The 72089-nt window shown below is 33.5% G+C and overlaps 1 protein-coding gene, 2 long non-coding RNA genes and 1 pseudogene across 4 annotated transcripts; 2 read left to right on the top strand and 2 right to left on the bottom strand.

Moving 5' to 3' along the window:
• Positions 1–36803: 36803 nt before the first annotated feature.
• Positions 36804–37726, top strand: LOC145089643 (endonuclease 2-like; the record flags this gene model as incomplete). Its single annotated transcript, XM_079028055.1, has 5 exons — positions 36804–36816; positions 36892–36992; positions 37061–37108; positions 37180–37272; positions 37365–37726. Coding segments are annotated over 5 exons (606 nt in total), but the record flags the coding sequence as incomplete, so codon positions are not given.
• A 449-nt stretch (positions 37727–38175) lies between these two features.
• Positions 38176–39588, top strand: LOC145090488 (uncharacterized). 2 transcript variants are annotated; one of them, XR_013701608.1, is made up of 6 exons: positions 38176–38312; positions 38463–38546; positions 38671–38722; positions 38799–38818; positions 38921–38992; positions 39218–39588. It is a non-coding gene; the product is annotated as an uncharacterized LOC145090488 (long non-coding RNA). The 2 variants fall into 2 exon arrangements; XR_013701609.1 differs by having other exon boundaries at positions 38902–38992.
• Positions 39589–40166: 578 nt separating this feature from the next.
• On the bottom strand, positions 40167–42814 carry LOC145090489 (uncharacterized). Its single transcript, XR_013701610.1, has 2 exons — positions 42714–42814; positions 40167–40390 (listed from the first exon to the last, which is right to left on the bottom strand). It is a non-coding gene; the product is annotated as an uncharacterized LOC145090489 (long non-coding RNA).
• A 13714-nt stretch (positions 42815–56528) lies between these two features.
• LOC145089642 (putative ubiquitin-like-specific protease 2B) lies at positions 56529–68158 on the bottom strand (annotated as a pseudogene).
• Positions 68159–72089: the final 3931 nt, after the last annotated feature.

Genomic DNA, 72089 nt, shown 5'->3' with positions numbered 1-72089 from the left:
TTTCATATAACATATTTCCTAAAGAAAAATAATCGTTGAATTGAAACTTATCATTGTTTGCTGAACGAAACAAATTATCGTAACAAACTATTCACACCCATCGCTTAACTCGGGTAAACGACTAGTGTGTGTGTGTGTGTCTATATATATATATATATATATATATATATATATATATATATATATATATATATATATATATATATATATATATATATAGGTAAAAAACCTTAAACGACTACGTAATTTTAATAAAATACAATCAAATCTCCCTACCATCTTTCTTGCATACTTTATTAAAGCTTATGCTATGTTTTGTATATATATTTTTATAGAGTTTAATAAGTTTAAATTTGCACCACAAACCATTTATAAGAATATATTATCAACTACATGTAGGTCTCCAACTTGAAAATTAATACATAAAACTATATTGAAAAATTGAAAATGTTAATTAGAAAAACTCAATAAAGCTCTTTCAATAACTCATAAAAAAACACTATGCAAGTATTCATATGGTACGAGTCGGAGGAAGTTATGAAATTAACTAGAGTTTGAATAAAAAACACATTTAAAATACATAGATATTGGGGATAAAATCACGAAAAAAATAATATGAGTTCAAAAGGAATAGGAAAAAGCTACTAGTGAAAGAAAATTGTATTTTTTAAGTAAAATGAAGTCAATTTTGATGATTTTATACCTAATGTTACATACATGACATCCATATCTTCACTTTTCACTATATATATATATATATATATATATATATATATATATATATATATATATATAATATTATAATAATTACAATATGAATATTAACATATAATTGTTCCTATATATATTTTTATCTTATTATTCTACTATAAAATTTATATTATGTAGTAATTTTGTAAATATTAATATGAATATTAATGAGTGGTTGTTCATATATTCAGTAATGAATAATGACATAGAGTTGTATATAAAAAATTTATAGCAGAATAATATATAACAATAAAGTAGTAGTCTCACATTCTCATTTTATTTACTGTTCTCATTTGAACCATACTTATATATATATATATATATATATATATATATATATCTATATATATGTGTGTGTGTGTGTGTGTATGTATAAATATAATTTTGTTGAGGTGTAAGCTTTCCAATTTATAAATCCATTATTAAGAAAAACCGTTTATTCAAAATTGCATTTGTTAGCAATATGAACAACATCATGCAAACCCAAGATCTATAGGTAATAATCGAAAATAACATAAATAAGGATTAAGATACATATCTTTGATTGATATGTAGTAATAACAATCTTAATCCAAGCTTGAAAGACATTTGGTAGCAAGCGCCACAAGTGTCGCACCTCTAATGGTTTAGAAACAAACCCTAGCAACCAAGGAAAACTTTAGAGAGAGAGAGGGGGGGGGAGGCGCCAAATTTTCATCCAAGGCTCTTAGAAGGAAGGAATAGCCGAAATTTAACCCTATGGAGGGTTTATATAGGTGATGGGAAGGTGTTGGAGAAGGCAAGTATATCGAAGATAACCCTAATCCCTTAGCTTCCTACCTAAGGCATCCAAGGCACCCTTAGAGCCTAAGGAAACCCTAGAGACACTCTAGATTCGTCCACACTATATGGGAGGTTCTAGAATTGCCTAATGCTCAAATATTGAACATTGTCACCTTTAGTCCCTACACTTTTAATTAATTCCTTCAACTCCAAAATTAATTCCAATTTAATTTCCGACTAAATATTAATTAAACAATATGATTTCTAATTAATATATTACTTTTATAATACATTAATAAATTATTTATTTTGATTTCTATCTAACTTAGTAACCAAGCAATAAGTTAATAAATCATTCTTCTTTCTCTAAAAGCTATCCTATTCAATTGTAAGGTTTGAAAGCAACCCAAAAAGACTATGCTACTATCAATTAATCTATATACCAATTATAGTTAAGGGCTTAAACACCTAATCCAACATAATATCACACCAATAATACACACATCCACACAATAATACACACAATCACTTCACATGGTCGCTGGTGGTGGTAGACAAGGGCAAAAAGGGCGTCATCCACCATGGTTGGCTGCCATGGTGGTTCTTCACGTTTTACGGCCAACAAAACACACCCACACCCAATTCACGATTACATACATAGAAACACGCACATACAAGCGAAGATACACACACGATCGTAGCTACAACCTCCCCATTGGAGGAGGACGGTGGTCGGAGGGACGATAATAGGGCATTGGTGGCACTAACGGACGACGCTAGCGACAGCGACGCAACCAAACGGCGATACCGACGACGTGACGGAAAACGAATCTGAGAAAAGAAAGGTGTGTGACTGAAAACGGCAGCAACACCAGCCATAACGTTGGTCTTCAAAGGACCTTGGCTTCATCGACAGTGGAGCAGCGTCGAGTCGCTTCGGTGGCTCAAGGCGACGTAAAGGAGGTGGCGGCAGCGGCTGGAAGTTGGAGAGACAAGGCGGCGGGTGGAGTAACATTTAGGGTTACAGTTTGAGGTGTGTTAGGGACGAGGGAAGGAAGAGTGATGGATTTAAGTCTCCGTCTAATTCCAAACTTCATACCATTATGACATTTCTGGTCCCTCCCTATCTATTCTTTTTAATTCAAGCCCAGAATTTACCAAACAACCCCAAGCTTCCCGTATTCATTTCAATTCAAGTCCAAAAAGATACAGTTTAACTTTCCAATATTCAAAAATATCACTTTTTAACACCCCAAGGTGTACACCTCACTATTTGATACGACTTTAAGGTTAATATAAAAATATAAAAATACATCCCGGAGTTTTAGGGTTTATTATTTTTTTTGTAATTATCTATTTTATTTGTTTTCTTATTTAATTATCTGATTATTTATTTATTTATGTTAAACGAAATGTTACATATATATATATATATATATATATATATATATATATATATATATATATATATAGAAAGAGAGAGAGAGAGAGAGAGAGAGAGAGAGAGAGAAATGAATATACAATTAAAGGTATATAAGCTTAAGTACTCAAACTCACCACACTATGTTGTTTGGTATCATATATACATTGTATTCATCCAATGTTCTTATAATTCAACTTCTAACATGATTTACTTCTAAAAATTTTATAAATTTCATGATTATCTTCTTCTTGCATAATTTTCATTTTCAACTATAATATATATAGCTTAGTAAGTGTTTGGCAAAACGATGTGATGTGAGAGAAAGATAATAGTGGAACTTCAAAAATCTTGAAAGTAAATCAATTTAGGGTCAAAGTTTAAGGGCACTATAATGAATATATCATACAAAATGACGTATTATAGTGGATTTATGCACACAACCTTATATACCTTTAAGGGTATATTCATTTTTCTCATATATATATATATATATATATATATATATATATATATATATATATATATATATATATATACATAGGTTTTTATAAAAATACTAATATTTTGTGAAAATGAAATCAACCGTTGAGAATAGTACACATGTACTATAGAATTAAAAAGCATTTTTTGAATTTTTGAATTAGTTTAATTAATGTATAAGGGTAAGGTGGTAAAAAGGGTTAGGCAGTTGATTGTGGTGGTTCTAACTTGTAACATCCCATGTTTGGAACAATAAGTGAAGGGTGCTAAGTGTAAATAGAGGAAGGGACTCGACGAGTTGGCACGCTTACTCGCCGAGTCGGAGCGGGTTTGGATCGCGAATTAAGTTACCAACTCGCCGAGTCGGAAGTTGGACTTGACGAGTTGGTGCTGGAATGAGATAACCCTAATCTTAGGGTTTGCACCCTATTTAAAGGGCTTTATGTTACTCTCACAGCCTCCAAATCCCCCTGAGAGTTCCAGAACCCCCAAGCATCGTGTGAGGCTTCATTATTGAGGATATTGGAGCTTGGAAGAGGAAATTGGTGGGAAAGAACTTCAGGAATTAAAGGCTTGCTGCAAAGGAGTGGTGTGGATTTGGGATCTAATTCAGTTGGAGCATATATTAGAGGTAATAATTTGTTGCTTGGGCTCTTTGGTATCTAGATCTATTATCATTTGATATTTGGGGCATTTTTGGTATGATTAAGAGCTATTTCGACTTAAAGGCTTAGATCTGAGGTTGCTACTTCAGATATAGGCTTTTGATAGTCCATAATGTCATAAAGTTTCAGTCTTTGAGTTGTTGGTAAAACCTTTTTGTCTAAAACCTGAGACCTAGTGTGTTTTGGGCCTATATCTCCATGGTTTCACGTAAAGTTTGCAACTTTATGTGAGGGTTAGATTGTAGAAGGGTGGATCTATGGATTTAAGCCTCTGCAAGGCTCGAATAGCTTCTAAATGGGTTGAGAACTAGAGAGACTCAGCGAGTCACATGGGTGTACTCGACGAGTTGTATGAGCATGTGCATTGACTCGGCGAGTTGTAAGAACAACTCAACGAGTATGTTGAAGATTGCCTTGGGCTCGACGAGTCTGTTCTTATACTTGGCGAGCCTGGTCGCAGAACCCAATCTCTTTTAGGTTAAAGCTTTGGATTAGTAAGTCGGTGGGCGAATCGGTGAGTTGGACAGGAGGGGACCTAGAGATCGTTGGACTCAGTGAGTCTTGGGGCGACTCGGCGAGTTAAGTTGTGATATGAGAGTTTTTTGGGTGTGGGAACTCGGCGAGTCGACGGGGCGACTCGGCAAGTAGAAGTCAACCAGGAAGGTTGACTTGGTTTGAGGACTTTGACTTTGACCAAGAGTTGACCAGTTTGACTTCCAAGGGTATCTTGGTAATTTTGGGTATTTATGGAATTAGTTCTTTGGTAGTGTTCTGTGGTGAAGATCGTGTCGGTGGTCGGAGCAGCTTGGTTTTATCTTTCTAGTCGGCAATTGTTGGTGAGTTATCCTCACTATATCGACAGCGTCTACGACACTAAGGCCAGTCCTTTATCGGATGGAAATCCGGGTATTGTTTGTTATTTTATTGCTTTGCTAGATCTGCATCCTGGTATTTAGGATGGTGTTATGTTAGTGACCTGGTTAAGGTCGGTACCTGGTATATAGGGTAATGTTATGCTAGTGACCGCTTAGGTCGGACCAGACGTGCCAAGGCTCAGAGAGTGGTCCAGGCCGACTGAAGGCTTGGTGTGGGCGGACCAGTCATACTGTAGACTCAGAGAGTGGACCAGGTGGGTTGAAGGCCCGGTGCGGGCGGACCAATCACACTGTAGACTCAATCTACATGGCTAGACTCGGAGGGTGGACTAGGTGGACTGAAGGCCCAGTGCGGGCAGACCAGTCACATAGTAGACCAGATGTACATGGATGTTCTATTTGTGATTTATTATTAGTATGTTTATGTGTGGTTGGTATTTTGGAGGGTAACTCACTAAGCTTTCAGGCTTATAATTCAGTGTATTGTTTCAGGTACTTTAGGAGATCATAGCAAGGCGAAGGCGTGATCGTACCGCTCCTCATGTTTTATGATTTATGTGATATGGTTCTGGGAGATACTCTGAGGTTTAAACTATTTTGAAGCAAATGTATGAACTTAATGTTTTTTTTATAAGATAAAATGTTTTGATTTCGCTCAAATTTATGGTCGTTACAAGTTGGTATCAGAGCCTTGGTTTGAGTGAATTGGAGGAACATTCGTGTGAATCCAGTCTCAAATCAAGGAGGGATTTTCAAATTGGTTTTCAAAAGGTTTTTTCGAAATAAGTAAAGGAGGATGCATAGGGTACAATCAGCCAGAGCCAGTAAGTAGACCCCAAAATACCATACAAGTTATTTTGATTATGTGATATGTTAGAACAACATGCTAGTACTAGGCTAGGGATCTTCAAGAATTGCATCATAGAATTGCCTGATTATATGATGCCTGCTAGCCTAGGGTTTTCTTTATATGAAATTGACATCATTACTATAGTTATTGAGTGTATGCATCATGGTTATACGTAATTAAGATCTTATAGCCTCAAAATGTTTGATTTGGCCTTATGTTTTGTTCTTGTATGATTGGGAGCTTAAGGTACGATTGGATATTCGAAAGTCTATAGGGTACAGCGTTATGTATGACTAGCATACACTAGTGCTGCAGGTTTGGTGGAAGTTTCATGGATGGAAGGGTTGCGTGATACCGGGAGGTCGGTTATGAGATAGTGGTACAACTCTTGGATTCGTGTGTTCGTTATGTATATGCTATTGTTAGGGTGTTTTGGTGATACTTGATACAAATATGGGTAGGTTTGGAAGGTAGTATGCGCCCATACTACTGAAAGCACAGGACCCATATGCGTATCAGGGAAGTCACAACCCCCTAGGGTTTTGTTGGGAGCTAGTTCTCGGGATTATTATGAGGAGTGCCTAATATTCTTGTGGCGTATTTTAAGTATGGCGATTACGAGACGTCTCGGGGTAGGATCCGGTTCGGGATCGGGATCGGGATCAGGAGAAGGTGGTCAGGATGGACCAGTACTACCCGAGGTCATTGGTCAGATGAGTACGGATGAGTTGGATGCTAGGATTCGTGAGATCCTGCATGATGAAGTTGCTGCTATGTTCCGAGCTGAGTTGCCGGAGATGTTTCGGTCAATCAAGACCGCCATGGTTGAGTACTTTGATGAGCGCTATGCAGCTCTTGCGGAGGCGGCTGTTGCGGCTGTATCAGCAACAGAGGGAGGAACTAGTCGAGGTTTTCAGTATCAGGACTTCGATAATACGAAGTCCGCTACTTTCGATGGAGTTCAGAATCCTATCGTTGCTATGAGATGGTTGTCAGACGTGGAGGGATGTTTCTTCACGTGTTCATGCCCTACTGATCAGAGGGTGAGGTGTGCTCTGAACCTTTTGAGGCTCGGGTCAAAGGATTGGTGGAGGTTGACTACGAGATCTTATTTGGATGCGCAGCGGGCTGCGGTTACTTGGGATTAGTTTCGGGAGATGTTCAGCACTCGTTATGTTCCACGGGTTGAGAGAGAGAGAGGTTGGCTCAGGAGTTCCTAGAGCTAAAGCAGGATTCAGAGTTGGTGACGGAGATCACCAGGATGTTCACTGAGAGGGCAATGTTTTTCCTGGAGTTTGCTTCGGAGCAGGCTCAGATGTCCCGATATCTGAGTATGCTCAAGAGGGACATCAGGCAGTTTGTGTCCACGCAGAGGTGTGATACCTTGTTAGAGCTGCAGGAGGCAACTAGACGGCGGGATTAGAGATGGAGTTGCAGTTTCAAGAGCAGAGGCAGGCCCCGATGCAGTCGCACCCGGTGCCAAAACGGTCCAAAACTGTTGGCTCTAGGGTTAGAGGTCAGAGCAGCCGCACTTGTGACAGATGTGGGAAGGGTCATGTCGGAGTTTGTAGGTCCGGTGGTGTGTGTCGCAAGTGTGGGAAAGAGGGGCATTATGCGAGGGATTGCCGTCAGTCAGTCCCGGCTCAGGATATGAGGATTTGTTATCATTGTCATCAGGTTGGACACTTGAGGGTCAACTGTCCACAGCTTGTTACTAGACCGGTGCAGGCTCCAACACCGGCCCCTTTGAGGATTATGGGTTCAGGTCAGGGTGGAGCAAAGCCTCCGAGGGCTCAGGGACGCGCTTTCTAGCTTACAGTAGAGGAGGTCAGGACAGGGTTGGATGCAGCTGCGGGTATGTTTCCATTTTGATATCTTGTTATTTGCTGATTATGTGGTATTATAAATTTGTTCGCTTCTTTTCGTATGCTTCATAGTATGATTCGGAATATTAGTTGTTAGGGGTTGTAGTTGGTTAGCGTTCAGGAGGATTCTTGGTCGAAAGATAAGGTATACGATCTCGTTGCTTGGAATAGCAACTGCGTTGCGAGAAGTGTTCGGTTGAGATTCGAATTTCCTTGGAGTTCGGGATGTGCAACGTCGGGAGAGTGACCTGTGGAGGTTGCTCACTCCGGAGGGATTTGGTTCCTGGAGTAGAGGGGGAAACTTTATCAAGTTATGCCGGTTTTCAACGGAATTGAGTAGTGGGTACACTAAGTGGGGAGAATTGGAAAATTCTCCTGTAAAACAACAAGCATCCAGGGTTGGTTAGCTGTTTGGATTTATTAGTGTGGTTAGCCAAGAGTGTGGCATGATTGGAGCAAGTGATAGAAAAGTGGGGCAGGGAACAGGCCATGGTTTCAGGTAAGGTAGTTGGTCGCTGTGAGGCCTGGGTTTAGGCCACGGAAAGGATTTCGGGAACGGAATGGGAGTTTGGAACCCCTAAAGGGCTAGGACAGACTGCATGGGAGAGACTCCCGGGAAAAATGGTTCAAGGCGATGTACGACAGTCTTGAGCGGCCCGGATAGACTGAAGGCCGGAGGGCGTACCAGTCAAGCCGAAGTCTCGGGGAACGGTCCAGACAGGCTGAAGGCCCAGGAGAGCGGTCCAGACAAGTTGAAGGTTCTAAGAGTGGTCCACATTGGCTGAAGGCCTGGAAAGGCGGTCCATTCATGCTGAAGACCCTGTAAATGTTAGTGAATCGGGATGAGGAGAATGAGTGAATATGTCACCATGCAATAGTAATCGATATGGTCTGGCCCCAGGTATTGATCATGATGATGGAGTTGGCTGGAGGCCGTGTGTGGGCCTAATTAGTATGTGATCGGATTCGGAGTATATGGGAGTTCAAGAATAGCAGTTGCTCTACATAGATAGTGTAGAGTGGAGTTTAGCTCAGTGGTACTTATAGGTGCGGTAAGGGTTGTTGAGTAGATTTCCTGGAAAGGAAAGGTAGGTAGCTCCGGAAGGAGTGTAGGTCCTCTGAAAGGAAGGCAGTAGAGTAAATGGATGACCGAAAGTACTTCAATTATTGGTAGTAAGCATTGGGATTGTACCAGACATATGGAAGCACATACGGGTTGGATGCCTGTCAAGGTTGTGGCAATGTTGGATGATGCGTATGCATGTTTTCAGTCTCCTTGGAAGAGGAGGAGGATAGTAGTTCCAAATTGGACATTGGGTTAGAGGAAGGTGAGACAGTAGGATAACAGACTTGGGAGTAGTCTGGACCGGTGCTGACGTCTATATAAGGATAATGCAGTCGGAGGTTAAGGACCTAGAGGTTGTGATAGGGAAGTTTGAGTGGGTTACACTTTGTAGTATCGAACCGAAGGGTTCAAGGGTGATGCAAGGAAAAGATCCTTGGTTCCGAGTATGGTTTTGGTAATGAGTTATGGATGTAGTGGTGTTCCATCCTAGGGATGGCTGGACCATCGTAGGCGTGCCTGGTTTTCTAGCCCGATGTTGTTCGAGCCAGGTACGATGTGTATGGACATTATAGCAAGGTGTTTAGGAGGGTTGCTCGGAAGCTGTGAATTGTTTCGTCATGTCAGCACGATAAGGGATTTGATCCAAGGAGGAAACGGGATGAGTTTCCATCGGTGCAAGTTCATAAAGGTGGCGCCAGTTAGGCGAGAGATAGTGAGCTAATACTGGGTCAAGACTCGGTGGTTTAGAATGGTATCCAGTTTTCTCAGGTGGCGGATGAATGCGTAAGTCGGAAGTAAGGTAATGTATTATGGTGGCATTTAGTCGATGAGTGTTGTTATCAGGGAAAGGAAGCCGGTGGCCGGCTTGAACGATTATCAGGACCCTGCAAGGGAAGAGATGAATTTTAAGGATTCAATAGCAGTGTTTGAAGGAATCTGGGTCAGTTAAGATCAGTGGATGCATTGTGGGAGTATCATCCGGAAGTTTGTGTTGCCACAAGCTTCGAGGACGAAGCCTAATTTAAGTGGGGGAGAATTGTAACATCCCAAGTTCGGAACAAGAAGTGAAGGGTGCTAAGTGTAAATAAAGGAAGGGACTCGACGAGTAGGCACGCTTACTCGCCGAGTCGGAGCGGGTTTGGATCGCGAATTAAGTGACCAAATTGCCGAGTCGGAAGTTGGACTCGACGAGCTAGTGTTGGAATGAGAAAAACCTAATCTTAGGGTTTGCACCCTATTTAATGGACTTCATATTCCTCTCACAGCCTCCTAATCCCCATGAGAGTTCCAGAAACCCTAACCTTCGTGTGAGGCTTCATTATTAAGGATATTGGAGCTTGGAAGAGGAAATTGGTGGGAAAGAACTTGAGGAATTAAAGGCTTGCTGCAAAGGAGTGGTGTAGATCTGGGATCTAATTCAGTTGGAGCATATATTGGAGGTAATAATCTGTTGCTTGGGCTCTTTGGTATCTAGATCTTTTATCATTTGAGATTTGGGACATTTTTGGTATGATTAAGAGCTATTTCGAGTTAGAGGCCTAGATCTGAGGTTGCTACTTCAGATCTAGGCTTGGATGGTCCATAATGTCATAAAGTTTCAGTCTTTGACTTGTTGGTAAAACCCCTTTGTCTAAAACCCAAGCCCTAGTGTGTTTTGGGCCTATATCTCCATGGTTTCACGTAAAATTTGCAACTTTATGTGAGGGTTAGAGTGTAGAAGGGTGGATCTATACATTTGAGCCTATACATGGCTCGAATAGCTTCCGAATGGGTTGAGAACTGGAGAGACTCGGCGAGTCACATGGGTGTACTCAACAAGTTGTATGAGCATGTGCATGGACTCGACGAGTTGTAAGACCAACTCGGCGAGTCTGTTGAAGATTGCCTTGGGCTCGGTGAGTCTGTTCTTAGACTCGGTGAGCCTTGTCACAGAACCCAGTCTCTTTTAGGTTAAAGCTTTGGATTAGTGAGTCGGTGGGCGACTCGGTGAGTTGGACAGGAGGGGACTCAGAGATCGTTGGACTCTGCGAGTCTTGGGGCGACTCGGCGAGTTAAGTTGTGATATGAGAGTTTTCTGGGTGTGGGAACTCGGCGATTCGACGGGGTGACTCAATGAGTAGAAGTCAACCAGGAAGGTTGACTTCGTTTGAGGACTTTGACTTTGACCAAGAGTTGACCAGTTTGACTTTCAAGGGTATCTTGGTAATTTTGGGTATTTATGGAATTGGTTCTTTGGTAGTGTTCTGTAGTGAAGATCGTTTCGGTGGTCGGAGCAGCTTGGTTTTATCTTTCCAATCGGCAATTGCAGGTGAGTTATCCTCACTATATCGACAGGGTCTACGGCACCAAGGTCGACCCTTTATCGGATGGAAATCTGGGTATTGTTTGTTATGTTATTGCTTTGCTAGATCTGCATCCTGGTATTTAGGATGGTGTTATGTTAGTGACCTGCTTAAGGTCGGTACCCGATATATATAGGGTAATGTTATGCTAGTGACCGGTTAGGTCAGACCAGACGTGCCAAGACTCGGAGAGTGGACTAGGGCGACTGAAGGTCTGGTGTGGACGGACCTGTCATACTGTAGACTCAGAGAGTGGACCAGGTGGTTTGAAGGTCCGGTGCGGGGGGACTGTGACATCCCCAAAATCACGGCCAGAAAAGACCGATTTTGTTTATACTTTATAAAAATCAGAGTACTTCATTTTATAAAAAGGTTGCGGAATTTGTTCCCAGAAAAACATGGTAAATACGTTATTAAAACATTTTCGAGGAAACTTATTTATTTCATTTTAAAACGTTTGGGATGTCATCGTTATTACCGAAACATAAGCATAAACAGAACTTACAATGATTTACACTAGTGATCTACATCTCTTTAAATCTCTCAGTGTAATGTCACTTCATATCGTCACCTGTGATATAAATAAACTGAGTGGGTCAGGTTGGGAAACCTGGTGAGTACATAGGATTTTCAACCCACAATAATATAGTTATTATGTTTAAACAATCAAATAATCAACCCAATTACCCATCCCCATTATCTTCTTTTAGTCTTCCCTAAAGATATTATCTCAAGGGTCATCTCCTATATCATATTTACTTCTCATCTCCTTACATCGTATTTCCTTATATGAGTCTTCCTACGAACTTTAGCTAAGGATCATCGCCTACATTGCATAGACAATACTAATCCGGGGATTACTCCCTTAATACGTGTCTAGCAAGAGTTAGGGTATCATTGCATGATTACGCAGCCACAACATCACCTGGACTTGTAAATCATGATAAGGGTTTGTCTATCATCGCATGAATACGTAGCCACAACATCGTCTGGACTCGTAATTCATAATAAGGGTTAGACTATCATCGCATGAATACGTAGTTACAACATCGCCTGAACTCGTAATTCATCACCTACAGGTTACTAGCCTGCTGGTGTTTCCACGGGGTTGTCTATAATAGTCCGTGGTCTCCATCTATACTCTGGTAGATGACTACATCTCCAAATTGTCGGACAAGGTTGTAGTATCCTACATCACCGATTCATAATCACCTATCTATCATCACCTTCCTATCATCACCTATCTCTCATTATTTTATTTCATCACTCACCAACTATTTCATCTACCCATGTTTTATCCCAACATATTTGTAGATATAAAATAAATATACAGTTTAAATCATTTAAAACATGTATAAATCATTCATCCAGTATAGACAACAAGTATTCAAACAATATGCACACATAGCACGTAATTTATATTAAAATACTTCATATCTATGTGTAAGATGAAAGGGACCATGCACTCACTTGATTAGGTGGTGACTCAGCACTCGGACAGGGCTTCGATACTCTCAAAACGATATTCCTTCGATAAAACCTAGTATCGATACCACTAGGGTTTAGTATAACGATAACCGCGACAAATTCATTAGTCCGAGTATTATTAAGTGTTAATAATACTCGATATAACTCATTTTAATAGCCCAAATAATTATTTTAAGGACCTAATAACATTCCTATAATTATATGAAAGCTATATTAAAAATTGCGTAAGCGTAGCACACTTACAGCGAATTTTATCGAAAACCGGGACTTAATTGGAGCAGCGTTTCGAAACCGAAAAACTCCTTTTTCTCGGGACTCCGGGAGCCTCGGGGCTTCCCTAGGGTGCTAGGGAGGTTCCCTAGGGTTTGGGGGTGTTTAGAACACTTAGAGAGAGAAAGAAGTTAGAGAGAGAGTGAAGGAAGGTGTGAAAAATGAAGGATAATCGGCCCCCTTTTATAGCCCTGCGAGGCCTCGGTACGCTGGGCGTACCTCGGACCTACGCGGGGCGTAGCCATCGGATAAGAGTGCCAGCTTCGCACCAGCTGGCTCACAACATCGGAAGAGATAAGGGCGAGGGTACGCAGTGCGTATTGGCTTCGGACGCGGGGCGTAAGCGAGGGCGACGTGTTCTTCATCCGAAGCGAGATCTGATCAGCGATGGACGGCCCACAATGCGCCACGTCATCAGCTCCTTATCAGCCTTCGCAAATTGCATTCCCGACTTCTAAAAATCATAACTTTCGCATACGAGCTCCATTTTAGACGTTCTTTATATCCACGCGAAGGTGGGAACGTACTCTACAACTTTCATTTAGACTTCGTTGGCTAGTTTTGGCTCGATTTTAAATTTTATATTATTAATAGGCCGGGACAGGATTGGTCCATTAAATCCTCATAACTTCTTCATCCAATGTCCGTTTTTGCCCATCTTTTTCTCGTTACGCTACTCTAAACGAGATCTTCGATTCTCTTTCAGGTCATGTCGGCTAAAAACCGCTCGATCTAATATCCGAATTTCGGGCTGTACACTGCCAACTCGAAACTTCGAAAAATCATAACTTCTTCATACGAAGTCAGATTTGGGCGTTCTTTTTATCGATGTTCTTAGTTTAACATATTCTATGAATTTTGTTTAGATCGCTAAGGCTAAATCTCGCTCTATCGTAAATTTACTATTTACACTTCCCGGTGTCGTACCGGTTCTGTTGCAAAACTTCGACGGGTCATAACTTCTTCGTTATAACTCGGATTTCGGCATTCTTTATATGTACGGAAACCTTGTAACATATACTAAAACTTGGTTAAGATTATTTATTCTAAATAATCTTTTGTCGAAAAGTCGTTTTCGACTCCTATTGCCTCTAATTTGACTAGCCCGGATTTGCGGGCGTTACACGGACCAATCACACTGTAGACTCGATGTACATGGCTAGACTCGGAGGGTGGACCAGGTGGACTGAAGGCCCAGTGCGGGCAGATCAGTCACACAGTAGACCCGATGTGCATGACTGTTTTATTTGTGATTTGTTATGAGTATGTTTATGTGTGGTTGGTATTTTGGGGGTAACTCACTAAGCTTTCGGACTGACAGTTCAGTGTATTGTTTCAGGTACTTCAGGAGATCGTGTCAAGGCGAAGACGTGATCGTACCGCTCCTCATGTTTTATGATTTATGTGATATGGTTCTGGGAGATACTCTGATGTTTAAACTCTTTTGAAACAAATGTATGAACTTAATGTTTTTTTTATAAGATAAAATGTTTTAATTTGGCTCAAATTTACGGTCGTTACATAACTTCTAACTGGCGTGGTTCATTTTTTTAAAAAATTTGATAACTGTGATCGATGATGAATTTTGAATTATTCATTTATTTCATGATTAGTCGATATATTTTAGATTGAAGAATGAGCAAGTATTACCTCGGTAGTTTATGTTTTCTAACCTAATTTCTTATATTCAGGTCGTATTCTTTATCTCTCACTGCTTATGAAATCAACATAGCCTTCTATCATGCTTTGTCTTCAACGGCATCTTCTTCTCCTTCTTTCTTCCTCATTTTCTCTCTCTTCTCCGATTCTTTGAAATTGGTGAATTCTTGTATATGAAAATGACGGAAATCAGTTATTCTAAAATTATGTATTCCACCAACGACCGCCGTTTCAACATTTTACTCATCTTTCTTCCCCCCGATGCCTAGGGTTCCTTTTAGCCCTAATTCATTTTTTCTTAGTCCTAACTGTATTTCATATCTCTAATATTTATGGGTTTTTTAGCTCTTCAAGAATTCACTGATTGATACCTTTCAGGAAGTCTATCAACAACCCATAATCAAAGTTGACAAAAATTTGGTAAAATCATAATATTCATTTCAGGAACATAGCTTTGAATCAATTTACCCAACTGATCATCGATCATCACAGAAGAAGTTAGATGATGGGTATTGTAGATGTAAAGTTGTAAAAGTCGAATATAGTGTATTATATAGTTTCGCATTTTATGTTATTTTACTAAGTCATCTGTTTTGCGAAGTGAAAATGTCTAGACTTAGTATATTTTTTTGTTCACTCATGTTCCCTATAAATAGGGACTGAGGTTAGAAGTAGAAAGAGACTTTTCGTAACAGATGTCTCTTTTCTGCTTATTTTGTAATCAGTCTTTATCAATATGAGATCTGATTAATATTTACTCTTTGTGTTCTTAATCTTCAATCACTAAAATCTAACTTTGCTTTCTCAAATCTCGATAACAATTCTCATCAATTGGTATCAGAGCAGGATTCAAACTGCTTCGATCTGATTTTCATGTTAGAATCATTTACTTTTTGAGTTGCAGCTTTACTCAAAATTTTCCGCGCATTTTGGTTTTGAAAATCACATTTGATCTTCAGATTTGAATTGATTATGTCTTTGAATTGTTAAGTCGAGTAATCGGTTAGTGATTTGTTATCAATTCATTTGATCAAATTCTCTATTTCATCAAGTTTTTCAAGCTTTCTGAAAATTTCTGTGTTCATCAATGGCGAACTTCAACATGAATACAATGACTTCCTTCTCTCACTTGCTTGGTTACTCAACCAAAATTCCAATGTTAATTCCAGAATACTATGATCAGTGGGCTGATAGAATGGAAGATTACTTAAATGGAATTGATGAAGAACTTTGCAATTGTATCGATGGAACAGTGCAAGCTCCTGCTAATGTTCAATCAATTGGATCATCTACTGGATCTGCTGAAGTTGCTGAACAACAAAAACGACTGAAGAATAATGAAAAGAGGTGCATGAGGGAACTAAGAGGTGCTCTACCTCCTGTGGTTTACAATTACATCCGTAGTTGTAAAACAGCCAAGGATATCTGGAACACTCTAAAAGAAAAGTATCAAGGTAGCGAAAAGACGAAGATCAATTCTGTGAAGCAATGTCTAGTTGAACTGAAGGAATTCAGACAAAAGGATGCAGAAACTCTTGAAAATTACTATGATCGTCTGAATGAGCTTATGTTTCGCTGCAATAGGTATGGAATCACTAGGTCCCTCATGGAGTTCAATTTAACTTTCATTATGGGTCTTCGCAAGGAATGGCGAAGTGTGAGCATGATGATTAAGAATCAACAAAGTTTTGATACAACTAAATTGAATGATCTCTACAATCAACTGAAAACACATGAATGTGAGGTTTCAGAAATGTATGAAGAATCAAAACAGGTTATTGGAGGTCCTTTGGCTCTTGTTTCAAAGGTATCAGAAACTGATGTTAATGAAAAAGATGGTTCAGATGAAGAAGTATTTTTGATGAACTCTGATGATGAAGCTGTGGCATTCTATTCAAACAACAGAGTTAAGAAGTTTTTCAAAAAGCCTTTTAATCCAAAAGGAAAGACTAGTGATGTGAAGAATGCTGTCACAAGAACTGGAGGGGAGGAGAGGAAGAAATTGGAGAAAGCTGATGAGAAACAAAAAGATGCGAAAGAAGAGAAGAAGTTGAAAGGTGATTCAGGAATTTACTGTCACTACTGCAATGGTGCGAATCACTTCGCAGCCGATTGCATGTTGCGAAAGAAAGAAGAGAAGAAGGAAAAAGTTAAAGATGAAGCATACTACTCTGAAAAGATTGAAGAGATACGTGCTAAGACTAAAGGAGTGTCTTTGGTTACGAAGGGTGAATCTGCTGATGAAGAAAGTGGAACGTATCAGATCTGGTCTTCAGGATCTGATGACGAGGAAATAAGGCATCCCACACATGGAGCAATGTTTGCAAGTTATGAAGATTGCGAAGAGGAAATTTCAGGAAGGTGCTTTGTATCCAAATCCACAGACAAATCACCCATGACAACCAAGGTACGTGCAATACTTGAATCTTTTAATATTCCTTTATCTGCTTATGATGCTGAAATTGTTTCATTTGATGATACTGTGGCTTATTTTGATTCTGTTATTGTGTCTGCTAGTACTGAAGCTCAAAAATTAAATTTGCAACTAGGTGAGACACAGAGAGAATTAGAAATAAAGAGGAGCAGAGTAGAAAAACTTGAAATGCAGATCAAAAATATAGATTGTGGTAGGAATAATCTTACAAATGATGTTAGGTTGTTGCTAGCATAAAGAAACATATATTGTAATTCTGCAAAACGATTATATGCAAAATTAACTGCTTTACATCATTCTTCTGACATTAGCAAAAAACAACATAGGAAACTTTTACCTTTTCTTGAGTATGAACATGAAAAAGTTGATGTTGTTTCTTATGATTGCGAAAGTACAATTGCTCAATTTGACAAAATACCTGATGATAGATATTCATATGGTATTGTCAAAATTGATGAATTTCTGAATGCTGATGAGTTGGTTAACATTGTCAATGAAAGTCTGACAAAGAGTGAACAAGTGAAAATCATAAAGAAAACCGAAAATTCAATTCTTGCCTCACAATTCAATTATGCTGATATTGATGAAAATTCAGATAATGTGAGTGAAATCAGTGAGATAAAAGAGGAAGAAGAGGTTGATTGTTCTCAATTGTCAATCATTAATATCACATCTAAGATCAAAGGTAAAGAAATAATAGTTGATTCAATAGTAGAGGATGAAATTGATAAACCTTCAACTTCGCAACATTCTAAGTTTGATAATGTGGAAGTTGAAAGCTGGAAATCTGATGATACTGATGAGAACAAAGAAGAGAAGAAAGATTTAAATGAAACACCTCAAAGAGTTGTGGTTGGTCAAGTGTTTGAAAATACAAAAGAATTTGACAAAATTTTAAATGACAAAGGCGCACATTATTTGGAAACCAACACAGTGGTATATCCAAATTTTGTATGTACTGATAAAACCATTTTTCCAAATCAAGTTTTTGTCACTACTAGAAATGCTGAGAAAGTTCATCCTGAATTCAACAAAATGATTGAAAAAGATAATCAAAAGTCAACGAAAGAAGGTTTTTTCGCAAATCAAAACACAGAAGAAAACAATTTAACTCAAAATCCTTATGTGTTTCAAAAACAAAAATCATTACAAAAATGGGTGGTTAAAGGTGAAAAATCAAACAAAATTTTTGAAAAAGTTGAAAAATCAAAGTCTGAAGTGAAACTAAATTCACATGAATTCAAATTGATGGTTGAAAATTATTCAATAGAAAATAATGTTTCAAAAAGAAAAGCAAAAAAAGCAATATTCTGGCAAGTTGTGTCTAATGACAAACCAAGAGTTGAAAAAGAACAAATTTCAAAAACATCATCAAAATTTCAAAACAAAAATAAACAAACAGATTCAAGTTTTCATAAACCAATAAACTCTGTTGACAAGGTTTCATATATTCGCAAATATGACAACAATCGAAAATTTGAGAATTCGCAAAAATTTGCAAATAATCAAAAGTTTCAAAATGTTGGCAAATTCACGAATACTTCATCAAGTTTGAAAAACTCAACTCAAGCCAAAGTGAAATTTTCACCAAAACAACCAAAATTTCCAAATCCTTCAGTCTCAAAACCAACCAAAGTTTCATATACAAAAGGAAAATCTGATGTAAGTACGATCAATCGTTGGTTTGAAGGAAAAGGAAGAAAATATCAAAGTGGGAAGTTTTCAGAAGAACAAATCAAGAATGCATTTGATAAGTTCGCAAATAACTCTTCAACTGCTAGTTCAACATCTCATAATTCGCAAGTTCCGGTTCAAAAATGGAAACCAGTTATCAAAACTGCGAATGTTGTGAAGGATAAGATTACAATCAATGTAAATCCAAAACTATTGAATGACTATATCTCAATATCTAGATCTGATGATGTTGATATAATGGATTCTGTTACAAGTAAAGTGAAAACATGGTTTTTAAATTGCAAGAATTTGTTTCATTCTACTAATGATGGACCCAACAAGTCTTGGGTTCCTAAATTCTTTCAATAAATGCAGGTGATGTGTGACGAGCAATATGATACGAAATGGTATATTGATAGTGGTTGCTCTCATCATATGACTGGAAGAAAGGAAAACTTGCGAGATTATAGAAGCTTGGAAAATGCTGGAGTAGTTAAATTTGGAAATAATCACAACTGTCAAGTGAAAGGCTATGGGAAAGTCACAAATGGAAACTTCACTGTAAACAGAGTTGCTTATGTTGAAGGACTTCAACATAATTTGATAAGTGTGTTACAACTTGTTGTGGGTACTGGAAATCAAGTTGTATTTAATGAAGAAGGAAGTATCATTTCAAATGCAAAGTCAAATGAAATACTTCTCAAATCCAAAAGATATGGTGATATGTTTACACTGGACATCAAACCAATTGTGGGAAAACCTACTGTGTGTTTACTATCAAAAGCATCTAATGATCTCAGCTGGCTTTGGCATAGAAGATTGTCACACTTGAACTTTCGAAATATTAATAAACTTGTCACTGAAGATTTAGTTCGAGGGTTACCAGTACTAAAATTTGACAATGATTCTTTGTGTGCAGCTTGCGAACAAGGAAAACAACATCGAAAAGGTCATCCGATTGTGATAGATTCAAAAATCGTAGAACCATTGGAACTTCTTCACATTGACTTATGTGGACCATCGACTGTTGCAACCATCAATAAAAAGCGGTATATTTTAGTTGTTGTAGATGATTTCTCTCGATTCACATGGGTGTTTTTTCTCAGGTTGAAATTTGAAGTTGCTCAGACGATGATAGATTTTATCAAAAAGATTGAACTCAGTCTGAAGAAGAATGTAAGAGTCCATTTGGAGTTTTAGACTATAGAGAGAAATTGTATACAAACCCATTTGTATAATCTTTCTAGATCTAATAAGAGCTTACAAAGAATTATTTACTCCTTGTGTTCTTGAATTTTATATGATGAATCACTAGATCTTTCCTAATTCCGCACAAGCCATCAGAATAATGGCTCTGAGTTTAAAAATCAAACTCTTAATATTTTTCTCACAAGCAAAGGCATTTCGCATAATTTCTCATCACCATATACTCCACAACAAAATGGAGTTGTTGAAAGAAGAAATCGATCTCTATGCGAAGCATCTAGGACCATGTTAACATATGCGAATCTACCTCAATATCTTTGGGCAGAAGCAGTGTCCACTGCATGTTTTACTCAGAATAGATCATTTATTCATCGAAGATTCAATGTTACTCCATATGAAATAATAAATAATCGGAAACCTAATGTAAAATTCTTTCATGTTTTTGGTTGCATGTGTTTTATCATGAATCTCAAAGATAATTTGTCCAAGTTCCAAGCTAAAGCTGATGAAGGCATATTCTTAGGATATTCACAGAATTCGGTTGCATACAGAGTGCTTAATAAAAGAACAAGAAAAGTTGAAGAAACTTTCAATTTAACATTTGATGATTACTATCTTAAACAAATGGATAGTAAATTTGAAAATAAATCAATACTTGTGGATTCAAATACTCAAATTGATAATTCTGAAATAAATGATTTTGATTATGACTTAATTTTCGGAATTCCTGACAGGGCAATTGATGCAGAAAATAATGGTCCTGATAATCAAATATCAGAATCCTCAAAACATACTGATGATTCGACAATAACTTGTGAAAGTACGCCTGCTATTCGTGTGGAGGAGGATCATACAAGTATTCATGAAGAAAGTCAGCCAAATTTCGAGGGGGAGAATGAAATTATGAATCATCAAGTTGAGGGGGTGCATTAGTAGAATCAACAGGAACATCATTTTGAGGGGGAGCATCAAGATGAAGAACGTATTGAGGGGGAGCATGATGAAACAGAGACAATTAATCTTGATGAAAATGATGAGTTTCATGAACTAAATGATAATTTTTCTGTTGCAGGATCTGAAAATGAAGATATGTATGAAGATGTACCATTAGAATTTGATCCAAATTTTCCACCACTTGTGAAATGGACAAGAAATCATCCAAAAGAACAGGTAATTGATAATCCACAAGAAGGTGTGTTGACTAGAGCTCAAATTCGTGCAAAAAATGAGGTACTGAATGCGAACCAAGAACTATGTATATTTAATGTATTTATTTCGAAAATAGAGCCAAAGACAGTAAAGGATGCTATGGAACACTCACATTGGGTTGTTGCTATGCAATCTGAACTGGCTGAATTTGAACGAAACAAGGTTTGGAGACTAGTTTCTAAACCTTCTGATGTTTCAATTGTCAGATTAAAATGGATTTTTAAAAACAAAACCGAAAAAGATGGCAATATTATTCGAAATAAAGCAAGACTAGTGGTTAAAGTTTATTCGCAACAAGAAGGCATAGACTATGAAGAAACATTTGCACCTGTTGCATGACTTGAAGCAGTTCACATATTTTTAGCCTATGCAGCTCACAAAGACTTTGATGTTTATCAAATGGATGTTAAATGTGCATTCTTAAATGGAGAACTAGAAGAAACAGTGTATGTTGAAAAACCACTAGGATTTATAAGCAATGAACATCCTAATCATGTTTATATCCTAGAAAAAGCTGTATATGGATTAAAACAAGCACCAAGAGCCTGGTACGCAACACTTACAAATTTCTTGAAACAATCTAAATTTAAACAAGGATTAGTTGACCCCACATTATTTCGCAAGAAAGTTGGGTGTCATCTAATGTTTGTTCAAATTTATGTTGATGATATTATCTTTGGCTCAACTGATCCAGCATTGTCAATTGAATTTGAAAATTTAATGAAAAGTCAGTTTGAAATGAGCATGATGGGAAAAATTAGTAATTTTCTTGGTTTAAACATAAGACAGAAAAATATACGAAGAAATTGCTTGAAAAGTTTGGAATGACTAATAGCACAAAACTCAGAGTACCAATGGCAGTAGGAACAAGACTAAATCCTTCGTTAGATGCTCCTGCTGTTGATTTAACACTTTATCGAAGCATGATAGGGTCTTTATTGTATTTAACTGCAAGTAGACCTGATATTACGTTTTCGGTTTGCAATTGTGCTAGATATCAAGCTAATCCCAGAGAACCTCATCTAACTGCAGTGAAAAATATTTTTAGCTATCTAAAAGGAACCGTTTCTTTAGGACTTTGGTATCCTGCGAAAACGGGGTTTTTCATTCAAGCTTTTTCAGATTCTGATCTAGGAGGATGTACTTTGGATAGGAAAAGTACGAGTGGTGGATGTCAACTATTGGATGGGAAGTTGGTGAGTTGGCAATCAAAGAAACAGACTTGTGTGGCTATATCAACCGCTGAGGCAGAATACATAGTTGCTGCTGCTTGCACTTCGCAAATTATTTGGATTCAGAGTCAACTTCGTGACTATGCAATAAACATGAAAAAGATTCCTTTGTATTGTGATTCGCAAAGTGCAATTCACATTTGTCATAATCCAGTACAACATTCAAAGACAAAACACATTGCTCTTCGATATCATTTTATCAAAGATCATGTGGAAGATGGGAATATTGAAATTCATTTTGTTAAAACAACTGAACAACTTACTGATATTTTTACAAAACCTCTTGATGAAAAATCATTTGTTAGAATTTTAGCAGGTTTGGGGATGATTAATGCGAATTCAATCTCAACAACACACGCCTAAAAGTCTTGTTCATAAGTTATGAGTCAAATTTGTTCAGAGGTTACTGTTCATTCAGAGGCTTCGCATGGCTTCGCATCCACATCTTTTCGCATCTGAGATCATAACAACTAAGGTAACGTTTACGACTAATTTTTTTGAAAAATCAAAAATCCAAAAAGATTTTATTTTGTTATGTTTTTCATTTTGAAAAATTAAAAATCCAAAAAGATTTTATTTGTTGTTGTTCTGTTCTTTAATTTTGAAAAAATCAAAAATCACAAAAATATTTTTGTTTTCTTTGTTCTTTAAACTTTGTGTGTTGAGAATTTAATACAGGGCTAAAATGCGAAGTGGTCCTACTTATGTGTTTCTACGGGAAGGTATCAAATTTGTTTTAAAAACCAGTTAGGATGTCCCTAGAAGCATGCTGCTGTATGTAGACCAAAAGCCTCAACATGACTCTATGTGTGTAAAGAAAGCCTTAATGAAATTATCACATGAAAATTTCTTCCTAAAAAGGCTTATATTCGCATAAGTCAACAGAACTACCTTACTCTTCTCAAATGAGTTAAGAGTTTTCTGTTTTGTCCATTATAACAGAGGTACACTTCGATTCTTATCCAATCTTTTTATACCAAACAATTCTTACACTCCAAATTTTTGAAGAGATTTGTCCTTGAGGTCTTTGATCAAACCAATCAAAACCTAGACAAATCACAAGTCTGTGTTTATGATCTAACATCATGAGTCCGTGATGGAAGTGAAACCCAAAAATCATAACTCTTAATGAATTGACGGGGAACTTTGTTCCAGATTTTCATGAAACCTTTGTTTCAGTATCAAAAATTTCGAAACTTCAAATCATATTCAATTCGCATGTGTGGTCTTGATCAAATCTTCACAACCAAGAATGTTTGTTCCCAACAAGATCCAGAACAAATTTTATTTTGAATATGATTTCAGTGTAAGTTTCCTTCACAAATCCTTGTCATGATAAATTTTTTCACAAGCCAACTTGTCACTGACTACACTGGTCAAACAAGTAATTTCATTTACAATTTCTCACCTTATGTTAAGGATGATATGTAATGAAATTTCAAACCAATCCCAAATGTCTTTTAAAAAGAAGCCCTTCGATACTTCTCTACAAGTATTCGATTGTAATTCACGGGAAACTACACAAGCTGTTGATTATCTCTCTTGATGATTAAGGAAGCAACCTTTGCCTGGGGTTTTACTTCATTCATGTCAAATTAAATTTTTGACATCACAACATTCCAAAAATTTTTGTTTCTCATCTTATTTTGTTGACACAATGCACACACGAAATCCTTGAGGTTCTGAGTAAAACCAACTCAGACTGATGATTTCGCAAATCTGGTATATGACTTCACTTTATATCCCAAAAGTGAAAGAGCCTTGATTCCATGTGAAGGGTTTTAACAGTTCAGATTCTATAACGGGAAACTTGACAGGCTGTATACTCAAAATGGTTGGTATTCTATCCGGTTTTCAAGGAGATGGGACAGTTGCTTTTTGAAGCATGGTTATCTTTTGCAGTCATGATCCGATTTTCAAGGTGCCACATCGGATAACATTAAATGTATCCCGCTTTAATTTCAAATCAATTTTGAGTGACCTATAAAAAGGGGATCAAGAACACTATATACGGTTACGCAAACAGAACTCTCACAAACCTTCAAAGTCTAAACCTTGATCAAAACTTCATCTTTTTCAAGACCTACAAATGGCAGCCACTCAATCCAACACTGATGAAGTTCTTTCTCAATCTCTAATGAAAATCCAAAGCACAAACTATCAAGTTGATCCAAATGTATCTTCTTATCCTGAAGAATTGAAGATGCTTATCGTTGCTCTGAAACGATCACCTCTGTCAACTTCCATGTTCAGTTCCTTCTCTGTTCCAATGATATGGTTATCCCTGGAAGCTTCAACGGCATCATACAATCACACAGCGGATGTGATCACCTTCAATTTAACCAAAAACAAATGGGTTAAACTGTCCAAGAAGATGTTTGTTGAAATCTTGCAGATTCCAAACAACCCTCCGTTTGTCAAACCTGTCAACTCGCAAATTTTTCACATGTTCAACGAGAAGGGTCATCAACCGGAGCTTGAGAAAATCAATGAGTTTAGAAAGTCTGGGTTGTCGTGTATCTGGAATTTCTTATTTGGCATTTTTCTAAGATGTCTTACAGGAAGATCCGTTGGACTGGATAGAGGAAGAATGGAAGTATATGCTATGGTTATGGGCATATACTATGATATCAACGTAGATTATGCAACCCAGTTATGGAAGGAATTTGTTAAAAGTCCTGAAAACACAAATTCGGAAAAGGGGATCTCGTGTGCAAGATATTGGAGCTTGATTCTAGAAAAGGTCTATGAAAAAGAATCAATTCCAGTAATGGAGGATGCTGAAGTTGCAGAATTTTCTTTATACCAGTTTCCAAAGACGGTAGAAGATGATGAAACAGTCTTTACTCATGTTGCTCGCATTCCAGATGCGATGCTTCGCAAAGTGTCTCAAACTCACAAAGTTTTGGTGAGATATTTGCGAACTGTTGATCCATCAGAGCAGACTGGAGTATTACTAGATGTTGCTACTCCGTCAAAGAAGAAGAAGATTAGCAAGAAAGATGCGAAGGGTTCATCCTCACCAAAAGTTCAAGATGACGCTATTCAGACTGAAGAAACTTCATCTAAGTCAAAGAAAGAAATCATACCTTCTAAATCTGGGGTATTAAAGAAAATTCGCAAGGCTGAGGTGAGTAGTAAAGGTGTCACTATTCGCAGTATTCTAGCTCCGGTTTCTCCAGGCAAGAAAAGACAAAGAGCTGAAGATGTTGCCAAAAACATGCAACGTACACTTGTAAAAAGGAGAAAGATGGTGATTCACAATGAATCATCTGATGAAGAAATCGTACCAGAAAATCCACCCGTAACATCTATGGTAAATGTTTTTTTACCGATTATTCATACTTCGCAAATTTCTACTACTCTACCACAAACCAAACCACTCGAAATAGTTCCTACCAAATCAGTTTCTGAGGAGGTGCCTATTTCTGATACGGTTGTCAACGTATCTGATACGGGGGCACCTATCCTGAGTGTTGCAACCACAATCCCAATCTCCTTACCTATTTCATTACCAGTTGTTTCAATTCCAGTTACCACTTTATCCACCACTTCCTCAATTTTTGATCATGCTCTTCAAAACCCATTCACAACACTTTTTCCATCTCAATCACCCGAAAATCCTCAATCTTCACAACCTATATCTGATAATGAAGCTGAAGGCGGTGCCTTTGGAGGAATCCTTGAAGATATTCATTTTGATTCAGAGGAGGAGGATATTCCTGATCATATGCTTATGACAGGAAAACAATTTAAAATCCTGAATCAAAAATTAAATGCTATTATTCAGTCGCAAGCTGATTCTGGCAGGATGTCCTCTATTTCCGTTATGGAGGTTGATGTAATGATCAAAGGGGCTGAGAAGCGGATTATGGAGAAGGTTGATCAATCCGAAAAAAATAATGAGCTTCGCATTCAAGCACAAGGGAGTAATTTTTCTTCAGCAGTAAAGGATTTGAAAGCTGTTGCAAAAGAACGTCATGTTCTTTTTGTACAAGATGTGAAGAAGGTTCGAGAAGATGTCAACTTTAAACTTCAAGAATTGAAATCTGAAATTGCGAAGTAGCTTCAAGATATTCATACTCAAAATGCTGAAGTTCAAAAGCAGATTGTGGAGGTTTCTTCAAAAGTACAAAAGTTTGCTGATGTTCGTAATTCTGAAGCAACTACTGAAGAAACAAAGGAGAAGCTTGCTCAGCTATTCAAGTTGGTGTCTGAGCTTAAGATGATGGTTTCGCAATCTTCAACAACACAAATTCTCACTCCTAAGTTCTTGACTCTAAAGATTAATACTTTAGAGCAAGCAATTCAGAAAGCTCTTGCTCCACTTGCAAATTTTACTTCTTTACTACCAAGGAGTGCCCCACCTGTTTTCACAGGGGTGCAAGGGGGAGAGAAAAGATTAAGTAAAGAAGAAGATGCGAAGACAGTTGGGAAAGTTATATCTACTCAACTTATAACTACTCTTCCCATAATTACGAAACCAATTTCCTCAACCAGAGTAACCACAAAAACGATTGCCAAAGGAATCGTTATTGGAGAAAAAGATGGAGGTTCAAGTTTAAAACCTCAAACAGATACGGTGGGAAAAGGAAAAGGGATCTTATATGAAAAATCAAAGGAGGAGAAGAAAGCTGAGGCTGAAGCCGAGTTGGAAAGAATGAGGCAAGTTCAGAGCATTATGAGGCAGAGAGCAAGTGATCCTCCCTCAATGAACAAAGGAGATCCTACGAAACTTTACTCTTACGAAACAATAGAGTCAAAAGTTGTAGGAAGGGAGATGTACGAATTTGAGAAGAAGCCGAAGAGGAGTTATGATATTGCGAACTCAGATAATTGTCAGCTTGATTTTCCAATAAATGAAATGTTATTCATTACTGCTCAGTACAAGATAAGTGAGAAGTTTGATAATCCTGATGATTATACTCACATGAAAATCAGATTTCATGCTGTCTTGGGGAAGAATCCAGATGAAGTTTGGTCTTTATTGAAGATCAAAAAGGTGCTGACCATCAAGAAAGACGTATTATTTGAAGATATGCTTCAAAATTTTCGTTATTTTGTTATCAGAGTAGACAACAAGCAGTATGACTTCACGATAGCTGATTTTCCATTGATGAACTGCAATGATTTAATTCAAGTGGCTCTGATCTTGAAGCATATGGAAGAAAATAATCTCAAAGGCTCTGAGACAGAAGTGTTCAAGGTAGGCTTCGCACATGTGAAAACATTCATCGACAACTACTTCGATTGTTTGGCCCTTACAGATGATGAACTGGCTAATGTGTTGGGTAGAGAAGTAAAAGTTCCTTGGGAAGAAACTTTATCCCAATCAGCTTTGTCGAAATATGTAGTTGGAGAAATATGCCTAAAACCATTCGGCATGGTGTTTTCTGGAAGAGACACAAAAGGGAAACCCAAGAAATTCTTGTTCAAAGTCTCAGAGATTGAAAGACATAATTCTTCGCAATAAACGCACTTTATTGTACGTATGAATAATTGCAAGAAGAATAATGAAGGAGATAAGAAAGATCTCAAGAAGGTGATCTCCTGGTATGGAGAAGTGCGAAGGACAATCCACTCTGCTGTTCAAAAGTTTGTGGGATGAATAGCATCGACTGTTTACAAAGGGAGAGAATGTAGATGTAAAATTGTAAAAGTCGAATATAGTGTATTGTATAGTTTCGCATTTTATGTTATTTTACTAAGTCATCTGTTTTGCGAAGTGAAAATGTCTAGACTTAGTATATTTTTTTGTTCACTCATGTTCCCTATAAATAGGGACTGAGGTTAGAAGTAGAAAGAGACTTTTCGTAACAGATATCTCTTTTCTGCTTATTTTGTAATCAGTCTTTATCAATATGAGATCTGATTAATATTTACTCTTCGTGTTCTTAATCTTCAATCACTCAAATCTAACTTTGCTTTCTCAAATCTCGATAACAATTCTCATTAGGTATAATTGGAGAAAATACGAGCACAGGCAAAAACAAGTGACTGACAGTGAAAATCTAAGAAGTTATTACAATTGATCTAGTTGAAATTGTTCAATGAGGAAGAAGGTGGAGACATTTTCAGATGTGGATATTATAGAGATTGTTTATAAAAGAAATCAACTGCCTAACCAGTTGCGAATAATTCACTTGAATAAATCAATGTCATTATTTCCCAGATCCATCTCATGGTTCTCAATAATGGGAATTGGTTTGAACGCCGAAAAATTCATGTTTGAGAAAAATATCCAAGTTTATCCTTAGGTTCGGAATAAGACAGTTGCAGGTACAAGTTATTACATTTATCAAATAATCTATTCTAATTATAGACTCTACCCCAAGAATTAAACTTGATGAAATGAGCTTCAAGAAAATTATTCAAAGTGAACTGTGCGGAAAATCTTTGACAAAACAAACTTTTTTTTTAATAAACTAATCCATTTCTATTCATATTCAGAAGACAATAAATCTTTAGCACTATATATGAGGACGTCATGTTTTTGCTCATCTAACAAGGTTGCTCCATGAATTATGACTACATGGGTTGGATTGTTCTGAGCTCCAATGCGAAGCAACATATCAACCTTCAAGGCGCATGTTATATCTAATTCTTAGTGATGGTCGAATAATCCATACTTTTTTCCTAGAAACATGCTATTTAATTAACAAGATTCCAACTCACTTTCTTTAATATAATATTAATCCACTTGAATTTATTAAAATTGCAATTCTCAGGGGTTTTTTCACATTTGTCTCTGAAAGCACTACTTTGGTTGTTCTACTTATGTCCACAAGGGGCAACCATAAAAGTAGAGAGCTTGTATTCCCTAGCAATGACCTGGTAACACCAAAACATATCTATTAGTTGTTTTACATATGTTTTATGTTTATTTGCAATTTCCAAATGTTGATTAACGGCTGATTTGGTGTAAATATAACTGAATTTTGCAGGCTTGTTAGTTTGATCTTGACTACTCTATTGATATTGACTTCAGTCAAGTTAGACGGTTAAAACTTATAAAGGGGGTCGACAAGGGGGACTCACAAACAAATAGTTATTGTAACTGTTATGTTATTTGGTATAATTAGTTTATTTGAAATCTCTACAAATTTGCTTTGTATGAATATTTTGCATTTTTTTTAAATGGCCTTTGAGACTCCATGTATATTTTATCATAACATTTATATAAAATTTCATATGTAGTTTGACGATTATATAAAAAGTTTTACAAGATAAATATATTTTTTAACTAAAATATTAAACATAAGATTAATATTTAATTCAAGTCTTTGAAACATATAATGGTAATTGATAACCAACTGTGTTGAGATTGTATTCATAGATGCAGAAAGATTAAAATATTGATATTTCAATTTCTATCTCTTTGTAAATGTCGATAATGATAAGCATAATTTGTTGATTTTGTAATTTAAAATGATTGAATTTCAAAGGTATTTAAACATTCCAAAATATATAAAACAACTACGCCATATTACGGTTTTATAATATGACAAATAGAATCAATTAAAACACAATCATTGTATGTTACAATAAAATATTTTTGAAACATGTGTCCATGTATATAGGAGATAACAATGAAACTAGTTGTTACTATATCTATCCACACGAGCTAATCGATAGCTATTAGACGGTTAACTTGATCAAAGTTTACACAACCTTCATTTAGCAGTTATGTTGCTTGACCTTCAAAGGGGAGAGGTGGGACTCGTTAATATTGTAAAGATGAAAGAATTAGGGTTTGGTGGTATGTCGCTTCTTCATCTTATTTGACATAATAATCCCCATAAATACACTTACTATTGGGTAAGGCTTCTAAAGTTTTCTTCCATATTTAACCACTAAGGTAAGCCAACCATATTAAAAAAAAAAACTTATTTGATTAAATATTACATAAAAAGTTTATTTCTATTTTGATATACTAAATAAATAATGAATGAACACTTTTATTTAATTGTATGGGCATTTAGTGCCTTACGTAGTTAACAATATAATAATTTATTGACAAACTTACAAAAATAGTCCATGTGAGCATTCATCTCTAAGACTCTTGGAATGTAATGGGGGTGGAGGTTATAATATAAATAAGTTTTAGGAGGTTATAACCAAATGAGCATTCATCTCTAAGACTCTTGGAATGTAATGGGGGTGGAGGTTGTGATTTCGAGTCTCCCCCCCCCCCCCCCCCCCCCCCCCCCCCCTTCTTTCAGCTAATTAATTCAAAATTATTAATTCAAAAATGGTCCCTATGGTTTTTTAAATGTTACGAATTCAGTTCTTTTATACTTGAAAAGACGAAAATACCCTTACAGATTCAATTATGAATTCAGTTCCTTTATACTTGAAAAGACGAAAATACTCTTACAGATTCGGTCCCTGACGGCTGAATACTAACGGTGTTAGTAAAAAGGGCCATCTTTGCAAGTTTTATAAACCACATAGACCATTTGCATCAAAAAAATAAAAAATTAATAGAGATTGACTTTGTGACTTTTGGCAAACCACAGAGACTATTTTTGTAATTTTATCTAATTTATTTAACAATATAATTTTACATAACAATTCACATTTCAATAATATATTTCAATGCTTGAACTAGTAACAACAATCATTATATATATATATATATATATATATATATATATATATATATATATATATATATATATATAACATCAAAAGCCCGATGATAAATTATATAGTACTTACTTTATTTATTATTCAAATTATTTTACTATTACGTCATTTCTTAATATATAGAGTAATGTGAGCTATTATTAACCTTTGCATTGAATTTCACATGCATTAGCATTATCATAACACCGGTGTGTAGTTGGGCAAGAGGAACGCGGAACTCCATCAGTTCCAACATTGAGAAAACACTTTTGTTTTTGTGGTGACACTTCAATCCCACTTGTGTAACCTATGTAGAAAAAAAAAATGATGTCATTACTAACATGATATCGTATTATGATTAAATAAAAGTCAACAATCAAATATTCCTTTTGTTGAAATTTGTAAACTACGAAATTGAATTTTGTTTCCTAATTTAGAGATAATAATGTCTAAATGTTGTTCTGATCATCATCTGATACTACTGTTGACGTTTTAACGAATCAATAAACAATTAATATATACGAAAGCACAACAGAAAAACAACATTTCAATTTTTTTTATAAACCCAAGGAACATATCCAATTAGACTAATAGAATCAACAAAATCACAATCATGAGTGTTCTAATAAATATACTTTTGAAACATATGTTCATTTATAGACGAGATAACAATGGAATTAACCAATTACATGAATTAATTTTGGCTAGGATTTTTATTAATTTTTCTATTTTTTGTTCATAATATGGAGAATTAGGCTCCACCTGTGTGATTTCATATGGGAATCAAATGGGATTATATATATATATATATATATATATATATATATATATATATATATATATATATATATATATATATATATATATGATCATGTAGAAATTCAAAATTTGGTAGTAACCCCGAGGACAAATATTTTTTGTAAGATTGAAAAAATAAAAGGTTAAGATTTAATTTTATTTATTGTCCAAATATTGTAAAAGATATGACGTTTTTGTAATTACATGCAAAATTTTGTTATTTTCTTTCATAGGTTAATTGTTTAAAGGGTAAAAATAAGAAGAAAAAAAAAAGTCACAAAAAACACTTGTTCAACATCCCCCCTCCCCCCCCCCCCCCCCTTCTTTATTTCTCTCTGACACATGTCGTCTGGTAGACTTTTATTTTTTTATTCCAAACGTTTTATTCCAAAAGGAACACATTCATTAAATTTTGAAAAAAAAATATATTTTTTTTAATTTTTAATACTAAAAAAAAATTTATAAATTTTAAACAAATTTAATGAATACAGAAACTCACAATACTAGTGACTTTGTAAAAAAGTAAAAAAAAATAAGGTGTTTTAAAAACCAAACTTGATTTTAAAATATTAAAAGTTTTAGAAAAATGTTAAAAATAGTATGATCCAAAATGAGATAATTCAAAAAACTATGATCCATAAAAATTACGATTTAGCATATTTATGATACTTAATTTGTGATGATCTAAAATGTTTTCATTCAAATATTTTATGATCCTTAATTATTATAACTTTATTATTCAAAATTAAATGATCCAAAAAATACAATTATATGAATATCATAACAATAAAACTTAACTTAATTAATATATTATAAACAAAAATATATTATTAAAAAATAATATGATCAATAATAATCAGATGTAAAACGATATGATCCAAAAATAATAAGGTCCAAAATTTTATGATCTAAAGTGATATTATTCAAATTTTCAAGATCCAAAAATAATATGATCCAAATTAGTTTGATGCATAATATCATTATGATTCGAAACTTTTTATAATTGTTAAACCTTAAAAATTCGAACCACTGTTTGATTTAAAAAAAAATGAAAAAAAAAACAAAAACAAATGCAAAAAACATCAGAGGCATAAAAAAATGTTCTATAATAAAACAAAAGAAAAAGCCAAAATAACAATAATAAATAAATAAATATATAAAACATATATATATATATATATATATATATATATATATATATATATATATATATATGTATATATAACAGAAAAACCGAGTATATATGCCTGTAAAAATGTTATGTTTTTAAATATTTCTAAAAAATTATTAAAAATTATAAACCAAAAAGAAAAAAATTATTAAATAAAAGGATTTTCAATAGACGTTCATCGCACATGATTATTTGTCGAGTCTGTATTACATTCCATGGACGTGCATCATTTGTGAACGCGACACGAACTAGAACTAGCGTTTGACGTTTTTGCCGTTGACGATATAAGTGATGGAGAAATTTCCTCGCGCACTCTACCATTTCTTGGGATCCTAAAATATTCGGACTATATATATATATTACCTTCTGGCATAAGAGCGATGAGTAGAAGAAAGAGAAGAAACGTGATCATCGGATGTATTTTCATATCAATTATCTGATTATAGGATTCCAATATATCAAATGGAGATAAATGAAATGCAATATATAGACCTCAAGGTTTCACATGAACATATTTGAAGTAAGAAATGCAATTTACATGAATGTAGACATGCGTTTTGTGCCCTTTCTCTCTCTCTCTCTCTCTCTCTCTCTCTCTCTATATATATATATATATATATATATATATATATATATATATATATATATATATATATATATATGGTTGTTGTGTACTTAATTTTAGGTATAAAACCATAAAAAAAACTACATAGTTTTAACAAAATACCATCAAATCTCCCTACCATCTTTCTTGCATCATTTATTAGAGCTTATGCTAAGTTTTTTGTATATATTTTTATAGAGTTTTATAGTTAAAATTTGCTCCCCAAATCGTTGATAATAATATTTTACCAACTACATGTAGGTTTCCAAAAAAAAAACAAAGTAAAATAAATAGTCACAAAATACCATCAAATATCATTACCATCTTTTTGACACATGTTAATTGTTTTAAGGGTAAAAATAAGAAAAAAAACAAAGTAAAATAAATATTCACAAAAAACACTTGTTGGACATCCATGTAACAATTGGCAAAAATAGGAACGATCGTACGATACTATATATTGACTTTTAAGGAATATGAATATTTTTATCAAAAATAGCTGAAGGAATTTAACATGTTTTATTAGATAAGTCCTTGTGAAAAATAAAACAAGTGAAAATGATAAATTTTGTTACGACGTATGACTACGAACCAACACCGGTCTGTGAAAATTAGCATATAACGTCATTTGAACGCAAAAAGTTTAATTACCATATCAGCATGTCTCTAGTTGATGAGTAAGTTAATTTATATATAGAACTTGTGCTTAATAGTTGTGAAAGATCTAAATTTGACAAATATACGAACCAAAGTGACAAAACGTGTTTAATATTTGTGTTAACTAGTTAAATGTCACGAAATTATATATTGGTCAATAAATTTTATATTTAAATAAATAAAAATATAAAATGAATTATTATAAGACATAATTAGAATATATTTAAGTGTTTTTGAATAAAAAGAATAAAACATAAACATTTAAGTTTAAATACACAAAAACTACATTGTTGTTTTATACTAAGAATACATGTATGTATATGTACATATGTATTATTATATAGTGGATGACTTGTTATGGGTTATGACTTAAAGTGAATTTATGTAAGGAATGTGGTGTCTAAATCAATTAATACAATACAAATGGTTGAGATAAGTGCCAACTTAACTAATAAGTGCTTAATCACCTAAGACATTTTACTAATAATACTTTTTAATCCATATTCTAATTTTCGAGATTAACACGTTCCCTCTCCATAATTAGAACTTTTAACTAACTAACTATCTAACTAACTAACTAGTAGTTAGTTAGTTAAATAATTCTATATTTAACCAACTGGGAAACCAAGTGGCTAGACAAACATCACATCTCATAAACTCCCATCCCATCACAAGTTAGTCTAAGCTTGTCTCCTTATCTTCTTCAGCTCTCTCCTCCTTCATAATCTGGAAATATCTCCTTCATTATTCTCTCATTTCACCAGCCAACACTCCAGGGAAAAAGCTCTCAACCTTCATCTCATTTTCTGCCATAAGAACTTCCTTCCAAAGCCATCAAATCGTGAACCTTAAGGGTTGTTGTCCCTTGGTGTTTCAGTCACCATTTCTCCCATCTACACCTTCCTTTTGCTTCATATTTTTACCAAAAAATATCCTTGGAAGTTAGTTGTTATTCTACTATAAATTAGAGACTCAAAACTATCACACCCCCAAGCCGAATTGGCGGAAACATTCGGGGGTGGAGGACGTCATGTACAATATCATAACAATGCACAATAGTAAAACAAGCAACAACATCCATTGCATTAATAATATAGTTAAATAGATGTTATTCTTTGTAAAGTTTAAATGACACAAAAAATGTATAATCAAAATAAAGACGGGTCTAGAATCCGCTTCGTATTCTCAAAAGTTGAACGAGTGTACCAGTCTACTGATTCCCTGAGAATACAAGTTATTTTGAAAGAGAGTGTCAACATATAAATGTTGGTGAGTTCATAAGTATTTAGCGTCGTTTGTTTGCATTCGTATAGTGTAAATGTTTGTATTAGTATCGTGAAAATGTTTGTATGTGTATCATGTAAATGTTTGTATTAGTATTGTGAAAATGTTTGTATTTGTATAGTGAAAATGTTTGTATACTTCCTAGAAAATCCTATATTTTCTCCTTTTATATGAAATGTAGTCTTCTACCTAAGACCCGACTGTTTGTATGTTTGTTCTCTTGTAAAAATGTAATGTTTGTACTTGAAATAGTATGAAATGTCTGTTTGTACTTCATAGCTGTATAAAAGTATGTTTTCCATATTTGTGGCTATCTTTTATTCAGAAAAATAGTATGCAGTCCTTTTGTGAGAATATCACTGAATAAAGACATGGAAAAATGAAGATGAGTAGTTGTATTAAGTTAAAATACTCTACTGATAGTTTTACTGCCTTGTAAATGAGTTGGTTAATTAAGGATAAAATGTGATAGTGACTATAACCATACTTGATCGACCTAGTGTTAAACACGACGCTCTTCGAACACCAAAAGTGATATGACCTCAGCGACGGAATTAGCTACGGATTTTGTGTGTAGCTAATTAGTAACGGCTTACAGAGGGACCAGCGACGGAACACAGAAATATTTCGACCAAAATACTTATAGACTTTTATAAATGTATTATAGAGGGATTAACGACTGAATTGCAAGAATTTATCGACAAAGACGGTCACTCCCTAATCGGTCGCAAATTAAAAAAATTTAGTGATGGACAACGATGGACTATTAAAAATCACACGCCCTTTTTTTTAATCCCTCGCCATTCGATCACAGAAAATGGACGCCTCCTTTTTTTTCATTCCCCACTTTTCTTTATTTTTTCTTTCCCTCGTTTTCTTTTCCTTCCCTGCTTTTATTTTCATTCCCAAACTCTAAACAATTTTCTCCAAAAGCCCTAATCGACCTCTGTCGACTTAAATTCCTCCTCCGCCCGGAAAATCACCTCCACCACCGTCCACCTGCGCGTCCCTCTTTGAAGTATACTTGAAAAGTACAGGAAAACCTTATAAATCACATCCTCTCTTGCTTTCCTATTTTGGTTCATGAAGTTATCGTAAACCTTCCTATTTTGGTTTTTAGTTGTCTGTAAGTTCCATATTCATGTAGCTCTCTTTCTTCTCTTTCATTTTAGATCAAATCAGAACTCATTTTTCTAAGCTCTGCCTTCCTCAACTCCTTAATTTTGGTTTTCCTAGGGTTTTCTTGCTGCTTACATACATTTTGTTTTTGCTATTACAATTTAAAGCTCTCGCGGATGAAGTTGTATGATATGGATTGGCACCGGGTGTAGGCATTTGACAACGGGCTCAATTTCAAAACGACAACAATATATGGAGTGGGCGGAAGATGTGTCATCGAAGAAATTAACAACTACACCACTCAGGTACTCGAATTTGGCAAACAAACATCTCAGTGTAATTAAATTCCCAAATTTCGTCATCTAATTCTTTGTTTCTAGATTTTATCAACTTTGAAGATGAAAAACATTATGAAATATTTGAAGATAATCTCATAGAAGAACTGCTCTTTCTTTCTTATTTCATGGGAGATATTCATCAGGTATGTGATAGTAACCAATTTGACTTTATTATCTAACAAGTTAAAAGACTAAATTGCCCCTGTTACAGTCGCTACATGTAGGATTCACTTCGGATAGAGGTGGGAACATGATCAATGTTCATATGTAATCTAAATTAAGATTTCTTGTTAAGCTAATGATCAAAAATACATACAATACGTTATACAGGTTTGGGATGACAGCATAACTGAGACTGCAGAAGAAATATTCTATGATTGTGATGTTGAAAATCTAGTCAAAGCTATTCAGAATAACATAATGGTATTTTACATATTTACTTTACATGACTGTTTAAGAATTAGAATTTTTTTTTTGGGATTTTAATTAGTATTTTTATACATTTTGTTTGGCAGAAAGAATGGGAATATCAAGTTCCAACAAGGGAAAAGTGCATCAGAAATCAGAATACTTGTCCCAACTTATATGTGAAACAGTATATAATACATAGATGCAAAAAACAATTACAAATGAACATTTTTTTTATAAATTTGATTACTTTCAATAGATATGCAAGTGAAGGAATAAAAGCAGCATGTAGTTGGGCATACAAAGGAGCATGTAGTTGGGCATACAAAGGAGTTGACAATGATTTTGTTCATGGATATGACTACTTTTTGTCTCGTTTACCAATTGTTAATTGGCGATTAGCTCAAGGTGGTGTTAGATTGTCATTTTGCTTTAAGTTATCAGCAAATAGAAATTAAATACTAACATAAGTCATATATATATATATATATATATATATATATATATATATATATATATATAGACAGCTCTTGCTTCAAATATATGTTAGAAGATGAACTATCTCTGGTACTTTCTTCTTGAAATTTATTATCTTGTTCTTTTTTTATGTGTTTATAAAGATTCATTTTTTAGTCTGTGAAGTTTCTAATTTATTAATTATTTGAAGTGGTAGTCAGGTCTCTATTCAATCTAGAGAAGAAGAAGATAATGAGAATTTGACTGGTAAAAACTAGTGTGCTGGCTGGAAAGAAAGGAGTTACTAACAAAGAAAAAGCTCATTTGATGAATGAAATGAAACAACAAAAAGGAGGTATGTGTTTTAAACTTTTAGTTATCTTAAAAAATATAAAATTGTATTTAATGATGTTCTATGTATATTAACATACTGATAAATAATACATCGTATATTTAAGCAAGAGAAATTACAAAAAATAGCTCTCAAGGCACAAGCTATAGGGATGAAGAAGGTGCAAAAAGAAATTCAAAGTTATGAAAAAGGAAAGTTTGCTCAACAATTCATCATTCCATTATAGTATAACAAGGCTCAATTGGAGGTAAAGATTGAATTTCAGTTGAAATCTTTCGAATTCCATTTCCATCATTCACGGAATTCACCATTCCTTTCATGTTTTGATGGATTTCAATTGTATTCCTATTTACTTATCTTGTCTAACATGTGAGTGAGTATGTACTGTATCTCTTAGTGTAGGACAAATACTTACAATGTTAGCTGAAAAAGGAATTACATTTCAAATCACTTCAAATGTTGTTGAAAAGTCAATTATTTGGTACATGTCCATTCCAGAAAATATCACACAGATAATTAAACTTTTTCTTTAAATTTATATATTTCTTCGGTAAATAAAAAATATATGATTTGAAAGACTAAAAAATTTAATATATATTTTGTAGGCGTTGTCTTGTAGTACTAAAATCCCATAGCGAGTTCTCTGTGTTGACCAAGGTTTGACTGCTCTTCAATAATGTAACTTTATCTTTAAATTATTTTATCTTTTTTAATGATTATTTTAATCATACAGGAAGGGATCAGGGGAATAATGTAAGGAAGAAGTCTCATAGTCTTAAGACTCTAATTAAGTAAAATTGTATTTGGATTTACTTTATTTATTTTCTCTTAAGTAGTGCTTGGAATGATGGTTAGATTCATTCCATTCCTTTGTCCATTCCATTCCGTCCAAGCAATGGCCTGTGGAAAGACCTAGAGACAGTGAAGGTTTGTCTTTAACTTCCTTCCTAATTAAAAATGTTTACTGTTAATTTTGGTGTGGATGATGGTCCTTAAGAGATTACAATTTCTAACAAGCAATTTGCAAACACGATATTTTCTTTCACCAACATGTATTATCATTTACTTTTTGGTTGGAATCGGAATTCAATTCCATTCCGGTCCCATATTTGGTTTCAAATGAGTAGACACTAATCTCTTTTTCATCAACAGAAAAGCATTTCTTCCAACAAAGACATTAAATCTAGCAAAAAGCAGGAAGACATCATGCAACCCGGTCTTTTTCCATTGCTAGAAAAACTAAATGGAAATTGGTTCTATATCCATGGGATTGAACGGGAATCGGAATCCAATTCCATTTTGATCATTCTTTTCGACGCAAGACATCAAAGCAACGAAGAACATGTGTGCGGAAATGCAAAATATGAGAGGAAATTTAGAATTATGGTACATTATACTTTAAAATCAAATATCAATCAACGTTGAACTTTGATATTTGATGTTTATGGATGTTTTGATAAACGTTGATGGTTAGATTCTTTTGGGATTTTAATGTTAAAGATTGGTTTGGGAATGTATAATTAGTGGATGTTTTTTGTATTTAAATGTTAATATTTGTTTTGGGTTATGTAATTATTTGATTTTTTGGTATTATTTTTTTTAGATTCACAACAAACGAAAATCTGATATTATGTATTTGCAAGGGAATAGCTACGGAAAAAAAATCACATCTTAAATTTGCGACAGATCAGCGACGGAAAGAGAAGAAATCACATCTAAAATTTGTGAGGGATTAGCGAGGCATTGAAAAAAAACTGGTAAAGGGGTTTGCGATGGATTAGTGACAGAATATTGATGTAAGGTTTTGTCACCAATGTACTAAATTGCAGTATTAAGTGCCATTTGCGATGGGTATTCTATCGCTAAGGTCGTCGCAACAGAAAACTAATCCGTTGCTAAATCCCTCGCTAAGTCATTAGCCACCCTTAGATTGGCTATGGAGTAAGTCTGTGATTGATCCGTCACAATGATCTTTAGCGACGGATTTGCGACGGATTCGTCTGTCTCTAAAACTCATGTTTCTAGTATATATATATATATATATATATATATATATATATATATATATATATATATATATATATATAACATCAAAAGCCCGTAGTACTTACTTTATTTATTATTCAAATTATTTTACAATTACATCATTTCTTAATATATAGAGTAACGTGAGCTATTATTAACCTTTGCATTGAATTTCACATCCATTAGCAGTATCATAACACCAGTGTGTAGTTGGGCAACAGGAACGCGGAACTCCATCAGTTCCAACGTTGAGAAAACACTTTTGTTTTTGCGGTGACACTTCAATCCCACTTGTGTAACCTATGTAGAAAAAAAATGATGTCATTACTAACATGATATCGTATTATGATTAAATAAAATTCAACAATCAAATATTCCTTTTGTTGAAATTTGTAAACTACGAAATTGAATTTTGTTTCCTAATTTAGTCATAATAATGTCTAAATGTTGTTCTGATCATCATCTTATACCATTGTTGACGTTTTAATGAATCAATAAACAATTAACATATACGAAAGCACAACAGAAAAACAACATTTCAATTTTTTCTATAAACCCAAAGAACATATCCAATTAGACTAATAGAATCAACAAAATCACAATCATGAGTGTTCTAATAAATATACTTTTGAAACATATGTTCATTTATAGACGAGATAACAATGGAATTAACCAATTACATGAATTAATTTTGGCTACGATTTTTATTAATTTTTTTTATTTTTTGTTCATAATATGGAGAATTAGGCTCCACCTGTGTGGTTTCATATGGGAATCAAATGGGATTATATATATATATATATATATATATATATATATATATATATATATATATATATATTATTAAATTGAATCTCATGAGAATGTGGTGTAGTGTGGATAGACAACGTTGGAGTGCTAGTTTGTGGCAAAAGGAAATATGCGACCCAAATTTTTTCTCGCGTTCTCGATTACAAAATTATTTTCATTTGAATCTTTCCATATATATATATATATATATATATATATATATATATATATATATATATATATATATATATATATATATATATATATATATATATATATATATATATATATACATGATCATGTAGAAATTTAGAATTTGGTAGTAACCTTGAGGACAAATATTTTTTGTAAGATTGAAAAAATAAAAGGTTAAGATTTAATTTTATTTATTGTCCAAATATTGTAAAAGATATGACGTTTTTGTAATTAGATGCAAATTTTTGTTATTTTCTTTCATAGGTTAATCGTTTAAAGGGTAAAAATAAAAAATAAAAAAAAAAACAAAGAAAAATAAATAAAGTCACAAAAAACACTTGTTCAACATCCCCCCCCCCCCCCCCCCCCCTCTTTATTTCTCTCTGACACATGTCGCCTGGTAGACTTTTATTATATTTATTTCATCTGTTTAATTTTTTGGGAGTAATTTTTTTTGAAAAGACAAAAGTTCTTAGAATTTAGTTCTATACAAAAGGAACACATTCATTAAAGTTTGAAAAAAAAATAAGTTTTTTAATTTTTAATATTAACAAAAAAAATTAAAAAAAAATTTAATGAATACTTCTACTCACAATAGTAGTGATTTGTAAAATAATATAAAAAAATAAGGTGTTTTAAAAACCAAACATGATTTTGAAATATTAAAAGTTTTAGAAAAATTTTAAAAATAGTATGATCCAAAATGAGATAATTCAAAAAACTATGATCCATAAAAATTATGATTTAACATATTTATGATACTTAATTTCTGATGATCTAAAATGTTTTCATTCAAATATTTTATGATCCTTAATTATTATAACTTTATTATTCAAAATTAAATGATCCAAAAAATATAATTATATGAATATAGTAATAAAAAAAACTTAACTTAATTAATATATTATAAACAAAAATATATTATTGAAAAATAATATGATCCAAAATAATCTGATATAAAATGCTATGATCCAAAAATAATAAGATCCAAAATTTGATGATCTAAAGTGATATTATTAAAATTTTCAAGATCCAAAAATAATATAATCCAAATTAGTTTGATGCATAATATCGTTATGATTCGAAACTTTTTATAATTGTTAAACCATAAAAATTCGAACCATTGCTTAATTTTAAAAAAAATGAAAAAAAAACAAAAACAAACACAAGAAACATCAAAGGCATAAAAAAACGTTCTATAATAAAACTAAAGAAAAAGCCAAGAAAATAATAAAAAATAAAAAAATATATAAAACATATATATATATATATATATATATATATATATATATATATATATATATATATATATATATATATATATATATAACAGAAAACTGAGTATATATGCCTGTAAAAATATTATGTTTTTAAATATTTTTAAAAAATTATTAAAAATTTTAAAAAAACCAAAAAGAAAAAAAAAACTAAATAAAAGGATTTTCAATAGACATTCATCGCACATGATTATTTGTCGAGTCTGTATTACATTCCATAGACGTGCGTCATTTGTGAATTTGACACGAACTAGAACTAGCGTTTGACGTTTTTGCCGTTGACGATATAAGTGATACATATATATATATATATATATATATATATATATATATATATATATATATATATATATATATATTACCTTTTGGCATAAGAGCGATGAGTAGAAGAAAGAGAAGAAACGTGATCATCGGATGGATTTTCATATCAATTATCTGATTATAGTGTTCTAATAGATAAAATGGAGATAAATGAAATGCAATATATAGACCTCAAGGTTTCACATGAACATATTTGAAGTAAGAAATGCAATTTACATGAATGTAGACATGCGTTTTGTGCCTCTCTCTCTCTCTCTCTCTCTCTCTCTATATATATATATATATATATATATATATATATATATATATATATATATATATATATATATATATGGTTGTTGTGTTCTTAATTTTAGGTATAGAACCATAAAAAAACTACATAGTTTTAACAAAATACCATCAAATTTCCCTACCATCTTCCTTGCATCATTTATTAGAGCTTATGCTAAGTTTTTTGTATATATTTTTATAGAGTTTTATAAGTTAAAATTTACACCCCAATTCGTTTATAAGAATATTTTACCAACTACATGTAGGTTTCCAAAAAAAAAAAATACAAAGTAAAACAAATAGTTACAAAATACCGTCAAATCTCCCTACCATCTTTCTGACACAGGTTAATTGTTTTAAGGGTAAAAATAAGAAAAAAAACAAAAAAAAAATAAAGTAAAATAAATAGTCACAAAAAACACTTGTTCAACATACATGTAACAATTGACAAAAATAGGAACGATCGTATGATACTATATGTTGACTTTTAAGCAATATGAATATTTTTATAAAAAATAGCTGAAGGAATTTAATATGTTTTATTAGATAAGTCCTTGTGAAAAATAAATCAAGTGAAAAATGATAAATTATGTTACGACGTATGACTACGAACCAACACCGGTCTGTGAAAATTAGCATATAACGTCATTTGAACGCAAAAAGTTTAATTACCATATCAACATGTCTCTAGTTGATGAGTAAGTTAATTTATATATAGAACTTGTGCTTAATAGTTGTGAAGGATCTAAATTTGTCAAATATACGAACCAAAGTGACGAAACGTGTTTAATGTTTGTGTTAACCAGTTATATGTCACGAAATTATACATAGGTCAATAAATTTTATATTTAAATAAATAAAAATATAAAATGAATTATTATAAGACATAATTAGAATATATTTAAGTGTTTTTGAATAAAAAGAATTGAACATAAACATTTAAGTTTAAATACACAAAACTACATTGTTGTTTTATACTAAGAATACATGTGTGTATATGTACATATGTATTATTTTCTAGTGGATGACTTGTTATGGTTTATGAATTAAAGTGATTTTATGTAAGGAATGTGGTGTCTAAATCAATTAATACAATACAAATGGTTGAGATAAGTGCCAACTTAACTAATAAGTGCTTAATCACCTAAGACATTTTACTAAGAATACTTTTTAATCGCTACTCTAATTTTCGAGATTAACACATTCCCTCTCCATAATTAGAACTTTTAACTAACTAACTAACTAGTAGTTAGTTAGTTAAATAATTCTATATTTAACCAAGTGGAAACCAAGTGGCTAGACAAACATCACATCTCATAAACTCCCATCCCATCACAAGCTAGTCTACGCTTGTCTCCTTTTCTTCTTCACCTCTCTCCTCCTTCATAATCTGGAAATATCTCCTTAGTTCTTCTCTCATTTCACCAGCCAATACTCCAGGGAAAAAGCTCTCATCCTTCATCTCGTTTTCAGCCATAAGAACTTCCTTCCAAAGCCATCAAATCGTGAACCTTAAGGGTTGTTGTCCCTTGGTGTTTCAGTCACCATTTCTCCCATCTACACCTTCCTTTTGCTTCATATTTTTACCAAAAAGTATCCTTGGAAGTTAGTTGTTATTCTACTATAAATTAGAGACTCAAAACTGTCACACCCCCAAACCGAATTGGCGGAAAAATTCGGGGGTGGAGGACGTCATGTACAGTATCATAACAATGCACAATAGTAAAACAAGCAACAACATCCATTTCATTAATAATATAGTTAAATAGATGTGTATTCTTTGTAAAGTTTAAATGACACAAAAAAATGTATAATCAAAATAAAGACGAGTCTAGAATCCGCTTCGTATTCTCAAAAGCTGAACGAGTGTACCTGTCTACTGATTCCGTGAGAATACAAGTTATTTTGAAAGAGAGTGTCAACATATAAATGTTGGTGAGTTCATAAGTATTTAGCGTCGTTCGTTTGCAATTCCCAGGGGTTTTTTCACATTTGTCTCTGAAAGCACTACTTTGGTTGTTCTATTTATGTCCACAAGGGGCAACCATAAAAGTAGAGAGCTTGTATTCCCTAGCAGTGACCTCGTAACACCAAAACATATCTATTAGTTGTTTTACATATGTTTTATGTTTATTTGCAATTTCCAAATGTTGATTAATGGCTGATTTGGTGTAAATATAACTGAATTTTGCAGGCTTGTTAGTTTGATCTTGACTACTCCAATAGTTCGTTTGCAATTCTGTGATAGCCATATTGATATCGACTTCAATCAAGTTAGACGGTTAAAACTTATAAAAGGGGTCGACAAGGGGGACTCACAAACAAATAGTTATTGTAAATGTTATGTTATTTGGTATAATTAGTTTATTTGAAATCTCTACAAATTTGCTTTGTATGAATATTTTGCATTTTTTTTAAATGGCCTTTGAGACTCCTTGTATATTTTATCATAACATTTATATAAAATTTTATATGTAGTTTGACGATTATATAAAAAGTTTTACAAGATAAATATATTATTTAACTAAAGTATTAAACATAAGATTAATATTTAATTCAAGTCTTTGAAACATATAATGGTAATTGATAACCAACTGTGTTGAGATTGTATTCATAGATGCAGAAAGATTAAAATATTGATATTTCAATTTCTATCTCTTTGTAAATGTCGATAATGATAAGCATAATTTGTTGATTTTGTAATTTAAAATGATTGAATTTCAAAGGTATTTAAACATTCCAAAATATATAAAACAACTAAGCCATATTACGGTTTTATAATATGACAAATAGAATCAATTAAAACACAATTATTATATGTTACAATAAAATATTTTTGAAACATGTGTCCATGTATATAGGAGATAACAATGAAACTAGTTGTTACTATATCTATCCACACGAGCTAATCGATAGCTATTAGACGGTTAACTTGATCAAAGTTTACACAACCTTCATTTAGCAGTTATGTTGCTTGACCTTCAAAGGGGAGAGGTGGGACTCGTTAATATTGTAAAGATGAAAGAATTAGGGTTTGGTGGTATGTCGCTTCTTCATCTTATTTGACATAATAATCCCCATAAATACACTTACTATTGGGTAAGGCTTCTAAAGTTTTCTTCCATATTTAACCACTAAGGTAAGCCAACCATATTAAAAAAAAAAAAAACTTATTTGATTAAATATTACATAAAAAGTTTATTTCTATTTTGATATACTAAATAAATAATGAATGAACACTTTTATTTAATTGTATGGGCATTTAGTGCCTTACGTAGTTAACAATATAATAATTTATTGACAAACTTACAAAAATAGTCCATGTGGTTTGGTAAAAGTCACAAAGTCAGTCCCTATTAATTTTTTTTGATGCAAATGGTCATTGTGGTTTGTAAAACTTGCAAAGATAACCATTTTTACTAACTCTGTTAGTATTCAGCCGTTAGAAACTAAATCTATAATGATATTTTCATCATTTCAAGTATAAAGGGACTGAATTCTTGACATTTAAAAAATCTACAATGATATTTTCGTCTTTTTCAAGTATAAAGGGACTGAATTCTTGACATTTAAAAAACCACAAGAACTATTTTGAAGTTTGTTTGAAAAAATGAATTAATTGGCTGAAGGAATGGAGAAATGGGGAAGGCTCGAACTCACAACCTCCACACACGTTACATTCCAAATGCCTTAACCTCTTGAGATAAATGCTCACTTTGTTATGTCCTCCTAAAACTAATTTTGTATTATAACAAAAACTTTATTTCATAAATAATTAATAAATTATAAAAAGCATTTTTTTTCATAATTTTTTTTAAATAGAACAGAGATGTATTTTAGTCGTATTATAAAATAATATTTTTTATAAAGAATTTGTATATATTTTTATGTAATTATTTTACGTAAAAGAATTTATACATTTTTTTACGAATACGTTAAGTTGTTTCTAATACATATAACCGAAACAACGGTTTCAGAATTAGCGACCCAAAAAATTTATACATTTTTTATGTCTTGAGTAGCGTTAGTTATTTTTATTTCAAACATATGAAAAATATGTTTTACGAGAACATATTTTTTATACGAAAACGTATTTTTTAAAGACATAAAAAAGTATTTTACATAAAATAAATACATAAATATACATACAAATTGTGTGTAAAAAACTATTTTTTTTTATAATACACTAAAATATATATTTGTTTTGTTTTAAAAAAATTATGTAAAAAAAAGTTTTATATAATTTTTTATTATTTATGAATTAATGTTTTCGTTATAATATAAATAAGTTTTAGGAGGTTATAACCAAATGAGCATTCATCTCTAAGACTCTTGGAATGTAATGGGGGTGGAGGTTGTGATTTCGAGTCTCTCTCCCCCCCCCCCCCCCCCCCCTTCCTTCAGCTAATTAATTCAAAAATGGTCCCTATGGTTTTTTAAATGTTATGAATTCAGTTCTTTTATACTTGAAAAGACGAAAATACCCTTAGAGATTTAGTTACGAATTCAGTTCCTTTATACTTGAAAAGACGAAAATATTCTTACAGATTCGGTCCCTGACGGCTAAATACTAACGGTGCTAGTAAAAAGGGTCATCTTTGCAAGTTTTATAAACCACATAGACCATTTGCATCAAAAAAAATAAAAAAATTAATAAGGATTGACTTTGTGACTTTTGCAAACCACAAAGACTATTTTTATAATTTTATCTAATTTATTTGACAATATAATATTACATAACAATATATTTCAATGCTTGAACTAGTAACAACAATCATTATATATATATATATATATATATATATATATATATATATATATAACATCAAATGCCCGATGATAAATTATATAGTATTTACTTTATTTATTATTCAAATTATTTTACAATTACATCATTTCTTAATATATAGAGTAATGTGAGCTATTATTAACCTTTGCATTGAATTTCACATGCATTAGCATTATCATAACACCAGTGTGTAGTTGGGCAACAGGAACGCGGAACACCATCAGTTCCAACGTTGAGAAAACACTTTTGTTTTTGCGGTGACACTTCAATCCCACTTGTGTAACCTATGTAGAAAAAAATGATGTCATTACTAACATGATATCGTATTATGATTAAATAAAAGTCAACAATCAAATATTCCTTTTGTTGAAATTTGTAAACTACGAAATTGAATTTTGTTTCCTAAGTTAGTCATAATAATGTCTAAATGTTGTTCTGATCATCATCCTATACCATTGTTGACGTTTTAACGAATCAATAAACAATTAACATATACAAAAGCACAACAGAAAAACAACATTTCAATTTTTTTATAAACCCAAAGAACATATCCAATTAGACTAATAGAATCAACAAAATCACAATCATGAGTGTTCTAATAAATATACTTTTGAAACATATGTTCATTTATAGACGAGATAACAATGGAATTAACCAATTACATGAATTAATTTTGGCTACGATTTTTATTAATTTTTTTATTTTTTGTTCATAATATGGAGAATTAGGCTCCACCTGTGTGATTTCATATGGGAATCAAATGGGATAATATATATATATATATATATATATATATATATATATATATATATATATATATTATTAAATTGAATCTCATGAGAATGTGGTTTAGTGTGGATAGACAACGTTGGAGTGCTAGTAACCCTGAGGACAAATATTTTTTGTAAGATTGAAAAAATAAAAGGTTAAGATTTAGTTTTATTTATTGTCAAAATATTGTAAAAGATATGACGTTTTTGTAATTAAATGCGAATTTTTGTTATTTTTTTCATAGGTTAATCGTTTAAAGGGTAAAAATAAGAAATAAAAAAAACAAAGAAAAATAAATAAAGTCACAAAAAACACTTGTTCAACATCCCCCCCCCCCCCCCCCCCCCTCTTTATTTCTCTCTGACACATGTCGCCTGGTAGACTTTTATTATATTTATTTCATCTGTTTAATTTTTTGGGAGTAATTTTTTTTGAAAAGACAAAAGTTCTTAGAATTTAGTTCTATACAAAAGGAACACATTCATTAAAGTTTGAAAAAAAAATAAGTTTTTTAATTTTTAATATTAACAAAAAAAATTAAAAAAAAATTTAATGAATACTTCTACTCACAATAGTAGTGACTTTGTAATAAAATAAAAAAATAAGGTGTTTTAAAAACCAAACTTGATTTTAAAATATTAAAAGTTTTAGAAAATTTTTAAAACTAGTATGATCCAAAATGAGATAATTCAAAAAACTATGATCCATAAAAATTATGATTTAACATATTTATGATACTTAATTTGTGATCATCTAAAATGTTTTTATTCAAATATTTTATGATCCTTAATTATTATAATTTTATTATTCAAAATTAAATGATCCAAAAAATATAATTATATGAATATAGTAATAAAAAAACTTAACTAAATTAATATATTATAAACAAAAATATATTATTGAAAAATAATATGAACCAAAAAAATTTATACATTTTTTATGTCTTGAGTAGCGTTAGTTATTTTTATTTCAAACATATGAAAAATATGTTTTACGAGAACATATTTTTTATACGAAAACGTATTTTTTAAAGACATAAAAAAGTATTTTACATAAAATAAATACATAAATATACATACAAATTGTGTGTAAAAAACTATTTTTTTTTATAATACACTAAAATATATATTTATTTTGTTTTAAAAAAATTATGTAAAAAAAAGTTTTATATAATTTTTTATTATTTATGAATTAATGTTTTCGTTATAATATAAATAAGTTTTAGGAGGTTATAACCAAATGAGCATTCATCTCTAAGACTCTTGGAATGTAATGGGGGTGGAGGTTGTGATTTCGAGTCTCTCTCCCCCCCCCCCTTCCTTCAGCTAATTAATTCAAAAATGGTCCCTATGGTTTTTTAAATGTTATGAATTCAGTTCTTTTATACTTGAAAAGACGAAAATACCCTTAGAGATTTAGTTACGAATTCAGTTCCTTTATACTTGAAAAGACGAAAATATTCTTACAGATTCGGTCCCTGACGGCTAAATACTAACGGTGCTAGTAAAAAGGGTCATCTTTGCAAGTTTTATAAACCACATAGACCATTTGCATCAAAAAAAATAAAAAAATTAATAAGGATTGACTTTGTGACTTTTGGCAAACCACAAAGACTATTTTTATAATTTTATCTAATTTATTTGACAATATAATATTACATAACAATATATTTCAATGCTTGAACTAGTAACAACAATCATTATATATATATATATATATATATATATATATATATATATATATATATATATATATATATATATATAACATCAAATGCCCGATGATAAATTATATAGTATTTACTTTATTTATTATTCAAATTATTTTACAATTACATCATTTCTTAATATATAGAGTAATGTGAGCTATTATTAACCTTTGCATTGAATTTCACATGCATTAGCATTATCATAACACCAGTGTGTAGTTGGGCAACAGGAACGCGGAACACCATCAGTTCCAACGTTGAGAAAACACTTTTGTTTTTGCGGTGACACTTCAATCCCACTTGTGTAACCTATGTAGAAAAAAATGATGTCATTACTAACATGATATCGTATTATGATTAAATAAAAGTCAACAATCAAATATTCCTTTTGTTGAAATTTGTAAACTACGAAATTGAATTTTGTTTCCTAAGTTAGTCATAATAATGTCTAAATGTTGTTCTGATCATCATCCTATACCATTGTTGACGTTTTAACGAATCAATAAACAATTAACATATACAAAAGCACAACAGAAAAACAACATTTCAATTTTTTTATAAACCCAAAGAACATATCCAATTAGACTAATAGAATCAACAAAATCACAATCATGAGTGTTCTAATAAATATACTTTTGAAACATATGTTCATTTATAGACGAGATAACAATGGAATTAACCAATTACATGAATTAATTTTGGCTACGATTTTTATTAATTTTTTTATTTTTTGTTCATAATATGGAGAATTAGGCTCCACCTGTGTGATTTCATATGGGAATCAAATGGGATAATATATATATATATATATATATATATATATATATATATATATATATATATATATATATATATATATATATATTATTAAATTGAATCTCATGAGAATGTGGTTTAGTGTGGATAGACAACGTTGGAGTGCTAGTAACCCTGAGGACAAATATTTTTTGTAAGATTGAAAAAATAAAAGGTTAAGATTTAGTTTTATTTATTGTCAAAATATTGTAAAAGATATGACGTTTTTGTAATTACATGCGAATTTTTGTTATTTTTTTCATAGGTTAATCGTTTAAAGGGTAAAAATAAGAAATAAAAAAAACAAAGAAAAATAAATAAAGTCACAAAAAACACTTGTTCAACATCCCCCCCCCCCCCCCTCTTTATTTCTCTCTGACACATGTCGCCTGGTAGACTTTTATTATATTTATTTCATCTGTTTAATTTTTTGGGAGTAATTTTTTTTGAAAAGACAAAAGTTCTTAGAATTTAGTTCTATACAAAAGGAACACATTCATTAAAGTTTGAAAAAAAAAATAAGTTTTTTAATTTTTAATATTAACAAAAAAAATTAAAAAAAAATTTAATGAATACTTCTACTCACAATAGTAGTGACTTTGTAATAAAATAAAAAAATAAGGTGTTTTAAAAACCAAACTTGATTTTAAAATATTAAAAGTTTTAGAAAATTTTTAAAACTAGTATGATCCAAAATGAGATAATTCAAAAAACTATGATCCATAAAAATTATGATTTAACATATTTATGATACTTAATTTGTGATCATCTAAAATGTTTTTATTCAAATATTTTATGATCCTTAATTATTATAACTTTATTATTCAAAATTAAATGATCCAAAAAATATAATTATATGAATATAGTAATAAAAAAACTTAACTAAATTAATATATTATAAACAAAAATATATTATTGAAAAATAATATGAACCAAAATAATCTGATATAAAATGCTATGATCCAAAAATAATAAGATCCAAAATTTTATGATCTAAAGTGATATTATTCAAATTTTCAAGATCCAAAAATAATATGATCCAAATTAGTTTGATGCATAATATCGTTATGGTTCGAAACTTTTTATAATTGTTAAACCATAAAAATTCGAACCATTGTTTAATTTTAAAAAAAATGAAAAAAAAACAAAAACAAACACAAGAAACATCAAAGGCATAAAAAAGACAAAACTGTAAATTTGGTCCTTGTGGTTTGCAAAAACCTTTGGATGGGGTCCAAAAAGTTTTTGGCTTGCACCGAAGGTGCAAAATCAAAGTTTTTCATTGTTTTTGGTCCAAAAAAACTTGAAAAGTCGATTTTACCCTTTTTAATTTCTTTTTTCTATTTTCTTTATTGTTTTTGGTATTTAAATAATTAAAAAAAATAAAAAATAAAATCTTACTCAACACACACTCACACACTCTCTCTCTCTCTCTCTCTCTCTCTCTCTCTCTCTCTCCCTAACCTAACCCAGGTTTATTCTTATTCATCTTCCACAAATTCATCATCACCGTAGCTGTCTGAGGACGGCGGATCCTTCTCGTCGATCGATGGCTTTAGGTGAAATGGGTTCGCCGGAGGTAGCAACTCTAGTGATTTTCTGAATGAAGAAATTACCTCAGTATCAAAATCCGATGCCACCGATGTGTCGTTTGAATCGAAAAGGGAATTCGAATCTGAGGAGTTGTTCTCTGGTATTGGTAGACATAGTGGTTTGCCGGAGATTTCAGTTTGTCGATCTTGTTCTGGGAATTCTGTTGTAGATTCACCGAAGGATGTAAAGGAATTGGGATTCTGTTGCCGCCTTCAATGTTTGCTCCGGGGAAACACACACTTCGGTGGTGGGTTTAGGCCAGGGAACAAAGAAGGAATGGAGGATGAAAGGGGGAAAGGCAGCAACGATCGCAACAGTCTTCATGGGGGAGTTCAGTGACTATAATCGACGCGTAAAAGGGTGGAGCAACAAGGGGCTGTTGCCTCGAAGTCTCGTCGGAATTGGCCATCACCCCTGTTCACTCACTCGAAAACAACCTCTCACTGGGGTTGTTCTTCGTCTTGATTGCAACAACAAAATTGAACGAAAAGAAGGGTGTTTGGAGCTGGTTTATCTCATCAAAGCTTTGAGTGTGAAGAAGGCGAAATGGGTTCGAGATTTGGGTGATTGATTTGGGTTCTTATTTTGGTTTGCAATTTCGATTTTCATCAGAACAATGGTGGTTTCAAGGTTTGATTGGGGGGGGGGGGAACGATCGTCAAAGGTGGGTGTTGGAGAGAGAGAGAGAGAGAGAGAGGGGGGGGGGGAGAGAGAGAGAGAGAGAGAGAGAGAGTGTTGAGTAAGATTTTATTTTTTATTTTTTTTAATTATTTAAATACCAAAAACAATAAAGAAAATAGAAAAAAGAAATTAAAAAGGGTAAAATCGACTTTTCAAGTTTTTTTGGACCAAAAACAATGAAAAACTTTGATTTTAGACCTTCGGTGCAAGCCAAAAACTTTTTGGACCCCATCCAAAGGTTTTTGCAAACCACAAGGACCAAATTTACAGTTTTGTCCATAAAAAAACGTTCTATAAAACAAAAGAAAAAGCCAAGAAAATAAAAAAAAATAAAAAATATATAAAACATATATATATATATATATATATATATATATATATATATATATATATATATATATATATATATATATATATATATATAACAGAAAAACGAGTATATATGCCTGTAAAAATACTATGTTTTTCAATATTTTTAAAAAATTATTAAAAATTTTAAAAAAACCAAAAAGAAAAAAAAACTAAATAAAAGGATTTTCAATAGACGTTCATCGCACATGATTATTTGTCGAGTCTGTATTACATTCCATAGACGTGCATCATTTGTGAACGTGACACGAACTAGAACTAGCGTTTGACGTTTTTGCCGTTGACGATATAAGTGATATATATATATATATATATATATATATATATATATATATATATATATATATATATATATCACTTATATCGTCAACGGCAAAAACGTCAAACATATATATATATATATATATATATATATATATATATATATATATATATATATATATTACCTTTTGGCATAAGAGCGATGAGTAGAAGAAAGAGAAAAAACATGATCATCGGATGGATTTTCATATCAACTATCTGATTATAGGATTCTAATAGATAAAATGGAGATAAATGAAATGCAATAAATAGACCTCAAGGTTTCACATGAACATATTTGAAGTAAGAAATGCAATTTACATGAATGTGGACATGCGTTTTGTGCCTCTCTCTCTCTCTCTCTCTCTCTATATATATATATATATATATATATATATATATATATATATATATATGGTTGTTGTGTACTTAATTTTAGGTATAGAACCATAAAAAAACTACATAGTTTTAACAAAATACCATCAAATCTTCCTACCATCTTTCTTGCATCATTTATTAGAGCTTATGCTATGTTTTTTGTATATATTTTTATAGAGTTTTATAAGTTAAAATTTACACCCCAAATCGTTTATAAGAATATTTTACCAACTACATGTAGGTTTCCAAAAAAAAAACAAAGTAAAATAAATAGTCACAAAATACCATCAAATCTCTCTACCATCTTTCTGACACAGGTTAATTGTTTTAAGGGTAAAAATAAGAAAAAAAACAAAGTAAAATAAATAGTCACAAAAAACACTTGTTCGACATCCATGTAACAATTGGCAAAAATAGGAACGATCGTACGATACTATATATTGACTTTTAAGAAATATGAATATTTTTATCAAAAATAGCTGAAGGAATTTAACATGTTTTATTAGATAAGTCCTTGTGAAAAATAAAACAAGTTAAAAATGATAATTTCTGTTACGACGTATGACTACGAACCAACCCCGCTCTGTGAAAATTAGCGTATAACGTCATTTGAACGCAAAAAGTTTAATTAACATATTAGCATGTCTCTAGTTGATGAGTAAGTTAATTTATATATAGAACTTGTGCTTAATAGTTGTGAAGGATCTAAATTTGACAAATATACGAACCAAAGTGACGAAGCGTGTTTAATGTTTGTGTTAACCAGTTAAATGTCATAAAATTATATATTGGTCAATAAATTTTATATTTAAATAAATAAAAATATAAAATGAATTATTATAAGAGATAATTAGAATAGATTTAAGTGTTTTTGAATAAAAAGAATAAAACATAAACATTTCAGTTTAAATACACAAAAACTACATTGTTGTTTTATACTAAGAATACATGTATGTATATGTACATATGTATTATTATCTAGTGGATGACTTGTTATGGGTTATGACTTAAAGTGAATTTATGTAAGGAATGTGGTGTCTAAATCAATTAATACAATACAAATGGTTGAGATAAGTGCCAACTTAACTAATAAGTGCTTAATCACCTAAGACATTTTACTAAGAATACTTTTTAATCCCTATTCTAATTTTCGAGATTAACACATTCCCTCTCCATAATTAGAACTTTTAACTAACTAACTAACTAACTAGTAGTTAGTTAGTTAAATAATTCTATATTTAACCAACTGGGAAACCAAGTGGCTAGACAAACATCACATCTCATAAACTTCCATCCCATCACAAGCTAGTCTAGGCTTGTCTCCTTATCTTCTTCACCTCTCTCCTACTTCATAATCTGGAAATATCTCCTTCATTATTCTCTCATTTCACCAGCCAATACTCCAGGGAAAAAGCTCTCAATCTTCATCTAATTTTCAGCCATAAGAACTTCCTTCCAAAGCCATCAAATCGTGAACCTTAAGGGTTGTTGTCCCTTGGTGTTTCAGTCACCATTTCTCCCATCTACACCTTCCTTTTGCTTCATATTTTTACCAAATAATATCCTTGGAAGTTAGTTGTTATTCTACTATAAATTATAGACTCAAAACTGTCACACCCCCAAACCGAATTGGCGGAAACATTCGGGGTGGAGGGCCTCATGTACAGTATCATCACAATCACTACTAGAAAAATAGCCTTTTACGACGCTCATTGCGCGTCGTAAAAGGCTCAGACGACACGCAAATGCGTGTCAAGGAAGGCCCTGTCATAAAGAGAGACGACGCGCATTTATGACGCTCATTTACAACGTGCAATTATGACGCGCGTTTACGACACGTAATGCGTATCAAGGAAGGCTCTGTCATAAAGCAAGACGACACGCATTCGCGTGTCGTAACCTTACGACGCGCGTGTTAATGACACGCAATGCGTATCAAGAAAGCCCCTGTCAAGAAAGACCATGTCATGAATGAAGATGACACACATTTTTGCGTATCATAATTTTAAATGTTTAAAAAAATATATTATTTATATATTTACTTATTTTCAAATTAAATTTGTATTTAATGTTTCATAATAGAAAATAAAATATCATATACAAAAAATAGAATCCATTGCATAAATCTAATCTCATACAATTCTATTTCTTACAATATATAAATTTGCATCTAATCTACTTTGTACATCAAATTCCAACTAAATAAAGTTGCATCTTTCCTTTCATAATTCTTTAAGACTAATGCTCCAAACAGTTGATTATATGGATAAGCAGTTGTACATTGGCCCATCTCACTCAATAATGACTTAGCCAAATTCAACTCCAAGTCTTTACTGCATTTTGCTGATAATGCTGCAAGATTTAAATCAAGTGGCTTCATTTTGCTGATTTTGTTCTTCAAGTATCTATCATCAGTTAAAAATTTAGAATACAATTTCATATGTAAAGACTTCTAGTCTGATGTACATTTAAGTTTTTATATTTGTAATATGGATTGTTATGAAAGTAATTTATTCCATCAAATAAGTAAGATAAACATACTTGACATAAAAGTCAATGATGGTGTCATTGACAAATGTGTCAGGTAGCAGCAAATCAATGTCTCTCTTACTAATGGAAACAACATCAACATCCTCTTTTGGATATATAACTTCTTCAAAAGGCTGGTCAAAGCTGCAAGCGTCCAATGAAATAGAAAATCCAAGAATCGGATAAGAGCAAAACAGTCATATTTATTAATTTAACAAAAGGGCTGTTAAAGTTAACACAAGGATCAAAATTGATATGAAACTTTGCCAAAAGAAATCTTTTTGCACTTACTTGGGAAAATAATTTGTAAAAGGCTTCAGCTTCATCATAAGGTTGTTGTAGGAGATCATACACCAGTCTCTGAATAACCACCCTTTTCAAGGATGCATCAGCAGGTGGAAACCAATCCGCATTTAGCTGAGTCACATATTCACAAACAACAGCTCACTTATATTATTAATTTTTACATAAATGGTCCCTGTCCTTACAAAGTGGACACTTTTTGTGATTTTAAATGGATTAAAATTAATCGGGGCTTGCTCCAAGAAAAGTTCTACATAATGGAGCAAGAATAAACCACAGTCGAATGAATTCGGCTGCTGTGATAACTGCAAAAACAACACAAAATTCAGATTTTAGAATTTAATACAAATTCACAATTTTGCCCTCATATATTTTTCCTTTCCATTTCTCAAATGATTTTGAAACATTATTTATCCAGATGATACCTCAAGTGAAATAAAGCGTAGATTATCGAATCTTGATGATATATCTTCAGATGCCTCCTGCTGCCTCCCTTTCCACTATTCTTTCAGATAGCTAGAATGGCATATTTAAAGGTTTATAATTTAAAAATAAAATAAAATGTTTATATAATAAAAAAATGTTACCTTTGCATAAGACCTTTCAAGCCAGTATGACTACCTCTAATAGGATCCATATGTAGAACACATGGCACTTTAATCAACTCAGTTACATCTTCTTCATTTATAAACCAGATTATAACATTAGAAAAAAGTGATAACCATGCCTGATAAAATACTTGAAGATGTCAAAGAGAAATGACATATATACCCTTGTATTTCGCAACTTCCCCAAGATGACACATCACAATAAGACTCCAATGATAGCTGTCAAACAACAGAAATAATTGTCAACTGTTCAAATGAAATGTCTAGAAAGCAAACTGTTTTCCAACTTACTTGTAATTTATAGGAATAAAGACAAAATCTTTCTCAAAAAGATTAACTTTTCGTGTCCACTTTCTTACGCGTTGAAAAACTGTTTTCCCTTCAAGTGCATCTAGAGGTTCTTTTTCTGGTTCAGCTAGCTTCCGGAAGAAAAAACTATTGAAAAAATGAAACCTCTGTCTCTCTTCAGGCCTGATTTTGTTCTTCAAGTATCTGTCATCAGTTAGAAAGTTAGAATAAAATTTCATATGTAATGACTTCTAGTTTGATCTACATTTAAGTTTTTATATTTGTAATATGGATTGTTATGAAAGTAATTCATTCCATCATATAAGTAAGATAAACATACTTGACATAAAAGTCAATGATAATGTCATTGACAAATGTGTCTGGTAGCAGCAAATCAACGTCTCTTACTAATGGAAACAACATCAACATCCCCTTTTGGATATATAACTTCTTCAAAAGGCTGGTCAAAGCTGCAAGCATCCAATGAAATATAAAATCCAAGAATCGGATAAGGGCAAAACAGTCATATTTATTAATTTAACAAATGGGCTGTTAAAGTTAACACAAGGATCAAAATTCATATGAAACTTTGCCAAAAGAAATCTTTTTGCACTTACTTGGGAAAATACTTTGTAAAAGGTGCTTTGATTTGTCCAAGAACAGTGTCCCTGCAACAATAATCCCATATGAATATACCAAGTTACTTAATTAAGATTCAAATAAATGACTTATTTAATAAAATAAAGATCAAGATTGATGATAATTCGAAGGATAAAAACAGAAAATTCAAAGATGTTGCCAAAAAACTCAATCTAACTCAAGCATACTGGTCCATAAAGTTTTGTATGCAACATTTAAAGTTGTGATTGCTTCTTGTTTCCCAAACCAGTTAGTCCCCATGATTGCAAACTTCAATTCAGCACCTGAATTACATAAAATAGATGTATAATTATTCTTTAATTGAAAAATGGAGAGGTAAAACAATATGAGAACATTTTCACAAAAAAATAATGATTATCTAACCTGAAGTGCATTCAACATTTTCAGGCTGTACTGTATCTTCAGTAAGTACATGAATGGTCACCATTGCCATCTCAACCTGCATAAAATTCAAGGTACAATAATTCAAAACCCTAAAGAATAAGGAGATACATAATGTTAAAAGCTCATTGTGGGCTTACCAGCTCATACCAATGATATTTGATATGAACTAAATCCTAAACATCCCACTGCAATTTCAAGATTTTGTCATCTCCATCTAGAGTTGAACCTGAACCCTCTATTTTGATGCAACTGCTGGTGAAAGTTAAAACACAATCTGTACAATAACTATCACCATACACCATATGATCAGGATAGAAGATGACTGATAAATCTTTGGTGTCCTGTAATCATTAAAAAAGAATACTAAAAGTGCAAGAGAATCCACAATTGAAACATCAATCAATAGAGTGCTCACCATTTCCAACTCATCTGTGCAATGATCTGAAGGTGATCCGAAGAAAACACTTGACAGAGAAGAATTTTAACAATTCAATGAATAAATCAAGGTTCAGTAAACCAGTAACATATGGACCCAAAAGATTGTCATGGTTGAAGATACTTTCAAGTCAAAAGATACAACAATTACCATCATCTTCAGCAATACCACAAGAAGTTGACTGCTACTAACTCACTTACAACTTACAACTTAGAAGATACTTTCGTTGTCTTGTCCCTCTTCTTCTTTTTTCTTCTCATCTGATTATCTTTTTTCCAATAAGTTAAGAGAGAGGCAATCAGACTTTATTATAGTCTGTCTATGAGATTAAGATGTTTTTCAGATAAAATGAAAACTTAATGAACAAGAAAGCTAAGTACTACTAACTCACTTACAACTTAGAAGAAGAAATCAATACTCAGGAAGGAACAGATAACAAAACTTACTCAAAGAATTGATTAAACACTCAAATCAACAAAGCAAAAGCCCTAATGATTTGCTAGAGATTCACCCAAAGGTTCCAAGACCAGAACTAGAACTTGACAAAATATAACACTCCTTCCATCTACTACTCCTTTATATGCATTTTAAAGAAAATACCTAAAATGCCCCTCCATTAATAAGATGTTATTTATTTTCCTGTACTACCCTTTTCTATAATTGGATGTGTAGCAGTAATTAGCACGTTTATTTGTCCAATGTTTGGCCCAATTAGACTTTAGACATCTATTTAGTGCTTATTGAAAAAAAATATGCCTTAGGGTGAATATTAAGGGTTTTGGATATGAGGAGGAATTCTAAGGTTACTTATATACAAGGGAAGCAGGTTGTTGTTCAAATCAAAGTTACAACAATTGAGAAACAGTATCAGCTTGTTGTTCAAATCAAAGGAATTATTGGCAGGATACAAGTCCTTACAACTGGATTCTTAGTTCCAAATCCCAATTGCACAAGAACAAAGGTATCAGATTCATCAGAAAGCTAAAAATTGGGTATCGTATCTTCATGAATGGAAAACAGAATGCACAGACAGACAGCTGAAAAACCCTAATCGCACTAAGTAGCTTGATTCTGTAACTAATCGCATCGAGAGTGTTTATACTAAAACGATACTCGATAACAAATTAAACCCTAGCTTTCCTCCATTACAGAAACAAATCAACAACAGAACTAAAACTGGATGTAAGCTCATGATGTAGCGAAGCGTACCTTTAGTACTTGAAGATTTATGCGATTTGTGCTTCCTATCGGAGTCTCTCTCTTTTCTTATCACTCTTTGTTTATGAACTTCTACACCTTTTGTTCTTCCCTTCGTCTACATAACACGTGTATCCTCATCAATTCGTATTGAAAATTGTATAAACAGAGAAATATTGGTAACGAAGAGAAAGAACAAAAACCTTCCGAAGAGGACTCAGCCGGAGACCTCTTCTTTTTTGACTTACGATCGCTACCCATGTGGTTCTTGTCCAAAATCAAACAGTTTTGAAGTGTTCTTTTGTCAGGGCTTGAACTCCAGCACCCGCATGAATTATGGCATGCGATTGAAAACCAGGCTCGATGACCCGCTGACCTTTGCCCATGGAATTGAAGGGGTGAGAGAAAAAGAAATTGGGATCAAAAAAGAAAACAAAAATTTGACTTATTCATCTTCATTTATTATCATATTGATGGGAGGAGAGGATTACAATTACAGAAATCTAAACATGGAATAACATATACCTAATTAGAATCACCCCCTCGACAAAAAGAAAAAAAAAGGCGATGAGGGCATTAGATGGAGTGTCGACATGGGTAAATGTTGATTCAAGCCCTAGAAATCGCTCCAAAGGGGTCGACAATGGGATGGGAAACGATTTTCAATGTAAGATGGAGGACTAAAATATGTTCGATTGCTTCGATTTAGGCGTGAGATGCGGTAATTTCCCCTGTGTTCATGTTCAGCTGCCACTGCCCTGGGCTAAAAAAATTAATATATGATTAATTTTGGTCCAATTAAACTATAGCAACCGAAGCAAGAAGATATGGTATCTATGATTAGGGTTTGTAGAGAGAAGGGAAGAAGAGAATGAAGGGAGATCTTGAAGCGGGGTATTTAAAAATTTTAGAATTTTAAGAGGATTTGATTTCCCCCTTGAACGCGCGTTTTGAGTGAAAAATTATAAAGCGACACTCACAGTGGACGCACACTTTAAATAAGCGCCCTCCGTGTTTGTATTTTTTTTTGTCGGACAACAATTTTAGGGCACGCAAAAAATGCGCGTCCTACATTCTTTAAATTTCTAAAGATCTGACATTATTTGTAGGGCACGCCCTTTTGCGTATCATTAATCAGTGCGTGTCGTAAAAAGCGCGTCATTAAAGGTCTGTTTTCTAGTAGTGAATGCACAATAGTAAAACAAGCAACAACATCCATTGCATTAATAATATAGTTAAATAGATGTTATTCTTTGTAAAGTGTAAATGACACAAAAAATGTATAATCAAAATAAAGACGTGTCTAGAATCCGCTTCGTATTCTCAAAAGCTGAACGAGTGTACTTGTCTACTGATTCCCTGAGAATACAAGTTATTTTGAAAGAGAGTGTCAACATATAAATGTTGGTGAGTTCATAAGTATTTAGCGTCGTTTGTTTGCATTCGTATAGTGTAAATGTTTGTATTAGTATCGTGAAAATGTTTGTATTTGTATCATGTTAATGTTTGTATTAGTATTGTGAAAATGTTTGTATTTGTATAGTGAAAATGTTTGTATACTTCCCAGAAAATCCTATATTTTCTCCTTTTATATGAAATGTAGTCTTCTACCTAAGACCCGACTGTTTGTATGTTTGTTCTCTTGTAAAATGTATTGTTTGTACTTGAAATAGTATGAAATGTCTGTTTGTACTTCATAACTGTATAAAAGTATGTTTTCCATATTTGTGGCTATCTTTTATTCAGAAAAATAGTATGTAGTCCTTTTGTGAGAATATCACTAAATAAAGACATGAAAAAATGAATATGAGTAGTTGTATTAAGTTAAAAATACTCTACTGATAGTTTTACTGCCTTGTAAATGAGTTGGTTAATTAAGGTTAAAATTTGATAGTGGCTATAACCATACTTGATCGACCTAGTGTTAAACACGAAGCTCTTCGAACGCCAAAAGTGATATGACATTTCTCACCCGTAGACCTACATGTCCCACTGTAGCTAGCAGCAAGGTATAGGATGGTCAATCCCGTATAGATCTATATACAAACTCACGCTCTCCCTCTAGGAGACTCTGGTTGCAAAACGTGACACAACAAATGTATTGCTGTGCCATGAAGTAGTATCTCACATTTTAGTTATCATGTACATGTATAGTGTGTATGTTCCTTCTGTTCCTTGTGAAAATATGTGTTCCTTTTGTAAATGTATATGTTCCTTTTGTAAATGTATATGTTTAATGTTCCTTCTTGTTCTTGTGTATGTATATTTATGTATGTTCTCTAAACTATACATAATATAGTTTACATAGTATGTTTGTTTTGTAACCGACTTGTAGAAAAGACCCAATTGCTCAGCATGTACAATTGAGTTAAGTATAACTTTAAAAATGAGATTTATTATTCATAAATGTATTTAGCATGTTTAATCATAAGTTAACCCACAGTCGGACTAGTGAATCCTACCTTAAGCCCACAACCAAACAAGGAACAATAGTCAAGGTTGGTAACAATAGTCCTAAGTCCATTAAAGCATACTTATACAGAAATATATAAATGAATACGGTTTTGAAAGTAAAAGAGTTTGAAATTAGTTAGAAAGGGGTTTTGAAAATGATGTTTAGCAATGTCTGAAAAGTGGTACAGTTCCTTTGTTTGCAAGTGTTCAAATGTAGATAATAACACAATTATATTGTGTTTCAACTTGCATCCCCCCTAGAAAGCATTTAAAATATGTAAAAGGTTGATTGTAGGGGTATGAACTCATCTGCAGTGAGTGACTCGAAAGAAAGATCGATATAGGATGCTTGGTATCACTAGTGAGGTCCCGAGCACAAATGTATCTTGTTTAGCATATGATAACATATATATATATATATCTATATATATATATATATATCTATATATATATATGTGTGTGTGTGTGTGTACAATTAGTGCCTTTAACAACGAACATGTAAAGGAAATAGCCTTAGGAAGTAGGAAACATTTACAAAGAAGTGTTAGAATCGAAAATGGAAGGCTGATGAGGTGTTCACAGTCACTTGAAGTGTTAACGACCTAAGAACACTTGATGTGCTCATGGACCAAATGATGAAGGTTTAAAGGGTTCATGAACAATATGAAGGGTTCACAGCCTAAGAAGATCTTGAAGATCTTGAAGCAAAGTGATGAATCAAGAGGTGGAAAAAAAGGCTTTAAAGTAACAACAAGAAGAGGGATGAGTTTCTGACACTTTTAAGGCCTTAGAAGAGATCACAGTTGATGATAGTTGAGAGAGAAATGAGAGAGTTCACGGCTGGAAGAGAGAAAGTGATGAGAAATATGAGTAAAACTCATATATATGTCATGAGTTCACGGACGTGAACATGGTTTGTGGCCGTGAACCTCCTTCGATGAGGTTCCTGACTCAAATGCAGTCCATTGATCTCAAGCTAACACTTCCTAACACACAACCCTTAAGTGTATAAGGCTTAGAAACTCATAGAATAACCTTTAACATAGTAAAAGATAACATAAACAAGTCTGAGATTTTTGTTGATTTGATTGACTTACAGGATAGAATTTTCGGGTTGTCACATCACCCCTCTGTTAAAGGGAATTTAGTCCTAAAATTAAGACTAATAAATACACATAGACTAAAGGAAAAGATGAGGATACTTAAGTTTCATTTGATCTTACCACTCCCAAGTGAATTCAGGTCCCTGCTTTGCATTCCAGTGGACCTTCACTATAGGAATACGGATTTGTTTGGTTCGCTTGACTTCCCGATCCATGACCTCTACGGGTTCTTCCACGAAGTGGAAGTTCTTCTTTAGTTCGATTTTGTCGAGAGGTATAACAAGTGTCTCATTAGACAGACACTTCTTTAGGTTCGATACATGGAAAGTATGGTGTACATTGCTATGTTCTTGAGGTAGATGAAGTGTGTAAGCTACTGGGCCGATTCTATCAAGAATTTCAAAAGGCCCAATGTACATTGGATTCAGTTTATGATGCTTTCCGAAACGTATCATGCCTTACAAGGTGAGACTTTTAATAGAACAAAGTCACCGACCTGGAATTCCAAGGGTTCTCGTCGTTTATCCGCGTAGCTTTTCCATCGATCTCGCGAGGCTTTCAGTCGCTCGCGAATTTGAATAATCTTTTCTATCGCCTCTCGGATGATTTCTGGACCTGTGAGAGTGTTGTCAGGGACTTTCCCTTTATCTAACTGAGTGTCACCCACATCAGCCCAGAACAGAGGGGATCTGCACTTCCGGCCTTAGAGGGCTTCAAATGGAGAAGTCTTTATGCTTGTGTGATAACTGTTATAGTAAGAGAACTCAACAAGGGGTAAATGAGTATCCCATGCCTTCCTAAAATCAATCACACAAGCTTGCAACTATCTTCTAGAGTTTGAATAGTCCTCTCACTTTTTCCGTCAGTATGTCGATGGTAGGTTGTTCTTATATCCAGTCTAGTTCCTAGTTCCTTCTGTAATGATTGCCAGAACCTCGAGGTGAATCTACTATCTCTATCCAAGATAATAGATATGGGTACACCGTGCAGTCGTACGATCTCTCTAATGTAGGTTCAGGTCAGCTTTTCCATCTTGTCAGTTTCCTTGATAGGTAGGAAGTTTGTAGACTTGGTTAACCGGTCAACGATCACTCAAATGGTATCGAGACCACCCGTTGTCTTAGGAAACTTGGTTAAGAAGTCCATGGTAATCCGATCCTACTTTCACTCAGGTATCTCTGGTTGTTGTAGCAAACCTGAGGGTTTCTAGTATTCGACCTTAACCTTGGCGCAAGTAAGGCACTTGCCCTCGAAGGTAGCAATTTCTGCTTTCATGTTAGGCCACCGGTATAACTTTTTGAGATCCAAATACATCTTATCCAAACCTGGGTGAACAGAGTATTGAGTCTTGTGTGCTTCGTTCATAACCATGTCTCTGAACCCAACGAATTTCGATGTCCAGATCTGGTCCATGAGCTATAGAACTTCGCTACCCTTGACTTCTAGATTCTTGTCCATTCCTCTTAGGGTTTCACCTGCCACATTTTCAGGTTTCAAGGCTTCCTGTTGAGCCTCCTTAATATGTGTGGAAAGATGTAAATGGATTGTCATCGTCAGATATTTGACTCTACGACCTGAGTACTCTTTCCAACTTAGGGCGTTAGCTACCACATTGGCTTTATCGGGATGATAACAAATTTTGCATTCGCAGTCATTTAGTAGTTCGACCCACCATCGTTCTATCATATTGAGCACCTTCTGATCGAATATATGTTGAAGGGTTTTGTGATTGGTAAAGATAGTGCTTTTTGTACCATATAGATAGTGTCTCTAGATCTTCAGAGAAAATACCACTGCTCCTAACTCAAGATCATGTGTAGTGTAGTTAACTTCGTGTGTCTTCAGCTGTCTCGAGGAATATGTGATGACCTTTCCTCGTTCCATCAGAACACAACCAAGCCCTAGGTTGGATGCGTCCCAATACACTATGAAATCCTCTATCCCTTCTGGGAGGGATAATATAGGTTCGCTACATAGGGCTTGTTTGAGCGTTTGGAACACGTTCTCTTATTTTCTTTCCCAGCTAAAAGTCACACCCTTCTGAGTCAGGGTGGTATGTGGATTGGATATCTTTGAGAAGTTTTGAATGAACCTACGATAGTAGCCAACGAGACCTAGAAATTGATGAATCTCTGTAGGCATTGTTGGTGCTGACCAGTTCTCGATTGCCTTAATTTTGGAAGGATCCACATGAATTCCCTCTTTGCTCACCACGTGACCCAGGAATTTGACTCTTCCAATCTAAAATCCGCACTTAGAGAACTTCGCATATAGCTTCTCTACTCGTAGGGTTTCCAAGATCTAACGTAGATGTTGACTATGTTCTTTCTCGCTACGGGAATAGATAAGAATATCATCGATGAATACAATCACAAACTTATCTAAGTAAGTACGGCACACCCTGTTCATTAAATCCATGAACACTGCAGACACATTTGTTAATCCGAAGGGCATCACTACGAACTCGTAGTGACCGTAACGAGTCTGGAAGGCTGTTTTGGGAACTTCTTCATCTAGAACTCGTAACTGATGGTACCTGGATCTTAGATCAATCTTTGAGAAGTAGCTCGATCCATGCAGTTGGTCGAGTAGGTCGTCGATGCGCGGTAGAGGATATCGGTTCTTAACGGTTAATTTTTTTAGCTCGCGATAATCGATGCACATACAGAACGATCCATCTTTCTTCTTCACGAACAAGACTGGGGCTCCCCAGGGTGAGAAGCTTGGTCTAATGAATACTTTTCTTAGCAGTTCGTTCGGTTGACTGGATAGTTCTTGCATCTCGAATGGTGTTAGACGATAAGGTGATTTGGCTACAGGGGTAGCTCCAGGGATTAAGTTGATTCTGAACTCGACTTGGTGTTGCGGCGGTACTCTTCAAAGATCTTCAGGAAAGACGTTGGGAAAGTCTCAGACATCTGGATGTTCTTCATGTCTTTCACCTCTTTATTCGTATCTACAACATGAGCTAAGAATGCGCGGTACTCCTTTCTCAAGTACTTCTGGGCTTGAATACATGAAATGATTTGAAGGTTTGCGCCTGGTTTGTCGCCGTAAATTATTAGGGTTTCACTACTCGGTAGATTTAGATAGATAGCTTTCTCGTAACAAAGAATATAAGCATGATGGAGACTCAACCAATCCATGTCGACGATGATGTTGAAACTCTTTATCGTGACCGACATAAGATCGATTGAAAACAAATAGTTATCTAGAGTGAGGTTACAACCTATGTAAATCTCGTTAGATCTCTCTCTTCTTATTCTCCGTGGGGAACATACTTGGATATAGAGCCACCAGATCGCTGAACCTAGTTATATAGGCTACTATATCGGAACCTTTCATCTTAAGGCCCCATAGCTCTTGCTCAAGCTTCTGAACTTCGCCCCTCGGGCAGTACTCCGCTGACATAAGGTCTTTCAGTGTATCCCAGCCCATCTCATTAGCCACAACCAAAGTGAGTGACTTGACATGGCCATTCTACCATGTTAGGGCTCTATCAGAGAAAGTGCAAGCAACAAATTTTACTTTGCTTCTTTTCGGGCAGGAGCAGATCTCGAAGATCGACTTGGTCTTCTCAATCCATTGTGACACCGAAATGATTCCCCTGGATCCATTAAAATCTTGGGGTTTGTAGTTGGTGAAGTCTTTGTAGGTGCACTCCCTCGGACTTACATGACTATCACCTTGGGTAGAGTTAACACCCATTCCACCTCCGCTATTTCCACCAGAGTTTATTTGCGTCATGGCTGCGGTTACAGCCACAGTCACTGCAGCTTGGAACATTACCGCATCGAGCTGCAGTGGAGGTGGAGGCGGTGGGGTTGGAGTTATTATAGGATTTCTATTAGGATGTTTGCGAGGCGGCATCTTTTAGCTATAAGTTTAAAGATGAAATGGTGTTAAGACTTTGATAGAGTTACTCAGTTGAACAATATTGAACCAGAATAGATTTGGTAGTGATGATCTTTATAGGAAACAAGATGTCTGTCATTACAGGTGGTATATTGATACATAGAGTTTGGAAAATATGACCATGGAGTAGGTCTACAACATACCAAAAGAGAGAAAAATTGACAACATAGAGATCTAGTGAACTAGTACTTGCTAGACAGGAATATTTGCATGAAAGAGTGCTACTTAGAGCATATACAAAGGCTATTCCTTAAACCAAAAGAAAAGGATGAGTAGAGTGTCCTCTACTTGCAACGGGAATCGTTTAGATGATCCTTCTATTCCGCCAACTGACGCTCCATTTTGAGCATACGCCTTTGAAACATTGTCTGGCGCACTTGAAGTTCTCTGACTTTAGCTTGAGTTGCATCTAGCTCTCACTGCAGAGCCTCATTGTGATGAATGTCTCTTCCATGAGCTGATTCTAACTGATGGATATGAATCGTATTGACTCTAGCATTCACATCTAACTTCACAGTTCGGTGAATGGCTGCCCTTCCTTGCTCTTCATTGCGAGCAACTTGGCGAACCAAGATTGGAAGAACTCTATTTACTGAGCCTCCATCGCCCAGGTTGTAGAAGCTACGGTCTTCATTATACAGAGGGGGTTGACCCTGTTCATGACTCCACCTATTCAGATTCACTGCCCACAGAGGTGTTGGGCCTTGAAACTCCTGACGAGGGTCAGGATTTGGGATCGGAGCCACTAAGGGTAGTTTATTGACTTCGGGCTCTAAGTCAGAATCATCTTGCATTTCCTCCTCAAATTCTTTTTCCGGTTCAGCCTCTAGCCAACCTCCATTCCCTTGGTTAGGGAAGTACGGATCTCCAGGATGATGAAATCCATCCATGATATCTACACGAGAATAGGGGTAAAAGAGACAATTAATAGACATATATCATATTAATACTTATAGGGGTGATCCTCATTAGTTACTTCTATAATCACATAGTGCATACCAATTATATATAATTGGAGATAGAATAGACCTTTGAATAAATGACCCAATTCTAAGTCCACAACCAAACAAGGAACAGGAAGTAAAGCGATATTTACAGATTTTGAGTCTATAGAATCTGTAATTGTATATAACCTTAGCGTATCCATATAATAAGTATAGACCTACTAATAAGGGTATTTAGTTTTCACATAGGTTAATTATAGTACCACAAAATACTCCTATAGTATCTTAATGTTTGTTTTATGTTCTAATGTTTCTTTGTAGATAGAGTTGGTAAGGTTTTAGACTTGTTGCAACATCACAACCATTCCTAGGCATATGCTAATCACTTATCGGATGGACATAGTTGATCAGGCTATGTGAATCCCAGACCTAATTATATATCCCCAAGCCTACTTGTGCTGTTCAACAATCACAATACTTTTGTTCTAATCTAATATGATACTGATCTTAGTATGAATGCATGTATGTATACTTTTAGTATAATACTTGTTATATTTTAAAAGTATAACTCTTGGTCAGAGTGTTTTAATCCATTTGTATTTATAGTTGTATATCTTTTATGGGTTAATATACTTAGTTCAATATAAAAAATGCTCTGATACCAATTTGTCACACCCCCAAACCGAATTGGCGGAACCATTCGGGGGTGGAGGACGTCATGTATAGTATCGTAAAAATGCATAATAGAAAAATAAGCAACAACATCCATTGAACTAACAATATAGTTAAATACATGTGTCTTCTTTTGTAAATGTATACGTTCCTTTTGTAAATGTATATGTTTAGTGTTCCTTCTTGTTCTTGTGTATGTATATTTATGCATGTTCTCTAAATTATACCTATTATAGTTTACATAGTATGTTTGTTTTGTAACTGACTTGTAGAAAAGACTCAATTGCTCAACATGTGCAATTGAGTTAAATATAACTTTGAAAATGAGAATTAATATTCATATATGTATTTAGCATGTATAATAATAAGTTAATCGATTGTCGGACTAGTGAATCCTACCCTAAGCCCACAACCAAACAAGGAACAGGAGTCAAGGTCATTAACAATAGTCCTAAGTCCATTAAAGCATACTTATACACAAATATATAAATGAATATGTTTTTGAAAGTAAAAGAGTGTGAAAGTAGTTTGAAAAGGGTTTTGAAAATGATGTTAAGCAATGTTTGAAAAGTGGTACACTTCCTTTGTTTGCAAGTGTTCAAATGTAGATAATAACACAATTCTATTATGTTTCAACTTGTATCCCCCCACACCTAGAAAGAATTTAAAATATGTAAAAGGTTGATTGTAGGGGTATGAACTCACCTGCAGTAAGTGACTTGTATGAAAGATTGATATATGATGCTTGGTATCACAAGTGAAGCCCCAAGCACAAATGGATCCTATTTAGCATATGATAGCATATATATATATATATATATATATATATATATATATATATATATATATATATATATATACAATAAGTGTCTTTAATAGCTAACATGTAAAGGAAACAGCCTTAGGAAGTAGGAAACACTTACAAAGAAGTGTTAGAATCGAAAATCGAAGGGTGATAAGGTGTTCATGGTCACATGAAGTGTTCACGGCCTAAGAACACTTGATCCGTTGACGGCCCAAATGATGAAGATTTGAAGGGTTCACAACCAAGATGAAGGGTTCACATCCCTGGAGTGGTTCACGGCCTAAGAATATCTTGAAGATCTTGAAGCAAAGTGATGAATCAAGGGGTGGAAACAAAGGCTTCAAAGTAACAACAAGAAGAGGGATGCGTTTCTTACACTTTTGAGGCCTTTGAAGAGATCACGGTTGATGATAGTTGAGACAAAAAGGAGAGAGTTCACGGCTGGAAGAGAGAAAGTGATGAGAAATATGAGTAAAAATCATATATATATATATATATATATATATATATATATATATATATATATATATATATGTCATGAGTTCACGGCAAAAGAAGGGTTCACGGCCATGAACCTCCCTTGATGAGGTTCCTGAGTCGAATGTTGTCCATCGATCTCAAGCTAACACTTCCTAACACACAACCCTTAAGTGTACAAAGCGTAGAAACTCATAGAATAACCCTTAACATAGTAAAAGATAACAAAAACAAGTCTGAACTTTTGATTGATTTGATTGACTTACAGGATAGAAATTTCGGTTTGTCACAAAAACAATAAGTAAATGCCCTTTTCTTACCCTTTTGCTGTGAAATGTTTGTGACAGCAACATAGCCAAAACAATGGTTGTTTTGGAGCATCAAAACAACACCGAAAAGTTCTTCATTTTATTACCAATTTTCAAGATTTAAAGTATCCCATATGTAGCTAATTTCAGACACTTAAAACCCTTGGGAAAGTTACCTTTTACCTCTCTAAATGCTTGTGTTATTCCACCACCTTTTGGCAACATACTTTAGATCCAAGTTAAAGCTAGGTATATTCTTGACTTCTACTCTTTCTTTTTATCATCAAGTCCATGATTTTAAATGATTTAAGACATGATAAAAGTCTAACATACATGCAAATATATGTCTTTTTGTGTTAAGACATCCAAAAGAATACTCAAATCGCAAACGTGAGTGGAACCGGAAACCTTACGAACCATTCTCAAACCGACTAATTCTACGCGACCAAAGTGAGCTTTTTACGACCCCTCTTTTATGTTTTACAAGTTTTGGGAGAGAATACACACTAAAAATAATTATAGTTGAAAGATTTAAAGGCTTTGATAACAAAAAGTACAAGTTATGTCGCTAAACATATCTAAGCTTAAATTTGAGCTTTTCACAGAAACGTTGTGCTCTGTTCTCGGACTATTTTCCCTTCTTAAAATTAATGGATTTCAAAACTGTGCAATATGAATAT

This window comes from Lactuca serriola, chromosome 2 (assembly GCF_051521515.1).
Source record: "Lactuca serriola cultivar US96UC23 chromosome 2, Lser_US96UC23_V15, whole genome shotgun sequence".
Lineage (NCBI taxonomy): Eukaryota > Viridiplantae > Streptophyta > Magnoliopsida > Asterales > Asteraceae > Lactuca > Lactuca serriola.
Note: the sequence above shows the minus strand (reverse complement) of the source record. Positions and strands in the feature narration are given on the sequence as shown.